The sequence below is a fragment of the Cavia porcellus genome, unplaced genomic scaffold (assembly GCF_034190915.1).
Source record: "Cavia porcellus strain 051 isolate PalLab524CR breed Dunkin Hartley unplaced genomic scaffold, mCavPor4.1 scaffold_18, whole genome shotgun sequence".
Lineage (NCBI taxonomy): Eukaryota > Metazoa > Chordata > Mammalia > Rodentia > Caviidae > Cavia > Cavia porcellus.
The window spans coordinates 19616908-19684688 of NW_026947501.1; the positions used below are offsets into that span (position 1 = coordinate 19616908).

General features: G+C 44.1%; 1 protein-coding gene across 1 annotated transcript; it reads left to right on the plus strand.

Moving 5' to 3' along the window:
• Window positions 1–35429: 35429 nt before the first annotated feature.
• Window positions 35430–60638, plus strand: Slc1a4 (solute carrier family 1 member 4). Its single transcript, XM_003467469.5, has 8 exons — window positions 35430–36190; window positions 46284–46326; window positions 48156–48218; window positions 49825–49991; window positions 52810–53043; window positions 53413–53607; window positions 55057–55191; window positions 58071–60638. The coding sequence occupies exons 1-8, from the start codon at window positions 35664–35666 to the stop codon at window positions 58303–58305; spliced, it is 1599 nt and encodes a 532-aa protein (XP_003467517.1). The 5' UTR covers window positions 35430–35663; the 3' UTR covers window positions 58306–60638.
• The last annotated feature ends 7143 nt before the right edge of the window (window positions 60639–67781 follow it).

Consider the following 67781-nt stretch of genomic DNA (forward strand, 5'->3'; position numbering starts at 1 on the left):
CCTAAGGACGTGAAAATGCACAGACACACGCAGACGGGGAGAACATTCCACTGGGGCTGCCCAGTGCAAAAAGTTCCCCGGGGAGTGCTCACCTGAAATCAGTCTGGCCGATGCGGAGTGCAGGCGGCTGGCAACAGGAACGTCTTGGGAAAGGAAAAAGCTCAGGATTAATCCAGGATGTTATCTGGTTATTGGCTAGGAGACTCTGGGTATGTGGCCCAAGAGTCAGTTGCCTGCCGATCGAGTCACGGCACCAAATGATAGAGTTATTTCCAAAAGATGAAAAATATTAACAAAAGATGAGAAATATAAAATAAAAAGCGGCCTTTATTCTGAGAACACGGAGAGAGATGACCGGCACCCCCACCGCTGGCGTCCGGCAATCTCTCCATCAGACACGTGGCGTGGGGGCCTGTAAATAGCCTCGGTTTGGGGTGGAACCTAAGGCGGGCATTATGGATACACAGGTAGCCCATTGGTCCTAGGTTTGGCGCTATATGTAAATTCCCAGGGGCGGGAAGATGGCGTCACAGGTAACTTCCTAGGGGCAGGGCAAGATGGGGCTTCCTGCTTCCGGTTGTGGCTTTCCTGGCTACAGTGTCCTGTCTGGGCCAAAACCTTTCAATTGTGGTGACTGGGGAAGGAATAAAACCCTGAGAACTGGGAAGAGGATTTATGGGCAGAGTCCAGCAAAGCTAGAGGCCTGCTTTAAACCCCAGATTCTCCTGAGCTTTCCTTGTCAATAGAAACAGCACTTCTAGCACATTCAGAGATTAGACCCCTCCCATCTGAAGATCCTAACCTTCCTCTGAAGGACCTGCCCCCACAACCTCCCAAATCTATCACAAAACTCAAGACCCCCAAAGACCCAGAGAGCAAGGTACATAATTACATGATTCACAAGGAGGCTACACACCAAGAGAGTTGCATAGTTTTGCCAATTTATACTGACAGAAACCTGGGGTTACATTAGAAATGGGTCTTAAAGGTGTGAAAACCTGGATTGTTGCAGAGTTTAAGAAACTTAAGAGACCACTGGGAAGCAGGAGGATTTTATTCTAAGATTTCAGGTGCCCACAACTCAGCTGGACCTATGTCCAAAATGGCTGAGTGTGGGACAAAGGAAAGCCTCCAGTTTTTACACATTTGATCAAGGGGGTTGAAGCAAAATAAGACAAAGGCAGTTACCTAGTCAGTGACAGTTTTCAACTTCCCCTTAAAAGAAAACAGCTACAGGGGAATCCAGGGTGTCGTAAGACCCTGTTCACAGAAACAAAGTTGTCAATGTTATCTGTATTTCCTGAGAAAAAAAACAGGTTCTAAGATGTAATGGGCCCCCAATACAAATAATTGTCTGTCATCAGTACCAGATAGAGGTCAGCCTTGAAGGAATGAAGATTCCTGAGAAACCCAGACATCACAGGACCCTGTAAGAGTTGTTATTTACCTTCTCTGTAACAGGGTCAGCAGTTGAAGGGAGGAGGAATTTGGGAGGGTAACTGTGTGAAACTGGGAGGCACCATTTAAGAAAACCTGATTTTCCCTCTGCCTTCTGCTTCAGGATCAGGCTGAATTTATTGGTATGAGTTCACGATACAGAGTCCAGTTTCAATGTTAGTTCACGAGGCAAAGACTAGCTTCCATAATTCACATGTATCTTAGTTATTTTTCTCTGATTGCTGAGACAAAATAGCCCAAAATTAAGGAAGGAAAGGTTGAAATTACATGAAAGGTTTATTTAGCTCATGGTTTGTGGAGGTTTCAGTCTGTGATCAGCTGGTTCCAAGGCGGGGTGGCATGGCACAGGGCAACACTTCAAGGTGGCAGAAGACAGCAAAAGCAGTGAGAGCCAGAGGGGGGAGAGCGAGCCTCTCTTCCTCCTTATTGTAAGCTGGCTACCACCCCTTAGGGTGGGTGTGGCACTCACACCATCTCTACCTGTCTTCTTGCACAGGCCCAGGATGTTTGCAAAGTGGGGACCCTGACCCCTGCTGAATCATTTCTTTAAACTCCTAAAACTTCTCAAGTTGATACAAGGTATCCACGATTACAACTTGGTTGACCAAAACCTGGATCAAAATGTGATCCATATCAAATGAAATTGAAACGTCAGAACTTCTGTATGATTGAGAGCAGGGGTAGGTAAACTTCTTATAAAAGATCAGACAGTAAATAATTTGGGGACCAAGACAGAAAATCAAGGATATTATATGGGTTGTATGTGAACTTACATAACTGTGATAGCTCGGACCCCAGAATAAAATCCAAGGAAGCAAGAAATTAAGAAATTTGGAGCAAAGGCTTTATTCCCAGGCCTGGCGATGCAGCCTCCAGTAGTCAGTATGGAAGACTGTGCACCTAACAGATTAAGGGTGGAGTTTTTAAAGCTAAAAACCACAAAGCTGTTGACCTATTAACATCTGGGATTCTTGGTACATTCCATTGCTCTCTGTGGTTAAACATTTTCCCAGAAACAGCGTACCTTGCAGAAACATATGGAAGAGGGGTGGGGGTGGGGGGAGGATTTACAAGAAGCTGAAACTTAAGTCTTTTCGGGAAATGGAAATTTAATCCTATAGAAAACGGCTCATACAGAACAGGAGGAGGCGCACTGGTTAGAGCTAGGCCATAACATTCCCCTCTGATGTGACTGAGGCCAAACCTTTGGCCTAATGTTATGGATCTTGGGGAATAATCTCATAGGCTTATTGACAGATCATCATCAGTTTTATGCTCTGCATTTGCTGTCTAATATAAACAGTCAGCTTATTGATTATACAGGGGCCTAGGGTGACTAGTAGTAGGATCATGACAAGGGGCCAGCTAGGGTCGCTGCTAAACTAGTTACCCATGGCAAGAAGGAGAACATTTGTTTCATCCATCCTGAAGTTCCCCATCTTAGCTTTTCCCTTTCTTCAAGGCCCCTCTGGAGTTCGGCTAAGTTTTGTCTTTCTATTCCAGATTTATTAGCATATAGGAGGCATTGTTCCCCCAAAGCTAAGCATAATCCTCCTTTTTCAGCTAATAGGAGGTCTAACCCTCAGCTGTTTTGAAGGGCCACTTCAGCTAGCGAGTCAATCGAGCTTTCTAAAGCTTCAATAGCATCATGAATTTGTTTCATCCCCTCGTCTACCTGCTGGGATAGTAAGTTGTACTGATATATACCAACTCTCAGGGAGGTGGCCCCCAGCCCAAGGGCCAAAAATATACTAATTCCAGCTACAAGAGGAAGGACTGGGCTTCTCTTGTTTACCTGTTGTTTGGTAGAAATGAGGATCCTATTTCCTTCTTCCTCTGGATGCCAATAAATTCTAGGTAAAATTTGGGTCAATGCACAAACTTCATCTTGGTCAATAACAAACTTTTTTTGAGGTGACGCAGGGGTACCATCCTAAAGTACAGGCCCACCAATGGCTTGTGGGGCTACTATGAGGGTATGATTACCAGGCCCAGTGATGCCATGAATACTTGTGGGATCACAGTATTCAGGGGCCATGTTGCTGGAATGATATATGCAAGTACCACTTACTCCTTCTAATTTGGTGTTTTTCCTTAAGGTCTGAGGGAGTGACATGTCGTATCTGGCCACGCTAGGTGATGACTCATTAATGACCTTAATGAATCCCTCAAAAAAAAGGGGGGTCATAGGACAAACACAGCCAGAATGGGGTTGACAGACTACTCTCAAGGGAGGTGTTGAGTAGTTTGGCCACTATTTCCAAAGGTTGAAATACATCAATCATAGAGGATATAGAAGACATTGGGGAGGGTGTCAAGGTGAGGCTGATGACAGTTGTAAATACCATAGCCCCGATCGAAGCTTTAAGTGGAGGCGGAGGGGTCTGATCTGGCCTTTGAAGCATGACCATAGGGGCTTTTTTTTAGGGGGTTTATATAGGATGTTAATGTTGTTTCCTAGATCATATCCAGCTTTATAAACCTTAATGGTATAAATGAGTCCTATCTCCTTGCCACTTTGGCTCTAATGGATTTAGGAAAATTAACAGAACAGGATTACAGGTATGAGCAGCCTGACAGTTTTCATTTCCTATCCAATTAATAATAAAATATTTTTCAGAGTGGTAATATCCACTGAGGCCTCCGGTCACATACAACCCGCATAATAGTATTGTTTCATTCGGGTCTGAGGCACAATAAGCAATATAACTAGGGTCTGGTTGGCTTTTAGGACATACATATAAGGATATACCATCGATGCCATTTCTAAAATGGTCCCAGAGAATGCAGGCTTGTTGAAGGTCATCACAGTAATTGAATTTGGTTGAGTAGCCATTTCTCTCAACTAGTTTACCATTAAAGAGTGTACATAGGTCAAGAGTAATTTGGTTTAAGTCATTCTTAGTCCTTTCCAACTCCCTTTTTGTCTTTTCATCTGAAACAACCCAATCTCCATTTCTGGGGAGTACAACCATAATTAAGCAACAAGCTATAGACCACAAAAAAGGCACGATTAGCATAATCAAGAGTCCTTAATAAACTTCAACTTTAGTGGGTTACCTGTCCACTGCATTTTCCATTGGGTGAGGTCCCCATTGTCCACAGTTTCTAGTGGCTTCACATGAGTATGGTGAATCCACAAAATCTTTCCAGCAACCCTTGACTGCAGCGGGGGTACTGAGCACCACCGTGAAACATCCTTCCTAGTGGGGTTCAAGGGAGTCTCGATGATGGTGTCGCACCAAGACTGAAGTTCCTGGCTCCATGGGTGTCTTTAATGGTGTCTCCAAAGGCAGGTCTGGGTGTTTTTGTCTAAACAGCTGGTAGATGGAGGTTAACACAGGCTGGAGTGCCTGTAGGGACTTAATGAGATCTTGGTTAGTTATTTCAATTAATTTGTCCTCAGAGAGCCTTGAGACCAGTGGAGGAGGTCTCCCAAACATAGCTTCAAATGGGGAAATTCCAGAAACATAAGGAGTACATCTGGCTTGTAGCAGAGCAAAGAGAAGAAGGCTCACCCAATTATCGCCAGTTTCCAAAGACAGCTTAGTTAAAGTGTCCTTGAGAGTTTGGTTCATGTGTTCTACTTGCCCTGAGCTTCGTGGAGTTATAGCCACAGTGGAGTTTCCAATTAACCTTTAATGCCTGGGCTAACTTTTGGGTGATTTGGGCTATGAAAGCTGGACCATTATCAGACCCCATTGATAATAGAAGGCCAAATCGAGGTATGATCTCATGCAATAGCTTTCTGATGATCTGGCCCACGGAACAATCCATGGGGTGTACCTGGAGGGGGAACAGGGATTAAATAATGGGGGAGACAGAGAGAGAGACGAGGCAAGTTGAGAGAATCTGATCAAGCCCCATTTATTCCGGAAGTGATCACATCTTTTATAGGCCAAGGGCAGGCTGGTGGGCAGGAAGAGGCTACAGGGATGAATACAACAGGGTCATCGTCACATCCGGGTATGTGACATAAGCAGGAGAGGATTATGGTTAATGTAGGCAGATACATTGTGCCCACAGGAGAGAGAGAGAGAGAGAGGCAGGGAGGCAGCAATGGAGCTGTCGCGCGGCTCCCTACATCTCCTCCCTTTCTATATTATTTAATCAGGAGTATGGCAGGCCCTGTGAGGACAGCGTCTGTCTTAGGTCAAGGACCTCATTACATGAACCCAACCAGGCCTTACCCGTCATGGGCTTGCAGGACAGCAGTTGGTCCTGTGCCTGTCTTAGGTGGCTGATGGAGTTAACATGCATGTCCTAGTTGCCTGTCTCTGACTGCCTGTCCATTGCCCCAGGGCAGTTAGGCCACATCGTTATATGGGCCATTTGTGGGAATTCCTTCCCCGTAGGTTTGTTGATCTGCCATCTCCAGCTGATGATAGTGTACCTGAATGGGCTTTGCCATAAACGCATCTATTTGGTTATTAATGAGCGTCATAATTCTCTGAAAAATACAAGGACTCACAGAAAGGAGAAGCAATAGGGCAGCTAGGGGACCCAAAGGGGGCACTAGGTAAGGGAAAAGCTCCCCCCACACACACACATCGAGGAGAAGGGCTTGGCAGCCATTTGTTGTTGTCACTGTTGAAGTTGTTCTTCTATTTCTTGGAGCTTGCCTCACATAACACCAGACGTAGTCTATTTGGCTGGTTTATGTTCCTCCAGACCGAGAAGAGCCTCCTCCGCAGTCACAGGGGGTTGTGTGCATGGCTGTCAGCAGTTGTAGTCTATTTGGCAGGGATCTAAAACCACAATGGGTGTGGTACGGCTCAAGGAGAAGGCTAAGTAGGCAGCATAGGGCTCCGGGGAGTTGTGTCACCTGTAAGAGAAAACAGGGGATTGTGCCTCAGGAAGTGACATTATTCTTGGGCATTGCATGGGATCTTTGAAGAACTGTCTATTTGTTTTACAAGGTGCTCAGGTAGCCATCTAGCCTCTCTGTCTTGTTGAAAGTAAACACATACTGAGCCTCGTCCCCAGATAAGGACTGGGTTGGGGCCATTCCATGAATTAGTCAGGGGGTCTCTCCATAGTACAGAAGCAAACCACTTTTGTGTTTTAGTATGCCAAAAACGCATGGCTGCTGACTGTCCAGCAGCATCCAAATTTTAAAAACTAAGGATGAATAAGGCATGAGATAGAATATTTTTAGGTGTCTCCCTTGTGGAGTACCATTCCCCCCTTTTTTATTTTATCAACAGTGAGTTTTAGGGAGAGACGTGCCCTTTTAACTATGCCTTGACCTTGAGGGTTATAAGGTATGCCTTTTATATGAGCAATATTAAGGTGTTGACAGAAATGAGCAAAGGCAGAACTAGCAAAGCCTGGGGAGAAGTATAAATGAAACCACTAAAGATATCTATAGTTAAATGAACATATTTAAGATTGCCAAACTCAGGAATGTGGGTGACATCCATTTGCCATAATGCATTGGGGATAAGTCCCCTAGGATTAACCCTAAAGTGTGGAACTGGAAGGTGCATGGCACAAGAAAGGCAATTTTTTACTATCTGTCTGGCTTGTTTTCTAGTGATCTTAATACAGAATTACAGAAAAATAAATGGTAAGAAATCACCAGTTAATAAGTTACACATTGTCATCTTAGAAATAGCTGTCCAGGCTATAAAACCAAAGCATGTAAAGTGACATTCAAATAGTGACACTGCCAACAGTTTTGCTCAATGACCCAACAAAAAGTTAGTAATATGGTTATCAGTCCTACACACTTGTTATCTCAAAGAGGGCAAGATCAAACATATCAAAACAGAACAAAACATTTTTTTTTAAAAAAAGATTTAAAGAAATACAGATTTCAAAGCAAGTCCACTGGAGATCTTCATTGTTCATCTAATTGTCTCTAGTTTCCTCCAAACAGTTGTGCCCATCTTTACGCACATTAAATACACACTACATATTATAGAACTAATCGAATATTACAGGATGATGAAGGCTCCTCAGGTTTTCAAGATCTGATATTGGGGAAGACAACAATAACTACCATAGTGTCTCTCATTCTCCTTTCAGCGCTGTCCCCATCCTTACATATGCTGAAATTAAACTTAAGAGACTAGACCAATATCACTCCAATCAGTTAAATGAGTCAAAGTAATTGACATTGGAATCTCTATCTCTGGAGTCTTTTTGTAAAATGACCAGTCTCTCTACAGGTAAAACAGTTTTGTTTATGCTTTTGAGATAAGAACTGTTTAACTGTAAACCCTTGCAAGGCAGCAGCCATAGCAAGGCCTTGCTTACAAGCAGTTTTAATGTCAATAGTACCAGGGATTGAACTCACAGTCTTTTATTTGTCAGGCAGGCAACTGTGCCACTGAATTAAATCTCCAGCCCTGGGGACTGAACTCACAACTTTGTGCTTTGCTTATGTCACTGAGCTAAATCTCTAGCCCCTGCTTAATGTTCCTAAGAGAGGAACTCATATTGCCCTTAAATTGCTTTTGGGCTTCTCTGCTGGCATAGGCATCCTTCACTATTAACATATTAAGGTCCCACCCATTGCTGGCTTGTGTGTTGCACCTGGCAGTCTCTTTGCAATTTTTTATATATTTTGATTTTCACAAAAGATTATCCCCACCCGATAAAATCACTCGGGCCAATTTTTGCCAATCTACAGGTGTGAGCCAGCTGTCAGCCAGAGAATTTAAAACAGCAAGAATGAAAGCAGCTGTAAGGCCATATTGGGCAATCACTGTCTTTAATTCTTTTAAAGCTGCCACTGTGAATAGCATATGAGTCCTAATGACTTGTGGAGCTAGCAGCATGGTGCTCACGCCGTCTTGTGGCTGTGCGACGCCATCTTGGGGAGGTACATTTGTTTCCGTTACCAGAAATGCAGTTTTGGGGAGGGACCCATGCTGATGTGGCGGAAGTGAGGCAAGTGCCATTTTAAGAGTGCCACGAGACCCGTCAGAGGCAGGCACCATCTTAGGAGCACTATAAGGCTGTGTAGCTCAGAGGGCCTTATGCGACCGTCTCCTCAATCTGGGGATCTGCATGCCGCTGGGCAAGCAGCTCAGAGATTAAATTCCAGTATATAAAGGTGGTCACTGGAACCTTTTCTGGACCGAAAACCCTACAATAATCTTTTAAAGCATCTCTTACTCTTTTCCACTTCTTGGTATCTATAGAACCCTCTAGGGGGAACCAAGGGCAAACCTTACGAATAAATTGAAACTATGCAATAATCCTTTGTTCTAACCCTTACCCCTCTTGTCTTTAATGCCTTTATAAGGCCTCCCACGAACAATTCGTGTTCGCTCAATGCTTGACCCATGTCCGGGAAAGGGAATGGGGTTGCCGTTCACTCACTGTGACTCGGGCAGCACATCGGGTAGTCGTCCACACAGGCCTCGGTCCTTGATTTAATGTGCTTTTGCTTTTAGCCTTAGTCCTTGATTTAGTTTGTTCTTACTTATCGCCGTGGTCTTTGGTTCAATTTGCTTTCACTTTTAGCCGGCTTTCTCGAACGGCTCCCTCGTTGACACCCCCGTGCTGGGAGCCCCACGTTGGGTGCCACTTGATCCGGCCCATGGATCAATCCATGGGGTGTATCTGGAGGGGGAACGGGGATTAAATAAACACATGGGGGAGACACAGAGAGAAACTGAGGCAAGTCGAGAGAATCTGATCAAGCCCCGTTTATTCCGAAAGTGATCACATCTTTTATAGGCCAAGGGCGGGATGATGGGACAGGAAGAGGCTACGGGGATGAATACAACAGGGTCATCATCACGTCCAGGTATGTGACGTAAGCAGGAGAGGATTATGGTTAATGTAAGCAGACGCATTGTGCCCATAGGAGAGAGAGCGAGGCAGGGAGGCAGCAATGGGGCTTTCATGCAGCTCCCTACATTCTGGCTACCACTAAGGCTGACTCGGACTTGGTAGGGAAAATCTCTACCCAGCCAGTAAAGGTATCTATTAATAACAAGAGATAGTGGTGTCCCTGTAAACCAGGCTTTACCATGTCTGTAAAGTCTACTTCCCAGTGTTCTCCTGGGCCAGTTTCTTGATGCCAGGTGGTCTCCAGTGGAGAGCTTTTGGGTTGGGGTTACTAACAAACACTGCAGGCAACTGGAGCTCAAAAAGGCAGTCAGTTTGGAGAGTCTTGGAATGAAAAACTGAGTTCTGAACAATTCAGCAAGTTTAGTTCCTCCTAAATGGGTGGACTGGTGAGGCTGGCATAGCAGCTCACATCCTAGTGCCTCTGGCAACAGCACTCACTTGTCTGGTAATTGGTACCAACCCCTTGGGGTGAGGGGCTCTGCCCCAAGTTGAGATGCTAATTGTAAGTCTTTCTTTGTGTAAAGCAGTTCTGATAAGGTGGGAGGAATCAACATCAGAACAGTTACCTCCTCAGTTGGCCCCTCTGATATGGTTGCTATTTTTTGAGCAGTCTGGTCTGCTAAATTGTTTTCTAGGGTGACAGGGTCTTCTCCTGTCTGATGAGCCTTGCAATGAATAATAGCAACTCGCTGAGGTAGCCAGACAGCTGCCAGTAAGTCTAGAATCTGTGGAGCATTCTTTATCTTAGTCCTGGCTGAGGTTAAGAGACCTTGCTCTTGATAGATAGCTCCATGCACATGTACGGTAGCAAAAGTATAGATATTTACCCTCTTCCCGGTGGCTAACTTTAATGCTTCGGCCAAAGCAATGAGTCCAGCCTTTTGGGTTGAAGTGCCAGGCTCTAACTGCTTAATCCAGAGTACCTCTTTTTTTTTTTTTTTTTTTTTTTTTGTCTTTTTCGTTTTTATCGGTACCGGGGACCGAACTCACGACCGTCTGCTTGCAAGGCAGGTGCTTATGCCGCTGAGCTAAATCCCCAGCCCCCCAGAGTACCTCTTTTTCAGTGGTCACTGCTGCTCCAGCCACTCATTTGCCGTCCTGGATGAAACTGCTCCCATTGGTGAAGTAGTAGTTATCAGCATTCCCCAAAGGCTAGTCGGTAAGATCAACCCATAGATTCTGCTGCATTTCGAGGAGATCAGCACACTCATGGAGAGGCCCACTCTGAACTTCAGGGTGGTCATGAGGCATAAAGGTGGCCAAGTTTAAGGCTAAAGAGGTCTTGAAAACCACTGACTCTGGGTCTAGGAGCAGAGCCTGATAGTGTAGAATTCTAGTGTTCGAGAGTCACTTTTTAGGAGGGGTTTTGATAAGAGTCTCTAAACTGTGGGAGGTCACCACAGAAATCTTTTGTTCAAAAGTGAGTTTCTTAGCCTCTTTAAGTAACATTGCCACAGCAGCTAGCATTCTCAGGCCATCCTCCTGCCACCGGTTCAAGTCTTTTGGAGAGGTAGGCTATAGGTCTCTTCCAAGGGCCAATGTTCTGGGTTAGGGCTCCTTTGGCAATGCCCCTGAGTTCATCTATGAACAAGGTGAATGGCTTGGTAACATCAGGGAGTCCCAGGGCTGGGGCCTCTGTCAAGGCCCGCTTGAGCTGCTGGAAGGCCTGTTCACATTCATCAGTCCAATTCAGTGAATTTTGAGTTTCTCCCTTAAGGGAGTCATACAGAGGGCGAGCTATTTCAGTAAAATTTAGAACCCATAGCCTACAGTATCCAACCGCCCCCAGAAACTCCTGTACTTGTTGTTGTTGTTGTTGTTTTTCTTACAGAGCAATCCTAACACCTTGGTCATCTTCTTGTAAATTCTCTCTGTTCTCAAAGACTTTTGTGTTATCTCTATTAACTGGCTGAGGGGCATTCCCTCAAATCCCTCAAGCTTCTGTAATTTTCTCCTAACATTGGGGGGCCGACTGGGACATGAAAGCAATATTAATTGCTCGTGTACTTTCAGGTGCCATCAGATTAATTGGTGTATGCAATCTATATGCCTCTAGGAGGTGCTCTAAGAACAGCACAAAAGATTCATTGCCTAATTGTCTTACCTCAGTCACTCGAGATAAATTGGTGGGCTTCTTGGTGGCAGCACAGAGAGTGTCTAGAAGCCTCAGGCAATAATCATGGAGAGCCCTCTTACCTCTGTCTGTATCGGGGTCGGGTTGGGAGGAAAGGAACAGGCATTCGATTCTCTGACGATTGGTGGATGTAGATCTGTCCAGGTCTCGGACTTCTTTTTGCCTAAGAGTGCAAATGCACAGTCTCTTCAGCCATGAAGAGTATGAACAGGATCTGTTGGCAATCATCCCAAGTGGGGGGATGGGTGGAGAATACAGATTCTAAAAGGTTAATCAGAGTTTCAGGATCCTTAGAAAATGGAGGGTTTTGGGCTTTCCAATTATAGAGGTCTGGAAACGAGAAAGGGGTGTACACAAACATTGAGCTCCCGTCCAGCTGAGGGACCTCCCATAATGGACAAAGCGAAGCCACCTAAGAGCTTTGCTCTGAAGACACCTCGAGCTGCGGGTGTCAGCGGGTACGAACGGGATGCAGTGGATGGAGCAGTGGAATCATGTTGGGGGTCAGAGGTGGGATACGGGGGAGACAGTGGGAGTGCCTCCAGTGGGTTGAGGGGATCTTCTTTGAAGGGCAGGACTGGAGGCACGGTAGGTTCAGAAGGTGGCTTTTGGGTTTACTTTCGGTTTGAGGGCCACAATGACTTTGTCTCGAGAGTGACTTATGCTGTCTCCATGTTAAAAGACCCAGAGGGGGGCCAGACTCCCCGAGTCCCTAAAGGCCATTCCCATGTGACCAAAGTTGTTAATCTGGTTTTATAAACCTTTTTTTTTCCATATCCCTCAGCTTGCCGCTTGAATTCTTTGAAGTGATCAAGCACGAGGCTAAGGGGCTGCTGGATTTAGATTCAGTTTGCCCCATAGCTGGCAAAGATGTCAGTTCTTCTCTCCTGTGGGAGAATCTAAGAGACAGAGATAAGATTAGGAGGAAGAGACAGAACATCAGTGAGACAAAAATAATGGTCAAAATCCCTTTGTCGGTTTTGGGCTCGTAGAAGGGGTTCCTAGGAGAAAATGTTCTGTTAGAGTTGGGTCACTATAAGGAGAACAGTTAGACCGAACAGACATACAGACAGACATACAAGACAAGACAAGCTGCAGCAAAAATGGGCTTTGCTCAAAAAATTAGTCAAATTTTTGGGATCTGGAGGAATTAACAAATTAACCAACGGAGCAGTTCTCCACCTGGGGCAGAGTCACAAACAGATGAGATTCATCCCAAAAAACACAAACGGATGAAATTTGTCTCAAAAAACACAAATGAATGAAATTCGTCCCAAAAAACAATTGACTCTGTCCTTGGAGAGGTCCTTGCTCCCCAAATTGAGGGCATCCCCTCCAAAAATATGAACTGACTACGGTCCAAATAAACCCTCCAGAGTACTTACATTTAGGTGTTCAGAATTGAGTCAGGGGTCTTGCTTCCATCCCGGACGAGCCCCCAAATGTGATAGCTCGGACCCCAGAATAAAATCCAAGGAAGCAAGAAATTAAGAAGCAAAGGCTTTATTCCCAGGCCGGTGACACAGCCTCCAGTAGCCAATATGGAAGACTGCGTACCTAACAAATTAAGGGCAGGGTTTTTAAAGATAAAAACTGCAAAGCTGTTGACCTATTAACATCTGGAATTCTTTTGTTTTGTTTTTGTCTTTTTCCTTTTTATCAGTACCGGGGATCGAACTCACAACTGCCTACTTGCAAGGCAGGTGCTTATGCCACTGGGCTAAATCCTCAGCCCCTCATCTGGGATTCTTGGTACATTCCATTGCTCTCTGTGGTTAAACATTTCCCCAGAAACAGTGCATCTTGCAGAAACATATGGAAGGGGAGTTGGAGGGGGATTTATAAGAAGCTGAAACTTAAGTCTTTTCTGGAGATGGAAATTTAATCCTATCAAAAACGGCACATACAGAACAGGAGGAGGTGCATTGGTTAGAGCTAGGCCATAACAATTACAAGTGAGAAAATTCTTGCCTTCTATTCTGCCTGGGTTGGGCCTTCCCAGGTAACAAAGGGGGAAGGACCATTTGCCAGTTCAGTATAGACATTCTTGGGTGGAAAAGCCACTGAACCAAGAGTGGGAGCCTGGCAGGGTATAGGGGCAGAGCACTGTCAATCCTATTCTGTTCCAGTGACAACCAGACTCCTGTTTTTCAAGCTTGACTGTGTCACCTTGGGCAACATGCTGGAGGTCTGGCACCTTAATGAGTCACCAAATCCTTAACTAAGAGTTTACACTTAGTGCCCAGCAACTGGCAGTGGTCAAGTCTCCAGCAGGTAGGTGGTGCTCAGCAGACCCGAGGAGGCAGCTGATCATAGAGGCACGTGAGAAACACAGGGTAGGGCTGGGTACAGTCCTTGCTGGCTCTCGCATCTCCACTAGATGGGGGTATGGCTGGTATGCTGGAGTCCAGGGACTTCTAGAAAAGTTCTGCAAGTTATGAGGAGTGGGTAAAAGTTTGGATCTGAAACCAGATGGGTTGAACTGGGATCCTAGATCCACCATCTACAAACTGTATGACTTGAAAAAGTTCATTGATCGCCCCAAACCTCAGTTTTCTCTCTTCTAAAACAATCTTAAAGGTGTGTGTCATATTAAACTGCTGGAGTAATTAAGTCCTATGAAAGTTAATGCTTGTACAGGATAAGTTCCCAGTTAAAGCTAGTCATCAGTGGATAGAAGCAGCTCTCCCAGGAAGTCACAGGTCAGTGTGAGCAGACCTGGGCCATGAGGATCCAAAAGGGTCTAGTTTGGGTTCTTCTGTAGGACTACAGAAGCTTTCCTTGTGTCCAGAACTTTACCCTACTCTTTGTGAGATGACCTCCATCCAGCCTGGAAGAGGGCTCAGCCTGTTCTGGTTTTGCACATGCACAACACACTTGGAGCCATCAGGCTTCTCCTGGGCTGACTAGTGGAAGAGGTAACCCACAGCATCTCAAGCCACATCCTTGAAGACAAAATTAAAGCCTAGAAAGGGAGGAGAAGGAGCCTATAGATGTCAAGTGTTTGGGCCTTCACCTGGTTGCAATAATCCTAATGAATACAGGAGGTCAAGGCTGGTGGCATAAGGAGCTAACCACACAGAAATGGTGTTGGCTGCCTTTGCAAGCAAGAAATGCCCAAACAGATGCTCTCAGAGACTGTAACAGAAGGTAGTCAGAAGCTGGAAGAGATGGAGTCCCTGGAATTCTTCTGTCCAAACTGTGAAAGCAAGATACAGATTCTCAGGACCCCCCAAGCACACGGCCATGGCACCTAGTTTATGTGCATTCATTGTAGATGTGTTTTCAGAAGAATCTGGATCCTCACACAGAAGTGGGTTTCATATCATTGCTATCCCACTGATGACATCTTAGTTGTTTAGTATTTGCCTTTTTGTTTGACAAGGTTGGACATGGAAAGGCAGTTGGAACTCTAAAATGATATTTTTGCCTGGGTCAAAATTACATTCTTTCACTGTAGTAGTTTTGACCTGCTGTTCTAACCAATTACCATTAATCTAGTGGTCAAAACACCAATTTATTGTCTTACAGTTCTGGAGGTCAGAGTCCAAAATGAGTCTCATTTATTCTGAAATCAAAGTACTGGCAGGACTGCACACCTGGTGGAGGCTTGAGGAGGTGCATGTATTTCTTGCCTCAAGGCTCTTCCCAGCTCCAAAGCTATGGTCAGGTCTTCCTTACACATTGTGACCTGAGGCTTCCGTCTCTCTTTTAGAAAGAGACTCTGTGGACATGGAATTTAAAGGTCCCAGTGATTATACTGGGCCCACTGGATGTCTACGTTATGGTTACTTTCTGTTTTGTTTTGTTTTTTGTTTGTTTTGGCAGTACTGGGAATTGAACTCAGGGTGTTAGCACTAAGTTATATCATCAGAATCTTTTTTTAATTTCAAGACAGGATCTTGCTGAGTCACTAAATTGCCCAGAAGGGGTTCAAACTTTCAATATTTTGACCTCAGCCACCTGGATTACTGAGATTATTCACAGGCACCCACACCCAGTTTATTCTGCCTTTTACTGTAAATTGATTAGCAATCTCATCGCATCTGCTATGTTAATTGTCCTTTACCCCATAGGTAATAGGTATTAACAGGTTCTGGGAATTAAAACTCAGACCTACCAGGGAACCATTATTCAGCCTACAGTAATCTGTGTTTTTTTTTTTTTTTTTTTTTACAATAAACATCGTAAACAGAATCTTTTCTTGAAAGAAAGAAAGAAAGAAAGAAAGAAAGAAAGAAACAGTGATAAGAAAACAGGGCAGGCGGCAGGTAATAGCTCAGTGGTTACAGCGCCTGCCTGGCAAGCATGAGATCCTGAGTTCAATTCCCAGCATCCCCAATGAAAGAGAAAGTGGCGGAGAGCAGCAGTGGACCTTGTGTCAGACCCAGCTTGTGGGCATCCCTGAAAATGTTTCTGGTATCCGAGAAATGGGTTTCCAACTGTCTTTCAGAATGGCCTTCAAGGCAGTAGTTAGACACTTTCCACTTGGCCATTTTTTTTTTTTAAAGAGAACAAGACACGGAAAAGAAAAACAAAAAGCAAAAGAGACAAACAACAACAAACCCAAAACAATAACAATACAGGCTTTCAAAACAAGATGATAGGAATGTAACCACGGGTGTTATATTGCATATTGTTATCTTCAAAAAGATTGCTTAGATCACCAGATATAGACATGCAAAATTGATCTAATCATTAGTATTAACTGTTCTTTTCCTGGAACTGATAGAAATAGTGTTACAGTCATCTTAGCTGTCTTATGCTTGTATATATACAAATCTACGTCTTTTTCCTTTCCTTCCTTATTTCCTGCTTTCCCCTGCCCAGTTACTTTTCCCCTTTGAGCAGTTTTTTATCCTTACACAATATTTATTGTAGATTTTAAATCTTATTTGCACTTTCAATTTCTTACACTAGGGAGACATTGCCATTTTTATCTACTTTGGAAACCAGATAATTTTTCTTGGAATTGAGTCAAAACTTGGAGTAATGCTATTTACGCGGTGCTCGCTATTTGCTGGAGCTGCTCCAAGTGCATTCGCACATCATTTCTAATCTTTCCAAACTCGTAGTGTCCCCTATTACGTCTATTTTATCTTTTAAAAAGAAAAAAAAAATTCTTTTTTTTGAGAGGCAGGATCTCACTATGCAGTTTACGCTGGTCTTGAGCTCACTTTGTAGCCCAGGCTGGTCTTGAACTCACAACCATCCTCCTGCTCAGCCTCCGGAGTGCTAGCATTATACACCTATTTTAGGGTAGGAAAACTGAAGCTTAGGAAGGCCCTGCTGCTCATCAGTATTTTGCTATGTTTTCTTTGTTTTTTTGGAATACGGTCTTATTATATATTCCAGGGTGGCATCGAACTCACTATAGAGCCCAGGCTGGCATCAAATTCCCACCAATCTTCCTGCCTCAGCCTCTTATGGTGCATGTATCACCATACCTGGCATATTAAAAATCAACAACCAAGCCAAAACAACCTTTCAAAGTAACCCCCTAATTTAAACCAACACCAGCACCCACTATGGAACTGAAACACCCCTTCAGGAGTTCCCAGTTGCTAAGTGTAACCTAACAGTGTCTGTCGTGTACTTACAAAATGACACTGTTGGCCCACTCAACAGGCCCTTGCCCCTCTCACTGGCATCTCTCTCTCTCTCTCTCTCTGACACTTGGTTTCATTCTGCTTCTTCCCAGGGCCCCTGATCCGAGTTCTCTAAGGAAGACAAGGCATGGTTCTTGGCTGACCCGAGCCCACCAGAGCTGCTCATTCCCGGCTATCTGAATGCTAGGAATGTCTGGATAAAGATGTGGACGTGATCAGCACCAGTGAGATATGAGGGAAGTCTGCAAGGTGTTTCTAGGAAGATTTTCCTCATTTTCATAAAGGGACACATAACAGGGACATTTACCTTTTTCTGTCATGCAATGTCTTTCTAAAATCACTGGGTAACTGTTATCAGGCAGTTCCTATGGAAATGGCTTACCAATAAAACTATTCCAGGTCCTCCTTACCTCCAGCAAAGAATTGGATGAGATAAGCCAAAAGCAGGGCCAAACGTTTATTTGAAAAGTGAGTGGTGACAGGGTAAGGGGAAAAGTGGATCTGCAAAACAAACTTGGACTGAACAAAAGAAACAATTCAAGCAAAAATAAAAATGCACCCTGATCTAGAAGACAGAGCGGGACCCATTGAAGAGTCACGATAGTGGGCTTCTTGTGGCTTCTGTGTCCTTCCATGTCTTCCATGTCTCGTGGGAAATGTCCGGCCTGTTGTCGAGTTGACTGGTCCTGCTTACCCTCCCAGCCAGCCTTGCCTTGCCCCATGTCCTGTATCGCAACCAGGAGGGAACAAGCTGGAAGACAAGAGGGCTCACCGAATATGGCAGAGCAGAAGGACACAGAGAACTGAGGTCCTGGATTACGTCACCCAACTTCTGAGCTAAGACCAGGACTGTCCTCACCTCCAGACTTTCTGTTATGAGAGACAGAATTAAAAACAATTCTTATCCCCCCCCCACCTTTTTTGAGGCAGGGTCTCACTGTGCAGCACAGGCTGGCCTTGAGCTCACTTGGTAGCTCGCGCCGGTCTAAACTCACAACAATCTTCCTGCCTCAGCCTCCCAAGTGCGAGATTACTGGTGCACACCACCACACCTGGCTAACAATTCTTATTTTAAAGCAATCTGCAATGGGCTTTCTGTTTCTCTTATGATTAAAATGATCCTCACTGATACATATTCAACTTCCCAAGCAAAAAAAATGTTCTTCAAGGATAACTCATTCTGTAAATAGTCTTGAGACTATTTGGAGATGCAGGATTACCGAGACTTTGATGGTGGTATCAGCACATCTGCCTCCAAACTTAAACTGCATGAAGATTCAGCAGATGAAAAGAAAAGTGGCTGGTGGTGTTAAGCAGGGCTGCACAGACAGCACCAAGACGGGAGCCGATCAGTCAGCAGCCTGTTGAAACATGAGACTAACGCCAAGTGTTTCTTGTTTATTTATGGAATGATTTGCCTACTCAAAAATTGCTATATTATACTATCTTAAAAACAAAGAAAAAATGATTCAAGAATGCTTTTACAACTTTCCTTTATGAACCAACAGGGAACGATATTACTGACAAAAAGAGTAAGTCAGGTTAATTTTTTTGAAAATATATGAAGGCTGGGAATGGTGGTACACACCAGTAATCCCAGCTACCCAGGAGACAGAGGAAAAAGAATCACAAATCAAAGCCAGCCCAGGCAATTTAGCAAGACTGTTTGTCAAGAGATAAAATTAAAAGGCCTACAGAGGTGTGGCTCAGAGGTGGAGGAGCACTTGCCTAGAGTGTGCAAGGCCTTCAGTGCAATTCCTTGTACCAGAGGGAAAAAAAAAAACATAAATGAAATGACCCCAACAAAGGTATTTTATGAGCCTACAAATTAATCACATATAAGTGTTTCTATACAAATATAGGAAGATATGTAAGCTATATTCAGTGAAAAAATTGCAGAAATAACTATAATGCAAAGGTAAGCAATGGTCCAGATTTTCCAGACCCAAAGAGATTCCTGGCATTTGGAAGACTTTCAGTTTTAAGATCTTTCGCTCCATGCAAAGGGGGATAAAACGATCAATGTAGGTAATGAGATTCCTCTTCATAAATAGCAAGATATGGATTCTGTCAATGAAGATGTCTTTAACTGCTAAACACAGGCAACCCTGGTTTCCTTGACTTAAGCAGTGAAGATGGTGCCATCATGCCCTTCCAAGAAGTCTAGATTCAACAAGTCAGCTTGGTTTTCTGGCTCACTCCCACAAAGAAGATATTGCTGTGGTTCTTGGTGGACAATTTAAATAACACAAACCACTAGCAGAGGAAGAGGGGCCCCTCTGCCTGGGGGTGGGGCAGCTTTCTTACAGTCTCAGGCAATTTATTTTTAAGGCTCATTGGCCAGAATAGGATCATGTGACATTTCCTAAACCAACCTGTGGTACAAGAAATGGCTTGAGTTTCCTGAACAAAATGGGCTTCTTCCTTTCCCCACGCCACCCCGGTATTGTTATTTTGTACAGTCTCACATCGACTGCCCTCAAACTCAATAATTTTTCTGCCTCAGCCTCCTAAGTGCTGGGGTTACAAATGTGCAGTCACTGTTCCTGACTATGTATACATTTTTACGTATTAAAAACACACGTGCACTGTAGAACTGCAAGAATATAAAAAAAGGCCAACTGTTTTCAGTGAAAGTAGACTTTTGCTAGCTAAGATATAAATGTATGTGATTTTTAAAAAACATTTCACAATAAACTTGTATTGCTTTTGTAAGTAACAGGCTTTATTTTTATACTTAAAAGTGAAGTCATGTCCCAAGGATATAGCTCAGTGGTACAAGTGCCTGCCTGGCAAGCACAAGGTCCTGAGTTCGATTCCCGATACCTAAAAAAAAAAAGTGAAGTCCAGTAGGATTTAGGGGAGGGAAAGGGAATTAGTTTTACTCAGGACGTAGACCAGTGTTAATACAATTACAAAATCCTATGATTACAGCAGAGAGAGGCCATCAGCTATAAACAAAAGCTCAACTGAGGTAAAGAAAGATCTTGTAAAATGTCTTTTTTGTTTTTAGATCAGATCATGTGTTGTTAAAAATGATATGAAAATGCCAAAACAATGAAGCAGTTACTAAAATGATTCAGATGATCAAGTTTTCATTATTTTTAGAAGACTTATCCAGGAAGTGTAGAATGTGTTACTATTTATTCATCTGGAACTAGGAAGTGATAAGTAGTAGTCCTAACTGAACTACATAAATAGATTTTTAAAATTTAAAATTAGTTTTTTTAATCTAAGGGAGTGAATGTTTTAAAACCTTGAAGTAAGTTTTAGGTTTTTTTAATGTAAAATATAGCTATCACTTGGAAGAGGTTATTTCTGTGATTTAGGCTAGAGTTTCCATAACTGTGATCAGAAGGAATTTAATATGTGTCCCATGAAAATAATTAATGCTTATTCTGTTTTTTCTACCAAAAATTAATGTATAAAAGCACATATATTTTTTAAAAACCAATTCAATAAGTACTGTCATCTTAATCATTTAAGACAGATTTGTCTTTGACAGAAAGAGCAGAGACAATTCCTGGAGGCAGGAGCAGCAGCCCCTGCCCACAAAGCGCCCGGTCTCCTGCCTCCTGGACCTCCTGCCTCACCATGCTGTGCTGGATTCCCAAAGGATAAGATTCGAGTTGTCATAGCTCCCTGTCAGTAGAGGTAAGGGACAGTCATTAAGTGCTTTCAGAAAGCTGTTCTTTTCCTTGTTTGTACCTTTTGTCTTTTTTTTTTTTTTTTTTTTTTTGTCCCCTTCCTCCTGCCTGAGACACACATTTGACAGCTGGAGGAACAGCAGCCAACTTGTGACTATACGGATAAAAGCTACATGCTAAGGACAGTGACCGGGGATGCAGATGAAGCTGGGGTCCTTAAAGACATCACTGAGTTACCACACCAGCCCTGGCCCGCTTACCTCTAAATTGTTTGCTATGGAAAACAGACACCCTAATTAAGTTAAACCATTGCGGTCAGGTTCCTAGGATAAGCGGGCCAGGCAAGCAGAATGTACAGCGGCGTGCCTCATCCACCGACTGACTGCCAGCTATGTCACACAAGTCCACGATATGAAGCAGTATCTCTTAGTATTAAATGGCCACACAACACCACCCAGTTTCCTTAGATGCATGACTGACAGAAGAAAGCCTTAGGCCACCTGTGTTCTCCCTTGTACCAATGGCCCACCCTCATGCTGTACAATGTGTGTTGGAGACCAGTACAAAGCAGCTCTGAGCAGGATTTAAATTTTACTAATTGGCTTTCTATGTTTATCTGTGAGTCTGTCCTGGGCCTAGGATGGAAGCTGATTCATAGTAAGTGAACCTCTATGAATCCCTGGTCCTGGCTGAGGCCTGTAGTGGCCTGTGAGGCCAGAGATACCTCAGAGGGCAAGATAAGGAAGGCCACAGCTGCGGACACTCTGGCTCCAACCCCAATTAACAAGGTAGAGACTGCAGCTGCAGAAATTACTCCTGCAGTCTCACTTCTACCATGTTCATGATAAGACTGTGCTACTGAATTGACTTGATTCATGACTTGGAGACGTCCTTGGAGTGACTCCCAAGGTCCTGCTCATTCCTGCGCTTTCCTCAGTTTCTCCACCTTTTGTCCTTGGTCCTAACATAAGTGGACTGACCCAGAGAATCCTTTGCCTTTACCCTCAAAGCCTCGAGCTTAATTAAAGGGTTTTGACCCTCCTGGAGCCCTAAAAATCATACAATTTGTCTCTTTTTATTTAACCTCCACCGTACACTCGTTTGGGAGATCGGGGATCTAGGACAAAACCGGACAGATGTGCTTCTTTTCCTACTTCTATTTGGCCCAAAGTCACTCTGCAGAGCCTTTTCCTATCTTTAATAAAATTTTTCTGCCATTTAAAAAAAGAAAAGGAAGCTTTAAATAAAGAGATGGAATGTAAACAGATAGATAGATAGATAGATAGATAGATAGATAGACAGACTAACATGAAAGGGCCCTAGGGTCCAAAATGATATCTGAGCCAAACACAAACTTAGAGTACTTTAAAAATGAAGATGACCAGGCGTGGTGGTGCATGCCTGTAGTCCCAGCACCCAGGAGGCTGACGCAGGAACTCACAATGAGTTTGAGGTCATCCTAGAGCCCATAGTGAGCTCAAGGCCAGCTTGGACTACATAGCAAGACCCTGTTTCTAAATAAATTTAAAAATACATACATAAATAAAATGAAGATGAGCAATATGAACTTTAACTTTGTAAAGAAAAAATCTAAATGTTAATTGCCCAAGATGAAACAATGTACATAATTTAAGATAACCTACTTATTTAAGAGACACAAAAATCACAAGGCATAGGTCTCCTATTCTTCTTCCCATTTCAACAGTGTAACTGGGAAAATACAGACCCCTGGCTCTGCCTGATACCCTCTCCACCCTAGGTGATTGTAAAACATGCTAAGGATTGGAAACATAAATATACAGAAGACACCAAGTATATTTTAGAAAACTTAAAACAAATATATAAAAACCACCAAATATATTAAAACTATTTTTAAAGTCTTGTAAGTTCATTATTTCATCTTGGGCAGCTTACATCCAAAAGTTTTATGTGAATAAAAGATTTTACTTTCATTATTTCCCTTAAGGAGACTCGTTTGTATGATCCCTTCCCCCCACTTCTTTAACACAAGCTTATGTATTTCATATCTGTGTTTGCTAATGTATAATCAACATTTTATTATTTTTAGTATTTCATGGTTAACACCATCCTAAGCTGGGAGACTTCTAATCTAGACCAAAATGTTTTTAGCCCAGTTCAAAAATATGGTTAATATATAATAAGAAATCCAAGCTAATATTCAGAAAGAAAATCTATTCTTTGCCACTCCATTTGTCCTCCTGCTCTGTTTTTTTTTTTAATTCATAAAAAAATCCGATCATGAAAGTAGGTCATGTTCACTGAGAAAAATTCAGACAGTGTAGAAGTGGCTGAAGCCCCTCCTTGCTGAGGTATAACTGCCTCAAGGGTAAGCAGTGCCTGCCTGTTGCATCTGCCTTCGTCTCCCCAGCTCCTGACCCCACGCACAGGAGGGAATCTACGGACCAGCAGCCACCCCACCTCCTGCCTCTTCTTAGAGACCGCTCAAGGGGTTGCACTGCAGATCTCTCCTATGCAGTGTTAAAAATGAACTTTTAAATTTTGGAATATCCTTGGATTTGCATAAAACTTGCCAAAATAAAACAGTTCCTACATACCCATATCCACTTTCCTCTTTTGCTGACATTTTATGATAGTTTGGTAATTTGTCACGATTAATGAGCCATTGTCAATATATTATTAGTAGTAACTGAACTCCATACTTTATTCGAGGCCCTTAACTTCTACTTACAGCCTTTTCTGTTCCTGGATCCCCCCCAGGCTAGCTCTCTCCATACAGCTGTCATGTTGTAAGCTCATCTTACCTGTAATGGTTTCTCAGACTTTTCTAGTATTTGACCTTTACAATTTTGGGGAAAGAGTATATATTATGTGGGACACTCTTCCATTTTTCTGCTGTTTCAATCATGACTCGACAAGAATTACAGGGAAGAAGACAATAGAAGTGGCATGCCAGTCATAATAAATTATACAAAGAGTTTGCAGTATCACCATGACTCATCATTACGTAAATTGACCTTGCCTCCTGTGTAGATTTAGTCATTTCTCACATACAGCTAAATGAGTTTCCTCTGCTTTCGTGTCAAGATAAGGATCTGGGAAGGCCAGGAAATGTCACTCATTGGGAGAGTGTGGGTCTAGCATGCTCAAGGCCCTGAGTTCAATCCCCAGCACCAAAAATAGTAATAATAATTAAAAGAGCTGATTTGAATCATAATAGTCAGTGTCCCCAGTTAATATGGGCATGAGCAGTCTAAACACAGAGATGATTAAAAAGAAACCCATGGGACCCTTCACACTGGCCAGGAGTACAGGAGGAGGGTGTAGGGTGGAGAGCAGTCAGGAGAACCCGCCCTCTTCTGCCTCCTGCCAAACCCACAAGGAGTATTTGCCACTCCCCAGGTCAGCTGCCAAGCAGAGCAAGTGCCTGGTCCTCTTCTTGCTGAGTAGCAATGACTTTTCGTGGCATATCTGGAGCTCTGAATGCCCTCTGGCCTGCACACGCCTTCCCACGGATGGTGACTCATTCCTCAGCATGCAGCAGCAGTAGCAGCAGCAGCAGCAGCAAGGTCCAGGAAAGCTGGGCCAGAACACAAGGGAAGGAAGAGGAAAAGTAAGAATCAGATCTGAAAAACTTCCCAGAAAATGTCTAATCTTCTCCCCATGACACGGCAAGATTTTGCTTGGATTCTTCTTTGTATTATTCAAACATGTCATGAAAAGAATTCAAGTTCTTTCTCCTAGGATGGAATTAGGATTTGGTACATGGGCTGCCGATGTGAGCACAGAATTAGGACTTGGAATAGTTTCCTTTTTCTTTATTAGCCAGTTCACAATACTGAGGTAGATCACACAAAATAATGATAAAAGCATATTATATAATTATTATTTTAGTCAACATTTATTAAGTGTTTTACAGTGTACTGGGAACTGTGCTAAATATTCTATGTCCCTAGCTCATTTGATTCTCCACAGCCTTATGAAACTGCTAGCCACATCCACAGTGCCACCAGCAACTTACAAAGTGCTGAGATAGAAACGTCAATGAGATAGGGTCCCAGCAAAATGGACTCACTGATGGTTCCCTGATCCCCGAGAAATGCAGAGAATCTGCAAGTTGCACTATGACAAGAAGCACATTCAGCTGCTGGGAAAGTTTACCGCATAGAAGAGACTTCCACTACGATAAAGAACTTCAGCCTGTAGAGACTTTGAGACAAGAAGAAATGGCATAGAACATGACCACAACCCCAAATAACCAACACTATTCTATCCAAGCCTCTCAGAAAAGACCTCCATCCATGAGAATGGAGGATAGGCCAGTCGGCATAGCAGTAGCTACAGACATCAGGAGGCTGGACATTAGCCCTGAGGCAGCAGCCTTCAGACATAGAGGAGCGGCACCTAGGGAGCCCTGCTTTACCACAGGTCACCTGGGCACCTGTTCTACACCATCGTGAGGAGACTAGGAGGAGGAGGGCCACTGAGTGGGTGTTCAGCATTTGTGGGATGCTATTACACGTGGAAAAGAATGCTGGATATTCATGCTTTCATTACTATTGAATTAGTGATAAACCTATACACCTAATTCTTTCCTAAAGACTGCAAGCTCAAAGCTGGGTTTTACTTATTTATTTTTAGATCTAGTAATCTCTGTTGTTAAAACCTGCACATTTTCACTTACTTGTTTCCAATAAGCTTATATAACTGATGGATTAATTTCCCCCTAAACATTTAACACATTTTAAAACTTGATTAATTAAATTCCTTTAGCAAGTCCAAAACACAGGGACACATATAACATATCTGAATACTTTTAAGAGTTTCAATTACCAAAAGCTGATTTATAAATCTGGCAAATAAAATCTTCCTAATTATTCAAATGGCTCATAAATCTAGGAAAGTAAATTGAGAAATTTAATAAATATGCCAATTTATTTCCATCACTTAAAACATCATAAAGAACCTATATGAGCAGCACAGGAATTTAAGAACTTGGTATTGTATTTATATAAGCACAATGTACACTAAGTTGTCAATGCTATTGATTTCATTACTTCATCCTGAAGGAATAAGTTACCTGTGTCACCGTGGGGACAGCCTTGTCATCTTAGGCATTCAGCCACTGGGTTTATGAACACCAGATACTGAAGCTCCCCAGGCCCAGTCTTTGAACCCCCCATTGTCTCCAGGCTCACTTTGCAGCCATTAAATCCCGTCCTGTGCCTTTAATGCCATCTCTGTTCTGAGGACCCCTCCTCCCCACTGTCCATCCCAGCTCCATTAAAGGTTCGTATTGCCCATTCATATTTCTGTTCTCCCTCTCCCAGGCGCATAGTCAAATTTTACTTCCTCAAGCCCTTGAGGTTAACTGTGGCCATGTGACAGACTTTGGTCAAGGAATTGTGAGCCAAAGTTATGGGCTATGTCACAGTGAATGCTAGTATGAGACGCCAGCTGGTATGAGACTCCATTGGGACAACGAGGCCTCACTTAGTCTCCATCCCAGAGGGGAAATAAACTGGTGCAGAGCCCTTCACATCAGAAAGAAACTGTTGAGTTAATGCAGCAGGACTTTGCAGTGGTTTGTCCCCGCAGCCCAAACACACCCATCCTCACACAGACCTCTGCCCTCCACTCTAGAAACAGATCTCAAGGGTCAGCGCTGCATCGTGGCTCTTAGAGGTGGAGCAGATATTTCAGACCTAACAGATTCACAGCTGAATTTCTTATCTGCCCCCAAATCCCTGCTCTGCTCAACCTCTCTAATTTTAGCCCAAATGTCATTTCCATCCTTCTAATGTTCAAGCCCAAAACATTGCATCATTCTTGTCTTTAGCCTCTCTCTCTCTCTCTCTCTCTCTCTCTCTCTCTCTCTCTCTCTCTCTCTCTCTCGTGTCTCTTATCTAATTCTTTGGCAAATCCCTGTGGCTCTGCCTTCCAAATATATCTGAAAGTGGACCGTGGCTCACAGTCTCCCGTGCCACCGCCCTGGCCGCACTCACCTCCTCTCGCTTGGAAAATCATAGTAGCCTCCTCCCAGGTCTTCATGTCTAGCCTGTTTCCTCTTTCCTAATCAGTCAAGCAGACCAGAACTCACCACGGCATTCACAGCAAACGCCAAGACCTACAAAGTCCTCTCCCAGCTCATTCCTCTGCCTTTCTCCATTTCACTGCAACTACCCTGGCCGCCTTAGTATTCCCTGAACACATCGAGCACTATGTCAAGTTAGGGCTTTTGCTCCGGCTAGTCACTGGAACAGTCTCCCCCAGATACCCATTTGCTTAAACCTTCATCTCCTCATTTTATGCTCAAGTCTTACTTTCACTATGAAATCTGTCCCAATTCTAAATTTAAAAAAGCAAACTTCTCCTTTTGGCCCCCCTACTCGACTTTTTTTCTTCATAACAAGTACCTTCCTCTGACCTATGACATGATCTATTTCTTTATTAGGTTTATTGCATACTGAGCTCTGTTAGCTAAAATATAATCTCTATAAACAGAAATATTTTTGTGTATTTTTCTCATTGCTGTATTCCAGGTGCCTGGAAGAGTTCATGTAATGGGTACTTAATAAATACTTCTTGAAATCATTTGTTGAATGAAATAATGGACAAAGGAATTATTATTTGGGTCTGGGACACAGAATAATTTTGTCCTAACAAGTATTTTTTGGGTCAAACTGAATTGGAACTGCCTGGTTTCTAGTGATGGTACTTGACTTATTAGCATCGAAAGCATTTTCTGCAAACCTTACTGGAAACTTAGAATTGCCTTTTTTTAGTATATAATATTTTAGGTCCCTCTTTTGAGTACTTTCAGGTATTCATGCTTTTGTTAAGAATTCTTTTTCTTTTTAAGTGCTGAAGTTGCTACAATTCACTCAATGGAAATCCCACAGCTCTTTGCTTTTCCATAGTAAGATTTTTTTCTAAACTATTTGTAATTTTTCTGCCCCAAACATAGAAACACAAATTGTCTGCTGCTGCCCAGGAGTTTTGATTTGATTTACAAGATCTGGTTAAAGACCTACGAGCTATCAGAATCCACATTAGATGTTCCTCCAGTGTGGTGGAGGAGCATCACCACGGGAACAATTTACCAACAGACCGCAGTGTCTTTTTCTTGCTCTTTTTACTGTAAAAGAGAAAAGGAAGCAAAACTAGAACCAGGATTCGTGAACACACCCACAAACACAGATACTCCAGAGCACTGAATTGGTGACTTCAATACAATAAGAACTGCTAACGCACTTGCCAGGCAGGCATTATGCTACTGAGCTAAATCCCCAGCCCTAAAGTTCCAAACAAAGCAGCTTTTCCTCAATGTCCAAGCAACTGAGATCTTAGACATTCAGTGCCTTTTGAATTTTGCTAAGGGAGTGTGGAAAACATAAAATTCCCCCTAAGGATGCCACATAAGGCATTGACAGTCACATAGGGCGTGGAAGAGCTACTGTGCAGTCCAGCCCCGGGCACTGTGGACCATCTAGCCTCATCCCCTCTAAGGGCCAGTAGCCTTCCTCAGTCACTAGGACAGCCAAGGGACACCCCCAGAGTTTCCCACAATGCCCCCTAGGAGGCAGTACTGCCCATACTAAGAATGGCTTTTCCACAGCAAGTAGTGAGCCTGCCTGAGTCAATTAAGCCTCCCCACAAAAATGCTGTTACTGTGACAGCTATGAGAAAGCACCCTGCAGACGTGCTAAGGTGAGCAGACCAGTATCGGGATCTGAAACCACTGCTGTGTTTGTGCCAAGGCCCTGGGTAATGGCTGAATACTAAGGCAAATCTGTTTCTGGAAGGTTGCAGGCTTTACGCACAGCTAACCTGACTGGATGATCTCCTGACAGTTTTGCTGTCCCTTCTTTCCAGTGCCTGACAGTCCAACATGTTTTCCCTTTACCTTGCTTCCCTCTTTCCCTTGCTGGGGGAGAAAGGGAATGGGAGGGACAGACTGGCGTGGCCTCTGACAGCTCTTTGGCTGCGCTCTATTCCCTCCCTATTTTCTTTCCCGTACATATTTCCCCCACAATTCTTGTGCATTGTATTCTATTTTGGCATCTGCTTCTTGGAGAACTTGGACTAGCACAGGGATAAAGCCAAAAACCTCTGTAGTATACAACAAGGTTTATTGTTCTTGTTTCAGGGGCTGGGGGAGGAGCTAGACCGCTGTGCTGCTCCCATATCTGGGGGTGGGCTGGCTGGTTTCAATCTAAGATGGCCCGCATTGTGATGAGTGAGGACTCATCTGAACTCCACGTGTCCCTCACCCTCCAGCAGGGGAGCCCAGGCATGGTCTCAAGGCAGTGGCACAGGCACACGGGACAGGCCTACTGTGTGGGCTCACTGGCTACTAAATGGCCAGAGAAAATCATGTAGCAGAGTCCAGGCTCAGAGCAGGAGCGCCCTATAAAGCACAGGGCCAGGACACAGGGAATGGTGACGAACTGAAGATTCTTATAACCTATCATAGTCCTGTGCATTTTTCTCTTACATGAAGCCCAACTCTTTTTCAGCTTTTAAAAACTTATAACCACCTTGCAATTTTCTAGTCACATCATTATACCATCACTTTTTAATAGCGAAGAGGTCTGAAATGCTGAGTTTTACCAAAATCCTCTGTTATCCACTATTTAAACTTGGAAAGACTTTTGTTATAGTCACTGGCAAATTAAAGCCATTATTTCCTCCCTGCAATGACCCAAGGCCCTGACTGCCTATGACAAAGATTAGATCAGTTACAGACAGTAAAGGATTTTATCAGTGCATCATAATGATTTGCTGGGTCTTCCAATCTCTTCCACACAGAAGTATAGAAAGTTAGGACTACTCATTTTTAAAATAAATTCAAGTGAGTTCATAGTTATCCCTCAGATAACTTCAGTTACTTGAAGGCCAGCAGTCTTTCTTAAGACTGAACAAAATCTGTTGTGTTCCACGTGAGGAGCCAGAATTACACGGAATCCTGGGCCACCTGTGACTGTGGGCACAGTGTACAAGCTCCACTTGTCATGTGAGACCGAGCAGGAAATAAGTGGAAGACTAGAGTGACTTAGCCTTTCTCCAACCTTCCGTAGAGCACACTATTCTGCAGTGGCACTAAATCAAATATAAAGGACTTTGCCCCACCATTAATTCATTCTTGTAAAAAATTTTTGTTTTATAATTTTGAAAATGTTTAACCCCAGAGAAGTTTCCAGAACAAAACAATGAACAATCACATACTTTTCATCTAGTTTCACACGCTATTAACATTTTGGATGTGGCACCACATCACCCTCCTGAGGTCATTAGCCATTTCCTGTAGTCACGTCCACTCAGAAGGCTGAAGCAGGAGGATTGTAAATTCAAGCTTACCCTGGGAAATTTAGAAAACTCTGTGTCAAAACAAAATTTTTTAAAAAGCAGGATGGTTGAGAATGTAGCTTAGTATGAAGTGCTTGCCTTCGTGCACAAAGTCCAGTTCAATACCCAGTACTCAGAAAGAAAGAAAGAAAGTCATTATTCTCCTCCTACCATGCCTTACCTTTAAAACCTTCTCATTGAAACAACCCAAGTGACCATCAACTGAGGAATGGATAAAAAAGTTGTGGTATTTCTATACAATGGAGTATTACTCAGCTATAAAGAAGGATCACATTGAGATATTTATCAATAAGTGGGCGCAGCTTGAGACCATCTCATAAGTGAAATAAATCAATCTTGCATGTATGAATACTGAATAGTTTCCCTAATGTAAGTAATGATTCAAATATATAAAAGTATGTGGTAATCATGATTCCCCATTATGTGGCCTTGAAGTCTTATAAAGCTTTCACTTATTAATTGGAATGGCTTTATTCTGGGCTGCTTGATATTATTGCCTGTGATGAAATGAACAGCTATTTTGAAGAAAATAAGGCATCATAATAGCTAGTGCTGATTTACTATCATCTTGTTTTGAAGCCCCACCAAACCATGGCTCTTCTGTCTCCATTGGTTTTATCATGATGTATCTTGCTGGATTTTATTATATGTGATAGTATAAACAAAAATTGTTATAGGCAAAGAGATAATATAGAAACCATTGTTCGTTTTTTGTTAGCTGGTTTTAAATACCCTACAATGCTTTCATCCACTTGAATGGTTTTACACTGACTGGATATATTTGAAGCTATAGTATATGAAGTTATATTCAAATATTTCAAGGAAAAAGACACTATGGTAACTACTATTAAGTCGGGTTATTTGGTGGTGCAGCACTAGGTTGCTGAAACTGTCATGCTTTGACTTGTATTGTTATGTTGTTATGTCCTCTGTTATCTCAACCTCTCCCTTATTCATTAAAAAATTATTTAGTTATTTTTTATGATTTTTTTAATTAAGGGTAAAAATTTTAAAAATTGGCAGGATATATTATAGTAACTTTTTTGATTTCCTATTAACTTGATTTGAAGTCCTGTAATACTCCCATTATCTTGTTTTGACTGATTAGACTCTGTTCCATTCTGTATGATAATATCAAGTTTGAGGTATAGGCAACTACTTTGAAGGCAATAAGATTCACTATGATGCCCATTCTGGTTCGACTACTATTTTCTATGGAAGTCCTGTAATGTTTACAAGGTTTAGGTTTTATTGGTCTTGTTCTCTACTGTTTTGTTCAACTTTATAATACTTAATGAGATAGACAATTCTTTTTAAGGAAGCAAGAGGCATTATGGTAACCATTGTCGATAACCTTGTACTCTGTTTTTACATCATGTGCTATGTCTATCCTTGGTTTTGACTGACAGCTTTGTTTTCCCATATTTGACTTTATTCTCTTCCAAAAAAAAAAGTAGTAAGAACTAAGGAGTAATAAAACCCAAAATGTGTAAATTTTGTTGTAAAAAAGAGAGGGGAAAAAAAGTGTTCTAAAGGATACAACTGCAAGTGTGTTTAGGGGTGTTAAATAAATGACCATATTAATGTTTTTGGTTGGATCATTGAACACAACTGTTTGCAGTCTCACTGTTTGAATGTCCACTTTGTATGCTTTGATACTGTGACTTGAGCAACTATCTCTACGATGATAATGTATACTCTATTAACTGGTGATTTATTAGTTTTTTTTTTTTTGTAGTTCTGTATTACTTGTACCCTTACACCGCTTTGTTTTGTTTTGTTCTCTTTTTCCTTTTAAATTAAAAAAAAAAAAACCTTCTCATTAAATACGACATACAGTCCATAGCGTTCCTAATTTTCTCACAATTATGCATTAGCTTCCTTTCAATCCAGATCCCGTTGCACTTGGAGGTTTTATCTCATTCATCTATTAACTGGAAGAATTAAAAATATATAGATGCTTAGGTCTTATTTCAGAGTTACAAAACATTTCTAAGGTGGAACACTTTTTTTTCTTTCTCTTAGGCTAAACAAAATAAATTTCTGTGAGATCTATTATTCATTCTAATTGATACCCATTTGTCCTCCACATTACCCCTCTCTTCCTGTCTCACTCGGTTCTTACTTCTTAGAAAGGAGGACTTGATTACCAGGCTTTGAAGGAACAACACTGGACCTTATCTTTGACTGTTTTTTAATTTTCAGTTCTATTAATTCAATGGCCTCATAAATCCTTCTTAATTGAATAGTGGGAGAGAACAGAAGTGTTGGGTTATTGAAATGCAGGTTCCCAGTCTCTGCTCCAGGCCCCCAAGGAGGCATTTTAACCAGTGACCCACATAATCTATATCTCCTTTTTCACATTTTTTCTCTCATTTTTATTTTTTAAAAAACTATTAGTACATAATTGCAGTAAGTAATGATATATTCATTGTGAGGAGTTGGTACCTATAGATAAGAATTTTAATTCTTTTTACTCTCATTATCTAAGTCTATAAATTTTTTGAAATCCTTTATCTGTGTTAACACTATGAGCCTTGTAAGGGGAGCTGTTCTTCGTAAACAATTCCATAAAAATCTGGTTGTACTTCTGAATTAAACTTAACTCTCAGGAAACATGAGAACCTACATACCAGACTACTTTACATTCCCATGATCTAACTCATCTCTTTAGATGGCTCTGTTTGATCAGTCTTTCCTAAAAAGAAAGCATCAACTAAAGTGGTTTTGCTAGTTTCTAAAATCAGAAGAGCAGTTTGCAAATACAGCCTCCCATTCTGTAATTTTTTACTCTTATTCTTTTGCTGTGCATCGTTGTCTTTTTTTTTTTTTTTTTTTAACCTGTCCTTTTGGGTCACATCCAAAAAATCACTGCCCAGATCAATGATCTCTCCTCTGTTTTGTTTCAGGTCTTTTTTTTTTTTTTTTTTTTTTGAGATAAGGTCTCACTATGTAGTTCAGGCTGGCCCTGAACTCACTATCTAGTCCAGGCTGACCTCCAACTCACTGTGATCCTCCTGCCTCAAACTCTATAGAGTACTGGGGTTGCAGACACGCACCACCACGCCTGACACATTCTTAAATCTTTGGGACTCAGCAAAAGTTTTTGAACAAGAATTGTTCTCCAGTTTTTCTATGCTCTAGGAACATCAGCTCTAGTTTTTAATTGGGGAGCATGCCTGTGTGTTACATTTCCTAATGCTGGGCATGGTGCACCATGCCTGGAATCCCAGCATTTGGGAGGCTGAGGTGGGAGGATCACTGTGAGTTTGAGGCCAGTCTAGGCTACATAATTAAATTTAGGCCAGGCTCAAATACAGAGCAAGACCTTGTCTCAATCAGACAACTCGCTCCCCCACAAAAAACCCCAAAATTACATTTCCTATTGTCTTGCACATAGGTGTGATCATTTGACTAAATTATCTTTGATGAAAGGAAATAATGTGCACAACTTTCAGAAAATCCTAAGGGGAGAATGCACCCTCATTTTTCCCTCTGAAAGATTACTCAGGGCAAGGCAAAATAGAGGATACTTTAGATAATAAGCCAGATAAATTTGCCTAACAGGTAAAACGTGAGGAAATAACTGAGCCAGTGTGTAGCAGTGTAAATGGGTGGACGCTGGCAGTGCTATGGGACTTGGCAGCTGATCCAATGAGAGCAGACACCTGAGGGAAGAATTAAAGGCCACTGAAATTTCAGAGGTGAACTGGGTCATCAGTGATGTTGATCACAGAAATGGGGAGGAGTAGGATGGTTGAGCAGGACTGAGGGCAGCCATCATAAGTTTAATCAAAATCCAACTGCAAAGCAGATGTAAAGCAGGCAGTCGGGAAAGTCATTCCTAGAGCGTGACTTGATATCTTCTGCATAAGAGGTAGTCAAGACAAAGGAGGGGCTGATGGGAAAACAGAGCCCGTGTCTGCAGGAACTGCCCTTTTTCAGTGCACACAGACAAACAATCTGCATCCTGAGAAATCAGATAAAAATATGTCCAGCACTTCACCCAAGGAATTCGCTTCCTTCCACCAAAACCCTTACCAGTTCCAGCCAACAACTGGCTGGCTTTAAGCAAAGAACTTCTCATTGTCTCAAAATCTGAACAACTTGTGAAGTTCCTTACAAAGGCATCTCGATTTGTACAAGTATTTGTCATGATATGTTTTACGATGACAGTTTCTCCACAAGTAATCAATAATAAATTGCCTTTCTACTTAATTTAGGTTAGCTACACATAAGAAGGCTTAAAATAGCAGAATGAGAATGCAAAAGTGCAATGATAACATATACAAATAGAGTTGGCACTAAAAAAAGACTACAGAAGTGTCTCCTTTATACCTGCCGTGGCCACTGCAGATATTAAATTTTAAAAGATAAAATCAAAAGGAAATTAATGAAACATGAAGAAAGAAACTTTACAGGCTGGCCAAATCCCTGTCCGAGCTGTTTTTGCACCAGGACTAGAGCCGGGAGATGAAGAGGTTAAAATCCGGTGGTTTGGGTTTCAGCTGAGGTTACGCGGCAGAAACGCAAACGCAAAAGGTGGCGCGAGGCTTAGAGTCCGTTGCTTTCAGGAGTTTTGCGTGTGCTGCCCGTGAACTGCAGACAGCGCCGGAGGCCCAGGAGCACACGCAGGAGAGCACTCTGGCCCGCACGCAACGCAGAAACCAGCGCCCCCGCGAGGCCCAGTCCCGCTACGGGAACGCTTCTGCAGAGCCCTCGCCGAGGGAGTGCGACTTCTCATCCATCCATCCGCCCCATCCACACGCACACCCTTCTTTTGTCACCAGGCCCAGGCCTGTGCCCACGTGCTTTGCCGTCGGAAACCCCAAAAACCTCTGGAGGAAAGGGCTTTCTGCAGGAGAACCCGGAGGGAGGACTGAGCCTGGTTCTCTCCTCGCGCGACCCCTTCGCCACAGAACTCTCCGGCGGGTGGGAATGCGGGACGCACGGAGAACCCCGCGCCTTCCCTAGCCCCGCCAGACAAAGAACGCCGCGGAGTTCCACGTTCCGCAGGCCCTCAGTCCCCGAAAGCCCAGACCCCGGCAGATTCTGCGAGACCCCGGCAGGTGCCAGCAAAGCCGGGCGGTCCGCTCCAGCCGCGCGCCCACGGTCACCAGGAGCCGGGCCGCGTCGGCGAGGCCGCAGGCGGCTGTGGGCACCTGGATTGGCCCTGGCCTTCCCGTCCGCCTGCTAGGGCCGACCCCCTCCCCCAGCCCCGACCCAGACACACGACGCTCCCCAACCAGTTCTGGGGCAAGGGGAGAGGGTGCGCGCCGGCGCCTCCCGGATAGTGATTGGTCGGCGCCGCTGGGGGCGTGGCGGCGGGGGACGCGGGGGCGGATCCAGGCGCTTCCGGCTCACGCCCACCTTCCCAGTCTGCGTCTTCCCGCGCGGTTACCGCGTTGCATCATCTCACCAGACGGTGGCAGAGAAAGCTGGCCGCGGTACAGTCACTCTAGCCTGGGCTGGGACCCACCAGGCACGCCTTTTCTCACCCTTCGCGCACTGTCCGGAAGACCCCCGGAGACTGGCTCCCAGAAACTGCGGGGCATAGCTGAGAGGCACCCTAGCTTCACCAGATCCATTCATCGGGAGCGTGTCTTTCGCAGAGCCCAAGTTTCCGACCTGCTGCTGCTTGCAGCGTTGAGCAGCGCCATGGAGAAGAGCAGCGAGACCAACAGCTACCTCGATGGCGTCCAGGCGGGGCCTGCAGGGGGACCCGGCGTAGCGGGAACCCCGGCAGGACGCGCGAGGCGCTGCACCGGCTTCCTGCGGCGCCACGCGATGGTGCTGCTCACAGTGTCTGGGGTGCTGGCGGGCGCGGGCCTGGGCGCGGCGCTACGCGAGTGCAAGCTGAGCCGCACGCAGATCACCTACCTGGCTTTCCCCGGCGAGATGCTACTCCGCATGCTGCGCATGATCATCCTGCCGCTGGTGGTCTGCAGCCTGGTGTCCGGGGCTGCTTCTCTGGACGCCAGCTCCCTCGGGCGTCTGGGTGGCATCGCCGTCGCCTACTTTGCCCTCACCACCCTGGGTGCCTCGGCGCTCGCCGTCGCCCTGGCTTTCATCATCAAGCCAGGGTCTGGTGCACAGACCCTTCAGTCCAGCGACCTGGGGCTGGAGGAATCGGGGCCTCCCCCGGTCCCCAAAGAAACAGTGGACTCTTTCCTCGACCTGGTCAGGTAATGCTCAACACTTTCCCAAAGGTGCAGTGGGAAAGGTCGTCTCTCTGTTGTCCTCCAGTTCATATACCTACCCTCATAGAGCTTAAGACTTAATTGGCTGCTGATAGCCGTTAACATTTTTATTATCAAAATAACGGCTGCAGTCTTTGCATGCTGACCATGTGTTTGCAAACAGTTGGAGTGCCCCAGTCATTTTCCTGAGTAGAGACACAGCTTGCAGTAAGAACTAGTTTTACCGTTAGGTGCGTGTGTGTTAGGGAAGAGGGCCATCCTGCCTGTACTTTACTCCTTATACTCAGGCTGCACTTCATAAAAAATTCCACCACGACTCGGGTGTATTAACCCCATCTTCTCCCCATACTGCCCAACAGCTCCTGGGAACACACTAAATTGTGCCTAATTCAGCCTTTGGACTTCGAAGGAAGCTGGTAATTTTCTCCAGAGTTGGTTAAGGATGATAGTTGTGGGATTAGTTATGTGGGCTTGTTGCCCATTAACAACCTTTCTTGGGGACTTGGGACAGATTGCTTTCTACCCGCGGAAAGGATGACAGCGGGTATTGTAAATTTCAAAGGGTTTTCTTTGTGGAAAAAGCTAGTTTCTAGAGGGTGGAGAAACCATCTTCACTTGCTCATTTCATCTTGTGAGATTGATAGAATGTAGTTTCCAAAACCTCACCTCTTTTGGCTTCTCTGTTAATCCAAAGTTCACAGCTGGAGAAACAGCAGCCTGCAGGCGTTTACTGATCTAACCAGGTTCAGTTGAGTGAGGAATCCAGCTGGCTCCCCCTGCAACTGTCTGCTAATTGTGGATTTTGAGCTTCCAGCGTATGTTGTCTTTTTTTTTTTCAATTGGTACCAGGGATCAAACTCACGACTGCGCGATTGCAAGGCAGGCGCTTATGCCGCTGAGCTAAATCCTCAGCAACTCCCCGCCCTTTTTTGAGACAGGATCTTGCCATGCGGTTCAGGCTGGCCTTGGGCTCACTTTGTAACCCAGGCAGGTTTTGAACTTGCCACGATCCACCTGCCTCAGCCTCCCAAGTGCTGGGATTAACAGAAGTGTGCCACCACGCCTGGTTTGAGGGTACATTGTCGTGAGTTACTGAGCCAAAACTACTCACTACTGAGTCTGTGAAAAGCAGCAAACTCTGGGCAAAGTGAGCTGCCCTCCTGCTGTTTCCGTTTCTTCCTTTGGAAAATGTGATGATTGTTTATTTAAAGTAAGAAAAAAGTCCAGAACATCTGTATTAAAAAAAAAAAAAAAAGCCGGGCATGGTGATGTAATCCCAGTGCCTGGGAGGACTGCTGTGAGTTTGAGGCCAGTCTGGGCTAGGTAAGAGAATTCAAAACTATCTTGTGCTACATAGCAAGACCCTGTCTCAAAACAAACAAAACAAAAACCTGATGAGAAAGACCAAAATTCTGGCCAGAAAAGCAGCAAGGGTGGCTTATAGCTTCTGTTCTCTTGGCAACTTGATATTTAGAGTCTTTAATGATTTTTAATTTAAAGGTGAGTATTGAAACAAAGATATCTATGAACATCAAAAGCACGTTTGTCTTCTTACTTTCAAGCATCAATCAGCTTAGACAGGGAGAAAAAATATCTATGGGGTTCAAGAATTCTTTTTATTTTTTTAGGAAATCTGTGGTCCAGGAAGGTGGTATGTTGTTCAGCTCTGCCACACTGAGGATGCTTCTTCCTAGGGAGCCCCAGAAGTGTTCTAAGAGAAGGACAGTAGCCCAAAAATGAGAACTGGGGCTGAAGCAGAGACAGATGCCTCATGACCACCAGCCCCAGAAAGGACCTCTGTTTCTGCTTTTAGATCAAGCTCCTGAAATGAACAGTGAGCCAATGAGTGTCACAGTTTAGTGGTCAGTGTAGATACAACTTCTCAATGATGCTAGCCACCCCTGCATGGGGGAGCTAGGAGAGGCCATGGCATACTTGTTAGGATAGATGTTTCATCTGCTGCCAGCAGCTCACAGGTAAAGGCAGAACAGGCTGTGTGATCCTGCTTTACAGCTGAGAAAAAGAGACATAGAGATTAAGTGATTTGCTCAGGGTTATGAAGTAATATATCGAACGAGGGGTTAGGAGGACCATGGGTCTCCTGCCCTGAAATTCAGGGCTATTTCTACTTTCTCTTGCTCCAATACAACATGTTATAGTAATGATGTCGCATTGCTAGTCTAGTGTCACTAGTTCAGAAATGTTTGCTTTGAGCCAAAAGAGCCAGGGAAGCTGCAGTTGGGTCCAGGAAGATGTCCATTTCCTCCAACCACCAGTTGAAGCTAAGCCTCTTGTTTGAAGAAAAGTGTGCATGTACCTGCTCAGGTTGGGTTTCATGTTGAGCAGTTGTGAAATGAAACCTGGAAATGCTTCCCGGTCTGGGAATTCTTTGGGCCAATTTTTAAAAATTGCTTCCTTTAGAACTTCATGGATGCCAAGTACATGTAATCTGGGCATGCTGTTTGGGCTGTGGGCATGTGAATGGAACAGGGTGTGATTGGACTGAGATTGCTTTGATGATTATTTGAGTTAATACTTGAGTGCCTGCAGGCCCTTTTGTTCAGTAATACCTGGAAGAATGGGGAAATTCCCTGATAATTTGGCATAGTTGCCACTAAGGCGTTGTGTGCAAGTCCTTGCCTTTTCTTGTGGTGGAGTGTTCCAGAATTTCCTCAGGGTTCTTCTGCCATGATTTCTAGTTTATCTTTAAAGACTAACCCACAGGTCAGACAGACGTGAAGCTAGTAGATGTTCATTGTGTGTGGTTTTGTTTTAATTCAGAATGTGATTCGTGAGTGCTTTGCTTTCCCAACCCAATGGATGCTAGCTAGCAATGTAGAACTGTAGGGTGAGGAGCCACTGAAGAGCAGTGGCACAGAGCAGGTGGCAGGTGGGAGAATCAGTTTCTTCCCGAGCAACCCAGAGCTCCATGCCCAGAAACCTAGAACAGAACAGAACTTTCAGAACAGTGTGTGACCAGGCCGAGTGGCTTCTTACTTCCTATGCAAATTGAAATGGTTCAGGCATCAAAGAGATAGAACAGGTTTTCAGAAAACTAGCCATGGTAGGACTTCTCGATCCCCAGCAATGCTTACTGGTTCGGGACATGTCCATAACTCTTCCATTCCTTGGTTTCCTCATCTTTAGAGTGGAAATCATGATAGTACTTACCTCATAGGACTTTTTTTGAGCATTAAATATATCTGTGAAGCTCTTCGAACAGGACTGGCTAGGTGTATCCTTGCTCTTTCTCTCAGTGGAGCAGTGTTTCCCCAGTTCACATGGTGAATGGGGATGTCCTTTTTCTGTAGCCTGATATAAATGAGGGCAGTCGGGAAGAAAGGCCTATTCAGAGGAGCTCAAGATGACTTGATGCTAATGTGGGCTTCGAGTGTATTGGGAACCAAGTGGCATTTGGAGAAGTGAATAGCAATGAATGTGCTCTGGATTAATAGAATCACACTAAGGAAAATTTGGAAAATGGAGAAAACCAAACAGAGGAGAGAGCTTTCCAAAATGAAATGAGGCAAAAAATCCCTTATAGATCCCCACTGACTTTCCAGTTTCTTTTGCCCCTGACCTACATGTGTTGGTCTCATTTTATTTAACCTGCAAATTGAAGGGATTGAGACAGTTGGCTTCTAACATGCGTTCCTTTGGGATCTGAAGTTTGTAGTTTTCAAATGAAGTAGTAGAGGCTTAACTACAAAGAGGCAGGTAGGACAATGCCCGATCCAGGGCTTGAATCTGCACTGGTAGCCAGAGTGGCTCTGGACTGCTGTCTGGCCTGTCATGCAGTGGCTGCTGCCAGGTACATGGTAGGCACCTTTGAGATTTTATCTTTTGCATGGTTTTCTGGGCTTTTCCTGCCATGTGCTTATTTTCTCAACAGCAGACAGTATTTGCTTTCCCTTCTCAGTGAGGGACAGGATGGACTGATTGGTGGCAGCATGATGACACCTCTCAAGCCTTGGAAAACATGTTTCTTGCATAGGTGCAGAGAAACCAATTGGAGACTGAGATCCAGTATTAATAGGCTATTGCACAATCAAAGGAGTGAATTGTGAATCATTTCTTTGAAATGTTGGCTGTGGAAGTTTATGCCACTTTTGTGTAGGCAAGATAAAGACTTTTAGCACACCTGGCAAGAATCTGAATTAACACAGGTTTCTCACCCTAACTGGACACTGAAGAGGGGGGAAAAAATAACAGTTTGTAATTCAAAACAAAAAAAATAGATTTTAACCCTTGGCCATTCCTTCGGTCATGGAGAAGAATAACTGAATGAGACCGATAAAAGCATACGCATAGAGGTAGCTGAGGATGTGATCAAGAGCAGGCACTAAAGTCCACCACCTGAGTTTAAATCTCAACCCTACCACTGACTAGCTCCATGTGGACAAGTCAGTTAGCCTCTTTGTGCCTCGGTTTTCTTGTCTGTGAAATGAGGTTAATAACAATACACATAACTGCATTGAGGGTTACGTGAGTTAACACTTGAGTCCCTTGCACACCCAGCCCCTCAAGGAGAGATAAGGGCCACTTGATACAGAGAGTGAAGACAGTTCCTAGTCTTGTCTCCCCAAAAATCCCTCCGTGAGTCCAGCTGTAGTGTTGCTGGCTGGGATCTAAAATCAGATATAGGCATTAAAGAAAAGGTTCAGAAACATACTATTGTCGTGAGCCCACATCACTCAGCCCCTCCTTGGGACCCAGCTTTGTTGAGGTACCAAGGTCGGAAAGGGACATCCCTGTTAAGTGGCTCCAAAGCAATAAACACTAAAGCTAATATATATTTATTGGATATATATCTATAATGCTGTATCTTATTCTGGGGTCTTTGAAATTCCTATAGCACAGAATGTTTGAACTTAAAAAGAAAGAAATAACCTCTGGAACAAAAGTATGTCTTAAACAATAGTAAACTATTTTACATTCTTCTCATATAGAGCAGGGAAATGCCTACCACCCTTGACAATAAGATCAGGAAAACGCAGCACCAGATGTGTAAAGGAGAGATGTTTTTGAAGTTTCTCATGCTGAGCTACAGACGTCTTCACTGTAATCCCAACAGTCATCCCACATTGGCCCACTCAGCCCTGCCTCACACCTGCTGGATTTCTGTTTAGTTTAAATAATATATCTAAAATTTTTTACAGCAATAGAAAGGCTTGTCCAGTCATTCTGTCCCAATTTGGTCTCTCTTGGGTCTCTGGATTTATTAATATGTTCCTAGCATTTTTACACATTTTTTATTTGGTGGAACTCATCTAAGTTGGTGTAGGTGGTGTAAGAATACCTTTTACGTTGTGGCATCCACCTACTCTACCCCACATATACCAATTAAGATGAGTTCCACCCAAGTATTTTACATGAATACATGATGATACTTTCCATCCTGTCCAGTGTACTTCATCTTTTATAAAATCCTAGTTTTAGCCATGTGGAGTGGTGCAGGCTTATAAATCAAGCACTGTGGGAGGCTGTTTGACTCCAGCCTGGGCAATTTAGCAAGACGCTGTCTCAAAATTGAAAGAAAAAAGGCAAAAACTTAAATTCCAATAAGCTGCTTTTGTGGCCTATTCATGTTTAAGAAATGTTGGTCTAACACATATCTGGTACTCTGTGGTTCACATAAATTTCTCAGCTCAAACAACAGAAAGGAAAAACTTGTGAACTTGAGTGACACGACGAGCTGTGGGTTAGAAACACGGTAACCCTTAAAGCCCGGGGAGATGGAGTGTAGCACCATCAAACGTAGGGAGACCACTCGGTCCTCACTTCTGGACTCTGGATCTCAGAACTGCTCATCTGTGCTGTCCAGTGGTGGCCATACAAGTGTAATTAGTTGAAATGTAAATGTAAAATCCAGGTTCTCAGTATCGCCGGCCCCATTTTAAGTGCTCAGTGGCCACATGGCTCCCGTGAGGCTGCAGGGATACACACAGTTCTGTAGGACATTGCTGGTCTGGGTGGAGCCTGGGGAGACGGATCACCTTTAGACAGGAGCATATCTCAAAAGTGCTCAAAAAGTATATAAAGGTAACAGTGCTAACTGCAAAGGATATTCTACAGCCAACAACTACATACATTCAATGGGATGCCTGCACTCTCCTCGATGACAGCACAGTTCTCAAACAGCAGTCCCCAGCATGGGCAGTGAGCAGAAGCTAAGGCACCCACAGAGCACACTCTTCATTGGCTGCTGTGGACCAGAAGTAGCTTTTCTTGACAGCATCCAGGGGGCAGAAGCCAGGGCTGCAAGAGCTAGTATGAGCCTCTCCTGGGGCTTTCCACAGACACTGTGGTGACCTCCAGCCTTTTCCAACTCCTGTGCTCCAGGATCAGCTGCTATGAACACGTAAGAAGCTGTTCCTCACAGCCCTGTCTTCAGACATTTCCCAGCTGCTCCTGTCACACGGTAATGTCACAGGCTTCCAAAATAAGGGGACTGAGCAGGATAGATTCTAGAGGTGATCCTTTATCAGGAGACAGGCCCCAGGGTCTGCTCTCTCATTGAACCCTCCATGCCAGGTGCCCCACGGGCGCCACTTGACCCAGCCCGCGGGTCAATCTGCAGGGCAACCATCTGGAGGAGGAACAGGGATTGACAAAGGCAGGGCAAGAGACAAAGAGAGATGGAGACAAGTTGAGGAATTCCAATCAAGTCTCATTTATTGAGGAACTGGTCACAGCTTTTATAGGGGAAGGGCAGGCCAGTGGGACAGGAAGAGGCTACGGGGTGATCTCTGATGGGTCATCGTCACGTCTGTGTATGTGACGTGAACAGGAGAGGATCATGATAGGTGTAGATGCACTATGTGCCCATACAAGAGAGAGGCGGGGAGAAAGCAGTGGGACAGCTATACCGCCCCCTACAGCTAATGCCCAAAGGATTGTGAGATATTTGCAGAGGAAATGATTCCCTTGGGGAAGGTGAAGGTTTTCTACCTTGGCCGTTTCCTGAACTCCCGTATCTTCACGGAGAGCAAGCTCTCCAGCCAGCTCAGTCCAGGAACTGCTGAGAGTTATCAAGTGATGGATGTAGAACAGAGAAACTGGAATAGGGTTCTTTCTGCTCCTCATTAGACCAGCAAAGAGAAATGAGATACCAAACTAGCCCACATGACTGAGATAGGTAAAAGAGTTGCTTTGTGAAAATAACAGACAAATATAAGTTGCTGTTCACCTATATACCAAAGACTACCTAATGCAAGTATATTAAGTAAGTATACCCCTGGTAAGAATCAAATTTCTGATCACAATTTTACAAGTTAATTCATCCAGAGATCACCTTTTTTCTACTTAAATCCACATGTGTATTTGCTGGCATTCTCTATGTATGCTAAAAGCAATTCAGATTGCAAAGGTAAGTAAGTTTGGGAGTGCTAAGTTGCAGCCTATAAACGCTGATCATCCTGGGAGGGCACCATGAATGTCATTAGTCTTATTGGCTGGTGTACTAGTTATCTATTCCTGCATAACAAATGATGACAAATATAGCAGCTTAAAATCCCAGGGCATTTACTATCCCACAGATCAGGAACCTTGGCATTTGGCTTAAGAGTCTCTTACAGAGCGGAAACTAAGGTGATGGCCAGAACTGGGCCAAAGGCTTGACTAGAGAAGGATATGTTTCTGAGGTCATGCGGTGGTTAGCAGAATTCAGTTCTTTGTAGATTGGATGGGGAGCCTTGGTACCTAGTTTCTTGACATGTAGGTCTTTCCAGCATGACTGCTGCTATATCAAAATGTACAAGCCCAAGAGATGGGAGACTCAGCTAGCAAGATGGAAGCTACAGGTGAAGGTAACAGGTCATGGAATGGACATCCTGTCACCTTAGCTGCATTCTGTTGGTTGGAAGCAAACTATAGATCCCACCCACAGTCAAGGAGAGGAGATATGCCAAGCTGTGAGGACCAAGAGATCATCTCAGACCTGCCAGTTCCTGGGTTGCACTGCCTGCTTCTGAAGCTCAAGGTGCTACATGTAGTCACTTTGAGTTTCCTGTGCTGGCAAACAATGCAGCCACAGAAGAGAGAATCAGTGGATGGTGTGGCACAAACTGTGAAAGATGATCCTGAGTCTTTGTGTTAGACTTACGCTTCTTATAGAAAGTGGATAGAACAAATGGTCTGTCAGCTTGAGTAAAATTTCTTTTATAGCACACTGAACCTGGCTCAAGGGAGCCCTCACTAAAAACTGAGTATGAACTGAGCAGGGTTGTACATACTTGGAAACCCAGAACTCTGAAGGCTGAGCCATGAGGATCACAAGTTCAAGAACAGAATGAGTGTCTTAGTTACTTCTCTTGTTCCTAATACAAAATACCTGGCACCCAGAGTTAAACAGGGAAAGGTTTATTTAGCCCATAGTTTGTAGAGGTTTCAGTCCATAATTGGCCAGCTCCAAGGCAGTATGGCACAGCAGAAGGCATCTCAGAAGAGAAGCAGTTCCTAGTGGGCAGAACATAGCAAAACAAACAGAAGACAACCACAACTTTCTACCTTACATCTTATGCAGGCTGTTCAGGGCAGATAGTATCCACACCCTTAATCCTGATGCCCTTGATCCTAGCATTGAACCACTAAGTCTCGGCATCACACACAAGATCCAGCCATCCCCAAAAAGACCCACCTATCACTGTATGAGACTTTCAGGGTCATCCAGATACAAGCCATAACACTGGCCAGCTTAACAAGGACCTCTCAAAACTAAAAAAGGGCTGAGGATGTAGCCTTTTGAGTTCCTTCTCCAGTGCCTCAGAAAAAAAAAGAAAAGGGTCAGGGATTTAGCTCAGCGGCATAAGCACCTACCTTACAAGTGCGCGGTCATGAGTTTGATCCCCAGTACCAAAAAGAAAAAGAAAACACATGAATAGATTTTGCAGTTAATCAGTTCTGTTGCCCTTCTTTTATGATATTTTAAGTGAAATCCAAAAATAAAATTTTTTTTCAGGAAATATTTTAAAATACTATGACTTAAATTATACAAAAAATAAAAGGAAAATAATCATAATAAAAACAAATTTCAATGTGTATATACTCTTAAGGACAGGGGTTGAATGCCTGTTCTTGAATTTAGAATCACTGCTAATGATTAGTTATAAATGCTGACTGATACCTAATACTGGGGCGTGAAATGAAAGACTCAGATCTTTGACGATGTGATTTTCCAGGAAGAAGATGAGCAGTTCTTGGAACTTTTTGAACAACAATGACAAAATCATCATTCAATAATTTACATAGTAGTTGCGTTCCTAGGGGGAAAAAAAAAACCTGGTTTTGGAGTAGTCCAGGTAGTTATAAATAAGGTTTTGATGTACTGATTCGTCGTGAAGGTCATTGGAAACTGCAAAGCCTCAAGATGATACTTTGAATGGGATTTTACTGGGCTTTTCAGGACAGATGTCTGGGGCTTATACTCTTCCCTCAATTCCAGAAATAGTTCAAACTCATTGCAACAACAGCAGAAGACCCGGGATTTTGCTTGCAGGCAGGTCCACTTGCCACTGCAAAGCACTGCGGAGAGTGTTAACTTGCAGGAAAGTGAAAGGAAATCGTCAAGGTTGGGTTGGACACGGTTAAGCCTGAAGCCCAAGGAATATCAGGAGACAGAGGGCAACATGCACTTTGGCCAGGGCTGTGGCTCAGAGGCAGAACGCTTGCCTAGCATGCAGTAGACCTTGAGTTCCATCCTTAGCCTGGGGGAAAAGATGGTGCCCCCAGAAGTGACTACTGTGGGGGTGCAGCTGAGGCCAGTTAGAGAAGAAGGCAAGCATAGGACTACAATATCTGCTTAGGTGTAGAAGGAAAGAGCATGTTAGGCTATTAGGAATAGATGTCTCAGGGATTTAGCTCAGTGGCATAAGCGTCTGCTTTGCTAAGCATGTGGTTGTGAGTTCAATCCCTGGTACCAAAAAAAAAAAGCAAAAACTAGGGATAGTCTCAAAGCAGATACTTTCACACCAAATTTTTTTTTCCTTAAGTTTACCTACTCAGCATCCATTTCTCACTTTGATTTTGTCTTTCACACTGAATTTTAAGAATACTGACAAAATCGCTTCTTTCCCAACAGAAACCTGTTTCCCTCAAATCTTGTGCGTGCAGCATTCCATACGGTAAGTTTTGATACTTAGCTAGATGCATGAAACTTTGATGGGGGAGAAGTATAAATTGCTGCTAGCAAGTTAAGTAAAGTAGACTAGGGAGGGATCATGTGGTTAACAAAACTGGATAATTGTCCTAAACTTTTATTGATAGGCACCTGGAATTAAAAAAATAATTAAACCTGGGAATCAAACTCATGACCTTTCCCTTGCCAGGTAGCTCAAGCACAAAGTACAAGGTCATGAGTTCGATCCACAGTACCAAAAAAAAGGAAATTAATTTAAACTGGGTGTGGTATGCATACCTGTAATCCCAGCACTCCGGAGGCTGAGCAGGAGGATCCTGCATGAGGATTGTTGCAAGTTCAAGATCAGGCTACAAAGTGAGCTCGAGGCCAGGCTGAACTGCAAAGTGAGACCCTGCCTCAAAAAAACAAACAAACCAAAAGTCTGTTTACATCACTTAGGCGCTTAAAAAATACCCTCAAACTACCCTCAAATCAAATTGCGGGAACATCAAAACTGTGGAATTTTTTAAAATAACATTTCTACTTTTTATTTTATTATAAAGTCATATTTTCTCATTACAAAAACTAAAAATACAAAAAAAGAAAAATCATCTGAAGCCTTTATCTAGAGCTAGCTGGGTAGTTAATGTTTTGCTGTACATCTTTTAGATGTGTTTATTTTCACAAGTGTACACCTTATATAAAATACGTGATATGTATTGTTAGTATGTACATACATTGTGTGTACTACTTCATAACTTGCTCTTTTAAAACAGTATATATTATAAACATTTCCCTTGTGGATAAATATCCTTCCGAGTAGTGTTACAGCTAGAGAATATGCTACTGTAAGAGTATAACATAATTCCCTCTGTCTGTCTCCTGTTGATGGACAGTCAATTTGTCTCTAGTTTTCTCCTCTTCAGCAATATGGCAAAACAAAACAAAAAAAAACACACCTCTGTGGCCATTCTTTCTGCAGAGAATAAATATAAAGGTTAGGAGAAATTGTCTAGTCTGATTGCTTATACAAGCAAAGACTTTTTCTACTTCCCTCTTTTTTCTTTTAAATCTGCATATGTGCAGAGGTGTTTTGTTATATATAATATGAGGTAGAAGAAAAAATAGATTTATGAAGCCCTCAGGCCCTGCCACAGAGAGGATGTGAGTTTTGTTTGCCTGCCACAGTTGGCCGTGGGTTAATTCAAGTAAAGGCAGAGCTCGTGAGAGGCAGGCACAAAGCAGGCCCAGGTCTGTACCTCCAAACAAGCTCCCCCTGAAGCAGGCGCCCTTAGTAAGGTGAAGGAGGACTGGGCTCTTATTTGATCCACTCCATAGTGCAGGCTGCCGTAGGAAGCACCTTGCCTTACATTTCTTCTCAAACCAGACTAGAAACAGATGCGGAGGAACAGTCATATGCAAATAACTCCTGGAACAAAGTAGGGCATGAATAAATGAATGAAAGTAAAGTGCCACGTTGCAAAGTGAACTTTGGCATCATGGAATTACTGCCAAATTTCTTCAAGTAACAAGAAATAGATTCAGTGTTGGAAATAATTAAACTATCAGCAGGAAATTAAGCATGGTATCTTCAAACCATTGCCCAAGGAACAGTTGGAAATCATTTTTTTCGGTCCCTAAATAACCCAGAGGCTTCTTAAGGATGTGCTGCCTTTTGTACAGTCCTCAAAGGTTCCTGAGAAATCTCAGGCCAGCTGAGTAAAGGGTGCCCAGCGATGTAAGCAATGCTGGAAGTTGCCAGAGGTCAGCCATGCCCCCCCTTTGGGTCTTGTCCTGGGCACTAACAGTGGATTTTCTTCCTTTCCATCGCAGTATGCTACCAACTATACAGTGGTGACCCACAACAACAGCTTTGGAAATGTGACCAAGGAAAAGGTAAGTTGCTCTAGAAGATCGCTTGCAAAAAGTCTTAAGGGACATTTATAATGTCTCGTTTTCAGCAGGTGCGACCTTAGAGTTTGAGGGGACTATTTAAAGCCTACAGTTGGGCTTGCTTCTCTGGTTATTTACTGACTTGACCAAGTGCCTGCACTGAGGGCACCATTTTTCCTCATTTGCACACTTTGAAATAAATGGTAAATAATTATTTTGTATCTACAGGTAGAATCACCCTGAATATCAAAGCTACAGCTACACATTGACATGTGTTGTACTGATCCCCTGGAAATTAGCACTTTAGCTTTTGGTGACACAATTTCCTAAAATGACAAATAACAGTTGATAAAGTTCAGGAAGCAAAGTTTTCCTTGAATTTATATCACCTTGATATTCTTGAAAAGTCCAGTATATATTAAAACTTCAGGAAAAAAATCTATTTATTTGTAAAATGGAATTAGTTCTAGCTCAGATCATTATACCAAGATTTTCCCTGTATGAATATCTAGTGGGATGCTCAGAAAGCTTCCAAGTGTAGGAGAGTGTACTTTGTTGCCTGAACCTTTGGTAATCTTAGCACCCTAGGACAACTTCCAGTAGGACAGCATGGTCATGATGCAAACCAAAGGCCCCTTGTGTGTCCCCCCAACCACTGCCACCACCACCACCACTATCCCCAATTCATAGCTGTTGATTTAATCAGTGGTCACGGATTTTAAAAGGTTGGAGGGTGTGTGGAGCTAGCTGGCCTCTGCTAAGCCCTGGTTTCCACAGCATGGCTCACTGGGGTGTGGATGTCCTCTAGGCCTGTTCTCTAAGTAAGTGGCTTTACCTCTGTGCACTGCTTGACAGTTCAGGTCCTCCACTTTGACATCATTTGAACCTAAGACAGCCTAATCAAAGAGGATTTATTATCCGTGCTGCTAATTCTTTGAAACAAAGATTTTCCAAGGTTGATTTAATCTGTTCAAAACTAAGCGTGAAGCATGAACCTAGAACACTACATGTCTCTGCAACCCCTACCAGTTCAGCAGACATTGCCCTCACACATCCTGTTTCCCCACTGGAAATGCTGCTAACCATGAGCTTCCTTCTTTTTTGTTGTTGTTGTTGCTGTTTTTTGTTTTGAGACAGCATTTCACAATGCAGTTCAATGTGGCCTTGAACTCACTTTGTAGCTCAGGCTGGCCTTGAATGCACAGCAATCCTCCTGCCTCAGCCTCCTGAGTGCTGGGTTTACAGGAGTGCACCATGGCACCCAGCCTTCCCTCAATTTTTATAATTTTTTTTTCTTTTTTATCGGTACCGGGGATCGAACTCATGACCGCCTGCTTCCAAGGCAGGTGCTTATGCCGCTGAGCTAAATCCCCAGCCCCCAGACTTACCTACATGAAACTTTCACCTGTTGACTTTCTGTATCTCCAACAGACCCCATCTTCCCTTAAGGTTTCTACCCTTTTGTTCATAAAATCACAAAGCGTTAAAAAAAACAAGTCTGCTAGTCCTGGATGCAGTGTTCAGTCTGGTGGAGATGCCCAAGGGATACCCCTAAAGTCTCATTCATCCACTGTGATCCTGGATGATTCTCTCTTCTCTGGTCCTGCAGATCCCCTACGGTACTGAGATTGAAGGAATGAACATTTTAGGGTTGGTCCTTTTTGCCCTAGTGTTAGGAGTGGCCCTAAAGAAGCTGGGCCCTGAAGGAGAAGAGCTCATCCGTTTCTTCAATTCCCTCAACGAGGCGACGATGGTGCTGGTGTCGTGGATTATGTGGTGAGTGTCACCCCACTACATCTGCTCTCCTTTTCCTGACATTCAGGGGAGGATCTGACTTTGCCATTCTAGATTATCCTGCTGGGCTCCGTGGCCCAGTGCTGTGAATGTGGCTGCTGTCTCCACGGGCCAGGCATGGGACAGGGTGATAGAGGTGGAGATGACTTCTCTTGTCCAGAACCTCTAGGAATCAGGGGTGCACCATGGTTGCTAGTTACCTCCTTGGTGCACAAATTGATTTACTGGTGGTTCTATCACTGTCATCTATGGGTTCCCAGCATCAGCCCATTTCAGTCAGTACCCATACATAGCATACTCAGTGCCTTTGTCCTCTTGGGAAGTAGTGCATTCCATCCATTCAGTATCTGCTGCGTAAAGGACTCATTTATCCTAGAATGATAGACTTCAACTTTAGAGGGGCCTCTCGCAAGCTGGTAATGTAGCCCAGAGGTAAAGCATTTGCCTGACATGTTAGGTCTTGGATTTCATTGCCAGCACCAAAAAAGCATAGAGACCCCCTCACTGTAGTATTTCCCTCTTCAGCCTGTGGGTATAAAAACTTGGAATGGTCTTTTCTTTACTATGCTTTTAACTTATAAACATTTCTTTGTGCAGTATCAATGAAAGGATGACTGTTTACTAAATAGCATCAGATTGATTCCTGATGAAAAAGTAAAAATTTGACTGACTCCTTCAAAACAGCCCCCCAGAAATCATACCGGTTTTACTACCTGTAAATCATAAAACTTTCCTGGTATTTCACAGGGAAATCCAGACTTCTGTGGCTTCTGCATCTGCCCATTAGTTGGTGGTACAAACAAAGCATCATCAACCCTTGAGAACTCAGAATGTCAGGACAATTTGCTTTACTACATGCTTTAATTAGATACCTGTATAAGTAGATATTCAGCAAGGCAGATCTTGCTAAGTTTCTAACTGCAGAGAACAACTTGGCAATACCATGCCACTAAAATAAGAAGTGGAATTGCTGAATTCCATTTCTTGGTGTTTTTACTAGAAAGACAAGCATGCAGGCACAGAGAGGGTGATATTTGTACTAATGAAAACCTGGGATCAATTTAAATGTCTATCAGTAAGTCAGTGGCAAAATAATCTATGGTATTTTCATTCTGTAGAAAGATTTTTAAATAGTGAGGTAATGGTGGAAGCAACACTAGTGTCTATCAAGAAAACATGGCATACTTACAAAATGGAATCGTATTCAGCCTTAGGAAGGAAATTCTGACACATGCCACAACATGGGTGAAGCTTGAGGACATTATGCTCAATGAAAGAAACCAGTCACAAAAGGACAAATGATGCATGATTCTACTTTTGTATACCTAGAGTAATCAAATTCACAGAGACAGAAAGTAGACCAGTAGTTTCCAGGAGCCAGTGGGAGGAAGAGGGGGAAGGGTTACTGTTTAATCCGTTCTGAGTTTCATTTTGGGGATGAAGAAAAGGTCCTGGAGGTGGATGATGGTGATGGTTGCACAATAGTGGGAAACTATTAAAGGCCACAATGCTGTACCCTTAAAGATGGTTAAAATGGCGAATTTTACATTATGTATGTCTCACCGCACTAAAAAAGGCCAGAAGTAGCGGCACACAGCTATAATCCCAGGTACTTGGCAGACTGAAGCGGAAGGATCACAAGTTCAAAGCCAACTTGGGCAATGTAGCAAGGCCCTGTCTCAAAATAAAAATCCAAAGGCCCGGGGCGGGGGGCAGATATAGTGTCCCTGGGGGGAGCCCTGGGGGGTAGCGTCCCTGGTTTCAATCCCTAGTACAGCATCAAAAGAAGAAAAAGAATGAGGTCAGTTTTTAAGTATTAACCTGAAAAGATCTCACAGTCATAATGTAGGATGAAAAATAAATAAGATTTAAATACATTCCTATCTAAATACGTGGGAGGCAGGAGTGGTTATAAGAGGTCTCACTTGACGATGATGTCTAAAGAGGATTTGCATCTAATCTATAATGTTTGAATGTTTTGAAAGGAGTGTGTATTTATGTATTACCATGGGACTAAAATTGATAACTGGTTAAAAACAGCTGTCGAAGGAAAACTCCAAAGAACAGTGGCTCTCTGTCCTGGGTGCTGGGGGACAGACAGAAGACACTTTACACTGTCCACTTTTGTACCCTTAGAAATTGGAACTAAGTGACATTATTACCTAGGTGCTTGAAATTTACAAAGTGAAGAATAAATGCTTCCTGAATTGATATTAAATTCAAAACAACTGCCTTTTGTTCCATTGTAGCTCTCATAAGTCGTTGCTCCCCATCCTCCCTTAAAAAAACCCCTTTACATTCTGGGAGTGTTCCCAGAGGGTCATTGTTAATGACTTCTTCCCACGGGATCATGTGTTCCAAACGGTAAGAAATATAAAGCCACAGAAGCCCCAGCTTTGGCTCACTTTGTATCTCAGCAATTCTGTGAAGTTGGTGTTAGTCCTCTGTGTTTCTAAATTCTCAGGACAAGCCTGAGCAAAACCAAAAGTCAAAGCTCACAATCCCAGGGACTTTGATCTTGAGTTCCTGGCCTTCCTGCTGGAGAGCCTGCATGGTTGGTGGCACCCATCTGTTGAGGAAAGAAATCTCATTCTGGTTCTGGTTACCTGTGCAAATCATCTTTATTCCACTCAGCCTGTAAAATGGGGATGGCCCACCCCCATCTTTACCTGTGTTCAGGACTGGCCAAGAGAGAGATGGAGACAGCCTAGTTGAAAATCCTTACCTTCTGTAGTGGGAGGGGCCCACACCCCCAGCCCCTCCAACACCTTCCCGATGAGTCTCTGTGTTTCTGCTTTAGGTACGTACCTGTGGGTATCATGTTCCTTGTTGGAAGCAAGATCGTTGAAATGAAGAACATCATTGCACTGGTGACCAGCCTCGGGAAATACATCTTCGCATCCATATTGGGCCATGTTATCCATGGAATAATTGTTCTGCCACTTATTTATTTTGTTTTCACACGAAAAAACCCATTCAGATTCCTCCTGGGCCTCCTCACGCCATTCGCAACAGCATTTGCCACCTGCTCCAGGTGAGTGGACTCGGCCGCTCCGAGCCGAGTCACCGTGGAGCCCCGCAAGCCCTGTGGAGGGCACGTAGCCAGTTCTCTGTCCTCCTGGGGACATCGTGCTCTGAGGCAATGTGTGCTTCCTGAGAAAATTAGAACAGGTGAATCCAAGCACATAATATAGCAGGTCAAACCAGGAAGTCATGTTCTGAATACTTTAAGGGTTGACAGAGCCTTACGTGAGAGGCTTTAAAACACATCATTTCCTCTCTTAGTTCAAGCCAGAAAGAAAGACAGTGCCGAGTGCTCAGTTCAGGGCTGAACTGGGTCCTGGATTAGCCTGGCGGCGGGCAGCCATTCTCATGGTTGATTGCTGGTTTTTTCCACTTCTAGCTCAGCAACACTTCCTTCGATGATCAAGTGCATTGAAGAAAACAACGGTGTGGACAAGAAGATCAGCAGGTTTATTCTTCCCATCGGGGCCACTGTGAACATGGACGGGGCAGCCATCTTCCAGTGCGTGGCTGCAGTGTTCATCGCCCAGCTCAACAACGTGGAGCTGAATGCGGGGCAGATTTTTACCATCCTGTAAGCTCGAGGCTCTTCTGACGTGTTTGGGTTTAGCGTAAAACTTGAGGATTTTCTTTGATTGCCTTTGAGAAACCAAGGTCACCCCAATGTGGCATCTGCTTTTGTCAAATGAGAACAGTGTGGCTTCAATGTGATCATCTTCCACATCCTGGGGCATGGATTCTAGGGTCACCACCTTCCCCCAAAAGATACCGAATCCAAGATACTCAAACCCCTCACACAAAATGTTATAGTACTTCTATATAACTATTCACATTGCCCACATTCTTTATATTATCTCTAGATGACTTGCAATGCATAATACAATGTAAGTACTATGCAAATAGCTGGCACACTGTATTTTTTTTTTTTATTTAAGGAGAAAAAGAAAAACAGAAAAAGGGTACAAGTTTTACAGAATTTCAGAAAAACAATAGGAAATCACTAGTTAATAGATTACATATTGTTATGTTAGAAATAGTTGTTCAAGTTACAAAATTAAAGCATATAAAGTGGACTTCAAAACAGTGAGACTGGAAACAGTTTTGTTCAATGATCCAACAAAACTCAGTAATATGGTTATCTATCTTATACACTTAAATATACATGCAGTTATATCCTTTAGAGCACTTTCTTTTCCTTTCTTTTATACAATGACAATTACACATTTTGGGTTTTATTACTCCCACAGTTCTTACTACTTTTTTTTGAAGAGAGTAAAACCAAATGTGACATAACAGAACAGAGTCAGTCAAATCAAAAGGATGGACATAATAGATAATGTAAAAACAAAATACTAGGTGATCAACAATGGTTACCATACTGCCTCTTGCTATCTTAAAAAGAATTGCCTATATCATCAGTATAATAAAATTGAACAAAACAGTAAAGAATAAAACCAAAACATTGGAGACATTACAGGACTTTAAAAGAAGATAATAGTCACCCAGAATAGGCGTCATAATGAATCTTATTGTCTTTACAGTTGTTGCCTATACTTATGAACTACTATCAAGCAAAGCAGAATAGAGGAAAATCAGTCAAAGCAAGATGGTGAGGGCTATACAGGGTTTCAAATCAAGTTAATAGGAAATAAAAGTGGGTTACTATAATGTATCCTGCTATTTTTTTATTTTTCCCTTAATTAAAAAGATAAAAAAGTAAATAATTTAAAAAAGGGAGACTGAGATAAAAGAGTGCACTGTATTGTTTAGGGAATAATGATAGAAAAATGTCTGTACGTGTTTAGCAGAGACACATTTTGACCCATAGCTGGTTAAATGCTTGAATGCCTAAGCTGAGGATGTGGAGAGCTACTATTCTTGGAGAGTGGATCATCTCTTCAGCTCCCAGCACCTGCGGTGGCATAGTTTTTTCAGTTTCTTAGCTGTGGCTGCCACATTCTGTATTGCTCTATGCTCCCTTTCTGCTCCAGGATAATGACTGACCCTTCTGTGCCATCCCCAGAGTGACCGCCACAGCATCCAGTGTTGGAGCAGCAGGGGTGCCAGCTGGAGGGGTCCTCACCATCGCCATTATTCTGGAGGCCATTGGCCTGCCCACCCAAGACCTCTCTCTGATCCTGGCTGTGGACTGGATTGTGTAAGTAGCTAATCCTAGACATAATTGTCTTACTTATTTTTTTCTCACTGTGGAGACAAAATATCCAATGCTAAAAATTAAAGGAGGAAAACTTTATTAAGCTCACAGTTTGTAGAGGCTGCAGTATAATGAACTGGATCCAAGGCAGGGCAGCATCACAGAGGAAAAGCAATTCACAGAAGACAGCCAGCAGCAGCAGGCATTGACCCTCTTTCTGTCCCTTATATCTTGTCCAGGCACATCCAGGGTGGGGCACCCTTAATCCTATCTGGAACTATGCCAAACCAATCAGTGGACTAATTTAGTAATCATATATGCAAGTATCGTACAATCCCAGCATCACATACTCTAGATCCAGCCACCTCTGAAAAGTACCACCTATGACTGCATAAAGCTTTGGGGGGTTATCTAGATATAAGCCGTAACAATGATTTAAAAAAAAAAAACTACACAGAATGCCTTGTTGGGTTCCTAGAAGCTACACACCCCCTGCCGTGTGAAGGAACCTTAAGCTGGCCTGGCAAGGCCAGAATTACAACTAGGAGAAGTTAAACATAGCGAGGATCAAACGCCCATGAACACCCATGAATGCGCATGTCCTGCCACTAGTGGTAACCATCTCATAGCATCCAGGAAAGTAAGGACCCAGCGCCATCCCTTCAGCATAGCCCGGGAACACAAGCCCTGTAAAGTCAGTGGCTGTATGGGAGCCAGAAGGAGTAAGAGCAGTGGTCCTTCGGCTATGGTGTCCCTGGCCTGGAAACATCTGAGGAGTGCTTCCTGTGAGGAGAGAAGGGGAACCTTGCTAGTGTACGCAGCGTGGGCTCCTGTCAGGCTCAGCAGAGGAAGAGTCAGGAAGTGCCAGGATCTGGACCCCTCCTGTAATGACCCAAAGGAGCCAGGTGTGCCTATAATCCTAGTACTCATGAGGCTGAGGCAGGAGAATCACTGTGAGTTTGAGGCCAGCCTGGGCTACATAGTGTGCTCAAGGCCAGCCTGAACTGCATAGTGAAACCCTATTTCAGAAACACTCTTAAGTAAATAAATAAGACACAAAGGCATTTCTGGATGTTGATTCCTTGAGTCTACAAATACCTTTGGCAGGTGTGAATAACACCTGTTGTATAGAGGTTAACAGAGGTGCTGATGATATTGACACAGCTTAGAGCCCAGCTGCCTGAGTTCAAATCAGCCTCCCCATGTGGTTGTTGCATATTGTGAACTCTCCTGTGCCTGGTCTGCTCATCTGAAATGGGAATCATAGTAGAAGCTATACAGGGGCACCCCGTGAGGCTCAAGGGTGTCAGCACCCCGCACTGTACACAGAACACTGGGCACGTGGGAAAGCCCTCGGTCCCCAGCAGTAAAGAAAGACCTTCCTGTCAGGCTGATCACAGCCAGGTGTGGGAACCTGAACACAAGTGCCTGCAGGGTGTTGGGCTAATTGGCAACAAGGAAGCTTTAGGAAAAGACGGTGCTGTTCTCTGAGGTGATGTTTGCTGCAGCTGTGGAATGCACATGAGGACTGGTCGTATCCAGGAGGGAGCTGGGTGTGGGGGTGCCAGCCTGTCATTGCAGCACTTGGGAGGCTGAAGCAGGAGAATCACAAGTTTGAGGCCAGCCAGAACATTTCAATGACATCTTATTTCAAAAAAGAGAGAGAGAGAAGAAAAAGTCTAGTACTAAAGCAGCACTAAAATGAACACAAGGATAATGCCAAGGGGCAACAGACCCTATCTATTCTCCCAGTTATATGCAGTCTCATATAATGGTGGCATTGCATGTAAAATACATGCATAGAAAGGTTGGCTAGGACCAGTGTCAACACCAGTTTGCACAGAGGTGTAGAATACAAGTGACTTTCATTTCCTTTGTTTAAAAACTTGTTTATTTATTTACTTATTTTTTGACACAGGGTCTTGCTGTGTAGTTCAGGCTGGCCTTGAACTCACAATGTAATCCAGGTTGACCTCTAACTGCAAGATGATCCTCCTCCGTCCTGCTTCAGCCTCCTTAGTTCTAGGGTTATAGCTATGTGCCACTACACCCAGCTCAACTTTTGCTTGCTTACAGTTGGTTTTTCCCAAATGTTCTACAGTAAGGTACTATTACATTTACAAGAATGAGGTAAGAGCATTGCAAGTTTGAGGCCAACCTGGGCAAGACCTGTTTCTAAATTTAAAACATTTTGCCAAGTGTGGCAGCACATGCCTGTAATCGCAGCACTTGGGAGGCTGAGGCAGGAGGATCACTGAGTTTGAGACCAGCTTGGGCTACAAAGTGAGCTCAAGTCCATCCTGAACTACGTAAGCAAGACCCTGACTCAAAAAACAAACAGACGGAAACTTTTAAAGTCTGCAGATGTACCTCAGTGATAGAGACTTCCTAGGCACACATGTGGCCTTAGGTTCAAGGCCCAATACCAAAAAGTAAGAGAAAAACACCATGAGGCTTCAGGATATAACTTAGTTAAAAAAAAAAAAGAGGGGCTGGGGATTTAGCTCAGCGGCATAAGCGCCTGCCTTGCAAGCAGGCAGTCGTGAGTTCGATCCCCGGTACCGATAAAAAGGAAAAAGACAAAAAAATAAAAAAAAATAGAGAATGTAACTTAGTGATAGAGAACTTGCCTGTGTTGCAGGTGGAACGCCGTGAGTTCACTTCTCTGCCCCACCAAAAAAAGTACAAAAACAGTAGGAAATGTTCAGAGATAGTCAGTTTGGAGCAAGTCCTTAGCAGCAAACCCTCCAGGGAACAAGGCCCCCCCTTGTTTCCAATCACAGTTCCCGGTGGTGACATCGTCTCCCTGTGACTGAGCGGGCTCCCCACAGTCTCCCGCTGCGGTGCTGGCGGTGACACCTGCCCTTTTCTTTTCCCACCAGGGACCGGACCACCACCGTGGTGAATGTGGAAGGGGATGCCCTGGGAGCAGGCATTCTCCACCACCTCAATCAGAAGGCCATGAAGAGAAGCGAGCAGGAGCTGAGCGAGGTCAAAGTAGAAGCTGTCCCCAACTACAAGTCCGAGGAGGAGACATCACCTCTGGTGACACACCAGAACCCCATTGGGCGTACGCCCAGTGCCCAAGAAGTGGAGTCCAAGGAGTCGGTGCTGTGAAGGGCAGGGCCCCAGGCTGGCACCCACCCCATTACACACGGGCACTGCCCTCACAGATTTTCAGTCTCCCGAGCAGTGCTTTGGCCCAATCACAGTTTGAGGATGACCTCTCCACGCAGGTGTTGGGCTCCCTGGAGGGAACTGGTTGCCGAGGACCAGAACATTCTGACATTTGGCTTGATGCAGTCTGGGTGCAGCTGCCAGTGCACCGGGACTGTTTGGAAAACACCGTCTCAGGCTGCCAGGCCGGAGGAGCTCTGCAGGGCCGCGGGTAAAGCTTGGGAAAATGCAGGCGTCTTCTTTATTAACCCTGCTCAGCTTCGCGTTGGTTACTGCTGGGCAAACTAAGCAGGGTTGCAGTCATCTGTCGCGTTCCCTCGTGAACAATAGTAACTGGAGAAATTCCCAAACTCCCAAATTTATACTGTTGGTGTTTAAAGAGTTACCCTGCTCTGAGGGCCCTCGGCGCTGCCCTGTGTCCCATTACAACTACTCTAGCTGTGGCAGCATTATGGGGTCTCAGGTCGGGAGCATTAGGGAAACAATTAAATTCTGAGGTCTAAGGGAGGCGGAGAGTGTCAGGGGAGTTAGGGTTCCCTGATCAAGGACAAGACGTACACAGTTGTCCCTTTCCCATCTCAGCCCTGGGCACCTTTCAGCTTTACCCATCCACTCTGATGTGGCAGCAGCCAGGGGCCTCTCTGTGACACGACCTTCACGTCCACCAGCTGTGTCGCTCTGCCTTCTACAATTCGAGTGGACCCTCCCTAAAATGCTTCACGGCAGCAAAGACAAGTGCACCCCCAACGTTAAATCTATGCACTAATCGAGATGGGGTGCCCCTGCTCCCAGGTCTCTTCCCTTTGGCTGATGTGGAACCCTTGCCTGCCAGTATATCAGACTTTAAAATTCTCAGCAAAATGGTCCCTGTTAGTCCTGTTGGCTGGCACCTCAATTCTCCCTGGGGAGAGGGCTCCCCAGATGGTGTGTCGCTGGTGGACGGAAGACTGGAGAGTCTGCTGCTTTGCTGTGGCTGTTGGTATACTTGTGGTGTGCCCTGCCCCAAGTCCTGGGGCCTCACTCTTCCCCTTTGTAAAATGGGGCCGCTGTCACCTGTCTCTTACCTACCTCAAAGGGATCTGGTGAGGCAAACAGTAGAGCCATGAAAAAGTTCATCTCACTTCTTAGATACCAAACACTAACCCCTGTGTGAGCATCTTACCTTTCCAAGAACTGAGTGACAGCCTTCTCCATGGAGACTGCATCCTTCCGGTGACAGCAGTTTTCCTGGGCAGGCTTCTACTCTTCCGTGCATCACAGCGTTTATCGTGCCACTGGTTCTGTGCGTAGTTACCTCCTCCTGATGCCCTTTCCAGTTTCATGGTGAGCAACGCGCCTTGTACTGCATTTCTGGGTTCTGGACTCGGCTGTGGTTCCAGCCACAGGCAGTCTGCCAGCCCACTCCTGGCAGACTGTTGAAGCTCCCACTGCTGAGCCCCCTTCATTCTCATGTTCCTTGTGATGTGGGCCCTACATCATCCATGTGGTCCTGTCCGTGTGGAACGGGTAGGAGGAGCCAACGGACACAGAGCTGACCCTGCTGGTGGGCAGGCCCAGCTCTCCTAAACTAGCTAAGCCACTCCAGTATCTTGTGAAGCCAGAGGGACCAGGAACCGAGCAGAGATGCCTAGAAACTGGCCCTGGCTAGAGCTTGTTGCCAGAATCCATCCGATTTCAAAGGGGAAAAAGTCACATTGATTCCAAACTGTAAATGGATATTTGCTATTTTTCAGGCTTCAGTGAATCTCTTTTCTTCCATGTGTATTATGTGCATGTGTACATACGTGTGTGTGTGTGTGTGTGTGTGTGTGTGTGAGTTTAGCTCCAATTCAAGCCAGTCTGAGTTTGAATAGAGAAGCCCTGAACTGTAAGTTGTATGCTTTTGGTGTTCTGATTTTCTTATTTCTTTAGAGGACTCATACAAAAATGAGGAGATTGGACTGGCCAGTGAGGCCCACTGGTTGAACTCATGCCTCCACAGTCTGGAAAAATTGCTTCTGTGTGAGGTGCTGACAGTGCCTTGGAGGCCAGCAGAGGAGGGAGAAGGTGCCGAGTGTCCCTGTTTATCCGTTCACAGAGGGTTGGTAGACCAGTGTGAGGACTGGGGAAAATTCCACTGTCGAAGAGAGTCTGAAATGCCTCCGCTGTCATTCTCTTTCCATGTTGTCATAAATACTGTTCAAACACTGTTCATTGCTGACTATTTTGTACATGTGACACTTGCCTTAAAATGTAGCACAGTCCTCAAAAATGAATACAGTGATTCTACTGCCCTCCGCTGTCCTGGATTCCTGTCTTATGTTTGAAGGGGCACTGACTTGGAAGTACTGCTCTTGTTGGGGACAGCTGGGGTGGCCAGTGGACTTGTTCTTACTCCTTTCCCCTGAGGCAGGGTAGACTGGCTTCTGAGGCCTCCAGCTTCCAACTGGTGACCCGCATGCTGCCTGTGGGCCTGCAAACGGTGTGCCGTTTTGCCACACACTTCCATAAAGTTAGGTCTTGTCGGGTCGTTGAGCTTCTGCAGGAAGCCAAGCACAGGTGGGAAATGAAGAATAAAGAATGCCCAGGGTGTAGAGTGGCTGGGCAGGTGGTGGAGGCAGGCAGTGACTCAGGCCTCCGCTGTGGTCGCCATCAGACCCAGCCCATTATTCGATGTAATCTTGTCACAGTACCACATCCCAGCACAGTTAGGGACTCTAGAATCCTTTTGCGAGGGTGTTGGTACTGGGGATTAAACTCACAACTGCATACTTGCCAGGCAGGTGCTGAACTTTATCCTCGGCCCTAGAAACCTCTTAGGATAGTAAGGTTCCCTGTAGGCTCATACTAGAAGCCATAGTTTCCAAACCCTGGGGCTCTGAGGAAACATCCTGTTCTGATCTGAACTCCGCCAGCCCCTCTCATGTGAAAATTTCTGGACAAGTCACAAAGAATGAGGAGGGCACGCACAGATCAAAGGCCCACTGGGGCAATTGTCTCAACAACATTGTGGAGAACCAAGGGTGGGTTGCCTTTATGTTCCTCAGCCCTGGGGGCCAGAAGAGTGCTTGCTGCTCAAAGGAGTTTCACTCATTTCCATGAACATCATAAACCAGGTAGCCAGAGGAGAGCGGACTGACCATTCCAGTGTGGACCCTGCTGCTTGCTGTGTGACCCTGGACAGAACAACCGCTCCATGCCTCAGTGTCCTCAAAACATGGGGGTAATAACCACACAGTGACATACTAACTCACTGTGAGGATCTGATGGGTTTAATGTTCGGTGTTTGGAAAGCACCTAGCACATGGAGTAGGCTGTGTCGGTGTCTGCTTTCAAATCAGACACAGTGACTGGACAGGCTCCCAGCCAACCTGTGTCACCTGTGCCTATACCTGCCTGCCCATTAGGTAGCATGCAGGGTGCTTGTCCCCTAAAGAGTCAGCTGAGGACCTGCCGCAGCTGGCTGGCCCCTCTGGCTATCTGTGCCTGTATACTGTAGGAATGGATCTACCTAACATTCAGAGGTTGTTTTGGGGTTTTTTTTTTTTTTCATTTTTTGTTTGTTTGTTTGTGGGTTTTTTTCTGCTTTTTTTTTTTTTTGGTACCAGGAATTAAACTCAGGACCTCGCACTTGCCAGGTAGGCTCTGTGCCACTGAGCTGCATTCCCAGCCCAACACTCAGTTTTTAAAACATGCAAAGGAGTGCTTCAGAGGAACTGGACCTTGCAATAACTGTTAAGAAGCACTTGGATGGCACTTATTCATGAAGGAAGCCCTCATTCATGACTGCAGGTGTACAGCCAGGATGCAAATGTCCCCAGTGACATGCTGTCTCCCAGACAGGAATGTACTCTCTTAGCCCACCCCCAGCTCTGTCCACCACTCTGTCCACCAGCCTCACAGCCTTGCCCTACAGACCCTTGGCCTGGGCTCTCAGTGAGCAAGCACAGAGTAAAAGGGGAAATATTCAGTCGTTCAAAGTAAAATTTTCCCTTCTCAAAGGAAGACAGCCATGGGTCCTCATAAGTTTTACCTTTTCAGAGAGTTGGAACTGAGTATCTTAAAACTTCTCAAATCAGATTTTCAAACCTGCATTATTTATTTTAGGAGACATGCTAGTCCATTTTCTGTTGCTAATAAAGTAGTACCATAGACTGGGTAAGTTCAAAAGAAAACAGTTTTGGTTCTGGAGGTCCAAGTTGAGAGCCCAGATCTGGATGTGACCACTCAAAGTTCTGAGGTGGTGCTCATGATAGACACAGGCCCTGTGTCCCTTTTGGTGACCCTGTCACTCAAAGTCACTAGGATTCAATCATGGATGCTCCACCCTGATGACTCTGCCTAACATTAATCACCTCTTCCCACTGAAGCAAGGTTGTTTCCACCCCCTTGATTCCTCCCTCTGCAGATTAAATTTCAACACACAAAGCCTTAGGAAACACACTTAAACCCCATCAAAACCTCAATAGGAACAATACACAAAAGAATGTTGGGCTGGATTTTTAGCAGATAGGAGATTGAGCTGGACGTGGTGGCACATGTTTGTAATTCCAGCACCCAGGAGGCTGAGAAAAGAGGTCTAGAGTTTGAGGCTAGCCTGGGCAACCTGGAAAGATCGTGTCTCAAAAGAAAACAAAAAGTTTATCTGGAGCAAGACATGAGACTGAGATGACCTTGGGATTCTGAGCAGCTTGTAATATGTACACTTGTCCAGGACTCGGCAAACTGTTCCCAAGCTCTACCTTTAGGGGAAAAGGAAGACCGTGCATAAATCTCAGAAATGTTCTTTCTTTAAAAAAAAAATAATAGCTTCAGAGATGTCTTGAAGTAAAAAAGATTGAGTGTTTCTTACCTTATTGGATTGCAATCCACATACCACAAAATTTGCCCTCGTAAGATATACCATGCAGTGATTTTTAGTATATTCTCAGAGTGGTGTGACCATCACAACAAGTTAACTCCAGAATTTCGTCACCCTACAGAGAGATACCCAGGACCCCTGGCAACAATTCATCAAATTTCTGTCTCCATGGATGCGACTGTTCTGGACTTCTCATATTCCTGGGATCAAAACATCTTTTTCTTTTACAGATCCAGAAAAAGAGAATTCATGTCCAAAATATAACCACTGCCCACCTGCCCACTGCGTGCTATTGTCCCCATACACCAAAAGGAGGCCCTGTGAGAAAAGATCTCTAAATCTTCAAATGCAAGCTCAAACACTTTACCTTGGAAGGATTTTTTTTCATCAGAGGTGAGAGAGAGAGAGAAAGAGCTTTCTTAATGTCTTAATGGATTAACCAGAACACTTAGAAAAGTTTTTGCCCAGACATGAAGAACCGATGAAGGTCTATGTCTGTACCATATTCTAAGTTAAACTGTGGACCAGACCCAGGCAAGTTGACTCTGCTGTCACTGGCAGGGCTTCCACACTGTGTAGCCCAGGGGAATAGACCTCACTGCATTCTGAGTGAATGACACTTTGAGAAGCCAAGCAGAGCACAGCCTTCATGGCTGTGCACAGCAGCCCTGGTCTGCGTGGGGGAGCTGCAGTTCAGATTTGACTCACATTCAACCATAAAGCATATCCGGTAAAAATGGTGCTTTTTCTTTTTTTCTATCAGTAGGTGTGGGCTAATGACAATGAGTCTCAGAGATTAGATCAGCAGAAACATCTTCAGTGTACTTCACCAGTCACATCAGGTTTCCTGGTAACAAGGCACCCCTGTTTGTTGCTAGGCATTTTGTAACAGCAATGTACTTTGTATCCCTGATCCTTAAAGCACTTAGGTTTGGTGGCTAGATTGCTCATAGGCCTCTGTCACCTCCAGCGACGTCTCTCTAGAAGGACCATTCTCATGACAAGAGGGTGGCCCTGAGATCTCATGAGTGAAAGACCACTTGATTCAGTGTTTCCAGAAACAGCACATCAGGACTGAGAAAGGCCAGATGCCAAAGAGTACAGTATCATCTGTGATATTATTCCGTTTCTTCCAGGTCAAAACTCAGCAGAACTGTTCTCCAGGGTTAGAAGTCCCCGTTAGGTCCCCCATTAGGTAGGGGAAGAGGAAAAGGGGGGCCTCTGGGCAGTGCTAGAAATGTTCTGTTTCTTGCCATGGATGAGTGTTTGCTTTGTGATAATTCGTTATATTGTACACCTAACATTTGGTGTGCTTTTCTATAAATGAAAAAGAAACAGAGGAAAGTAATTAAGACTGAACTCTGTAGCAGTTTCCAATCACTGCAGGTAATCATGTCTTTCTTGGTGTCCTGTGACCTATCAGAAATCCTCTCAGCTAACTGCACCTTGGCGATCTAGAGCGGGGTGAGCCAACAGTGGCCCACATGCCAAAAGTGGTCTGCTGCCTGGTATCATATGGCGTGTGGCACTATTTCAGCACACCAGCACCTGAGCCGCAGCGACCAATCTTGGGTTTCACCAACCCCTGCTCCAGGGCAAACATCCACAAGGTATAGAACTCACGGCATTTTTATGGGCCTACGAAAGTATTTTAATTCATTTTCAAATGAAGACAGAGAATACATCCAATCCATCACTGTCTTGGTTACTTTTCTCTTGTTGCAGGGACAAAACACCTGGCACCCAAAATGAAGGAAGGAAAGGTTTAGTTCGCTCACTGTTTGTGGAGGTTTTAGTCTATAGTCAGCTGGCTCCAAGGCAGGGTGGTATGACATTTGGGCAACACTTCAAGGCAGCAGCCAGAGCAAAAAGGTCAGAACAAGCCTCTTTTCCTCCCTTATATTGTATCCAGGCTATCCCTCCTCCAGGGTGGGTGTAGCACTCACAAAATCTTGCCCTCCTTTGCACAGGATGAGGATATTTATAAAGTAAGGGTCCTGGTTCCCTGATGAGTCTCTCAATTAAACTTCTTAAACTTCTCAAGTTGACACAGTGTATCAACCATAACAGTCACCATCTACAAGGTGGAAACTGCTATTGTGGACTACCAGCGACTGCCCCATGGAATCTCAGTCCAGGAATCAGGATTTCCTGGTATTCCTTGTGGCTGGCAGTGGCCCCAATTAAGCCTCTTTACCTCATGCAAATTGTTCCTTGTCCTGAGAATGTATCCATCCAATGGCAAGTGGGGTCAGGCATGTGCCCTACTGGGGGTGGCCTACCACAGGCAAATGGGGCAGGGTCAGCAGGACAGAGTTTTCTCTTTTGTTAGACAAGAACCTAGGTGATATCCTTGATTGTACTTCTCCCAGAAAGCCTAAGTAGCTTATTATCTGGTTCTTTATGAGAAGTTTTATCAACTGCTACTCCAAAGAAGTATTTTGCCATTCTCTGCTCCATTTGTTATTGTTACCATTCAGTGGAACCTGGACATCCACGTACAAATTATGCTGTAATGTTCAACTCAGTAAAGAAGTCTCACAGGTACAAATTCTCTATGATGAATATGATCCTTACAAATATCTAAAGTGTACCGATAAAATCGAATGTAAAAAATAAAAAATAAAGAAGCCCCAGTTACCCCAATCATAGGACAGTGATGGTTCTGGACAGGAGCAGTTCCCTGGGGTTTGTGGGTTGCTGGAATTTTTACTAATCACAAGATAGACTCTTCAGCAGTCTTATGAAAAGACCTCCAGGAGGAGGTTGCTGGAGCCTGTGTTCAAAAGCACCACTTGGGGCCTGGGAGCAAAGATGGCAGATAGATAATAGCTGGCTACAGAGGCTCCCTGAGATAGTCAACTTAGAATTCAACATAATACAGTGTAGGGAGCCCTGAACAGAGGGAGATGAATTCTCTCATCCCAAGAAGAAACTAAGGTGAGAAGAACCAATCAAACATACAGTCCTGATGCTATTGTTGGAACAGCTAAGGATCAATGCTCCCGCCACAGTGGGTGACATACCGCCGTCCAAGGTCCCCCCACTTTGACTCACTGGAAGTGCAGTCACACTGAGGTTGGGGGTTGGCCAGCTGAACAGAGAGAGCTGAGCAGGCAGGGAGCCTGCATTGACCTGTGGTGAGTGATGGGAGTAGAGCCATTCCACAGAAAGGGGGGCTCCAACAGACAACATTCTGGGACTGGGCAGGACTGGCAAGTACAAGGGGCAGCAGCAACTTCAGTCAGTTGTGCCCTTCCCAAATGGGATTGGTGGAGTGAGCTAGGCCTGGGTCATGTGACCTGGCTGAGACCCAATAGGTTATCCAAAATCAATTCCCTATGGCAGCAGTGCACACCAACGCAGTAAAGCCTCAGCAGTTTGACTGATCCAGAGGGGAGGGGCCAGCATATGCTGCCCCTGTCTGCAACTCACTAGCACACTACAGTGGGAAGGGTCACTTAGCCAGCATGCTTCAGAAGAATTGTAACCAGGGCTGGGAATTTAGCTCAGCGGCATAAGCTCCTGCCTTGCAAGCAGGCGGTCATGAGTTCAATCCTTGGTACTGATAAAAAAAAAAAAAGAATTGTAACCAACAAGGAAAGAAACTGGGGCCTTCAGAAGAAGCAAAAAAGAAGGGAAGAGGAAGCAACAACAAAAAGTCCCCAGGTCCCAACCCTGAGAACACTGACCCAGGACAGGTAAATACAAAGGAGAATGAGAACAGCTAACATGCAATATCAGACACAGCACCAGTGGACATAAAGAGATATATTCAGGACCTCATAGACGAGTTCAAAAGTGAAATATTTAGCCATGTAAAGAAAGATATAAGAAGATTAATAAAAGAGATGCTAAGCACCCTCAAGCAAACATAGATGGAAGAAGGGAGGAACTCAAACACAGGAGAGAATCATTCGATGAATATAAAGAAAATATAGAATACATGAAGCAAATTCAAAGAAATTACCAAGAAATTAGAAATTCTATGGAAAGATGGCAAATCTGCTTGAAAGAAACTAAGGATAGATTATCCAGACTGGGGAACAGTTTTGCAATGTGGGATTATGAAAGGAAAAACTTTTTAAAAATAACAAGGAAACAAGCAGTAACATACAAAGGCTAGAAGACGACAAGAGGATCTATAACTTGAGAATAAAAAATGTGAATGAAAAAGCAGGGGTACAAACAAAGGAACTACAAAGGCTATTCACAGAAATAATTAAGGAAAACTTCCCAAACATAGGAAAAGGAAATGATATTCTGATTTATGAGGCATATAGAACTCCAGCCACCTACAACCAAAACAGAGCTACACCCAGGCATATAATAAAGATCCCAGAAATTCAATATAAGAACAGAATATTAAAAGCTGTCAGAGACAAGAAACAGATAACCTATAGAGGAAGACCTATCAGAATAAGGACAGACTTCTTGACACAAACCATCAAGTCAAGAAGAGCCTGGAGCAAAATATTCTGAGCCCTGAAAGAAAATAACCTCCAGCCCAGATTGATATACCCTGCTAAACTGTCTCTAGAAATTAATGGAGAAACAAGATTCTTCCAAGATAAAG

Bases quoted from the DNA above. Each gene is read 5' to 3' on its own strand.
- Slc1a4 (XM_003467469.5), top strand. From the start codon at position 35,664: ATGGAGAAGAGCAGCGAGACCAACAGCTACCTCGATGGCGTCCAGGCG. The intron at 48,219-49,824 runs GTAAGTTGCTCT...CTGGTCCTGCAG, and splicing joins GAAATGTGACCAAGGAAAAG to ATCCCCTACGGTACTGAGAT. The intron at 49,992-52,809 runs GTGAGTGTCACC...TTTCTGCTTTAG, and splicing joins CTGGTGTCGTGGATTATGTG to GTACGTACCTGTGGGTATCA.